At 47.1% G+C, this 72,089-nt stretch overlaps 1 protein-coding gene and 1 pseudogene across 2 annotated transcripts; both read right to left on the bottom strand.

Annotated features, from left to right (window-relative positions):
• Positions 1-29,629: 29,629 nt before the first annotated feature.
• Positions 29,630-30,142, bottom strand: LOC146869452 (E3 ubiquitin-protein ligase TRIM39 pseudogene; annotated as a pseudogene).
• Positions 30,064-71,601, bottom strand: LOC146869451 (E3 ubiquitin-protein ligase TRIM11-like). Of its 2 annotated transcripts, none has more exons than XM_085599851.1 (6): positions 71,168-71,601; positions 58,792-58,887; positions 54,998-55,228; positions 53,909-53,931; positions 43,709-43,761; positions 30,064-30,144 (listed from the first exon to the last, which is right to left on the bottom strand). In XM_085599851.1, the coding sequence occupies exons 1-5, from the start codon at positions 71,579-71,581 to the stop codon at positions 43,713-43,715; spliced, it is 813 nt and encodes a 270-aa protein (XP_085455977.1). In that variant the 5' UTR covers positions 71,582-71,601; the 3' UTR covers positions 30,064-30,144; positions 43,709-43,712. The 2 variants fall into 2 exon arrangements, with proteins under 2 accessions (XP_085455977.1, XP_085455978.1); XM_085599852.1 differs by lacking the exon at positions 30,064-30,144 and adding an exon at positions 38,341-39,505.
• Between the last annotated feature and the right edge of the window lie 488 nt (positions 71,602-72,089).

The raw sequence follows: 72,089 nt of genomic DNA, 5'->3' as shown, positions 1-72,089 counted from the left end.
CGAGAATCCGGCAGGAACACCTTGCCCAGGACGGAGTCGAAGACGGCCCCAATGAAAGTCCGTCGAGTCGCAGGAAGGAGTTGGCACTTCGGAAAGTTCACCAGAAACCCATGAGATTCTAGCGTAAGGATGGTCAATGAAAGGTGCTGAGACATGACCTCTGGGGAGGGAGCCTGGAGCAGCCAATCGTCCAGGTAGGGGAACACAGACACCCCCCGGAGGTGAAGAAGGGCCACCAAAGGAGCAACCACCTTGGTGAACACCCGGGGAGCGGACCGGAGACCAAATGGAAGAATACAGAACTGCCAATGATGACCCTCCAGGCAGAAACGCAGGAACATCTGATCCTCCCGGGCCACCGGCACATGAAGGTAAGCGTCCTGGAGATCCAGAGTAGTAAACACCCATCCGGCCTGAATCAGTGGGACCACTCGCTGCAAGGTCTCCATCTTGAACGGGATTTTCTTCACAAACAAGTTCAGACTCCGGAGATTGATGACAATCCGGAATCCCCCCGTGACCTTCGGCACCAGGAAAACAATCGAATAGTTCCCCAGACCCCACTCCAACCTGGGAACCGGAACAATAGCGTTCTTGAGAAACAGGGCCTGAACACCGTCCCTCAAGGATTGGCGACGGGAGTGGCACAAGGGAGTCGGAGTCCGCACTACACCCGAGGGAGGCGGAGGGGACAGGAACTCGATCCGATACCCCCGGTCCAGGACATCCAGCACCCACTGATCCGAGGTTGACAGACGCCAGGCTGGAAGGAACAACCTCAATCTCCCACCAACCATGGGTGTCACTCCAGCGGGATCCACGAACGGAGGGGCATAGTCAGGAACGCTGCGGCCCAGGACCAGTATCACGAGGAGGCTTCTTCTGGAACTTCCGAGGGAAACCACGACCAGCACCACGAGAACCTTTAAAGGAGGATTGCTGAAACCGGGAAGGTTGACGAAAAGACTTGGCCTGCGAAGAGGAAAAATCTTTACGGGAAGGTTGCCTCCGGAAGGAAAAGGAATGTTTACGTTCTTTAAACACTTTATGCAGTTTGTCTTCCAAGGCATCCCCAAAGAGACGAGGGCCAGTAAAAGGTAAACGTAAGGCCATGGACCTCTGGGCGGCATCAGTATTCCAACCTTTCAACAACAGATTCCTACGAGCCGCGATAGAGGAACCACAAGACAGAGCAGAAGCACGTACGGAATCAAAGGCAATATCCGATAGGAACTCAGCCTGACGTTCCATCGATTCCAGTAAATCCGGACAGCAACCACCCTCCTGCATAGTCGAGAACAAAGTCTTAAAGTCAGTCAAGAGTGATTGCGCCACATAAGCCCCGTAAATACCTGCACGGATGGCAAGGTGAGAACCAGCATAGGATTTGCGCAAAGCAGTGTCAATCTTCCTATCCACCCCATCGCGAAGAATGTTATCATCTGCCATGGAAGGACGACCAACCAAACTAGCGACAATGGAGTCTACCCGCACAGACTCAGGAAAGGACTCCTCCATGTCCTGCAAAGGGTAGAGTTTCGACATGAAGCGTGGCAACATAATATGATCCGGGTCCTTCCACTCATTTAACAGCACATCCATCACAAATGGATGAATAGGAAGCGAAGACGTAACAGGCTTCCGAAACTGCGGCAGAACAGCATCCGAGGAAGTACCAGCCACAGTGTCATCCGGAAACCCCATGTTCTCACGTACATGAGACAGCAAATCCGGCAACAGTTCTCTGGAGACATATTTTCCCTTTAGATCCACTGCACCCAAGGAAGCGTCATCAGAGGACCCAGAAGAGGAAATGTCAGAATAAAGGGTCGCGCCCCCACCAGAACGTCCGCCAGCAGACTTCTTGGAGGACTTAATGTCAGATAAAGTCTCCAAAATCAGACGTTTCAACCTGTCCTCATCCAACCTGGGACGCTTCACCGCAGGCGCAGGATCCTCACTGTCCGAAGAGGAATAGGACACAGGAGACACATGTCTCCGCTTCTTAAGATGTTTCCCCATCAAGAATCAGCAGGGAGCAAGAAACAGCAAATAAGCCAGCAAGATCCACCACGGCAGCAGAGGAGCAGAGTAATGACAACCCACCTCCTTTATAAACGAAACAGAACCAAGACAAACCCCCCCCCCCCCACCCCTCAGCAGAAACTGAAGGCGAGGCAAAAGGGGGCGTGGCCAGGACAGGTCACTGAAAACCAGGCAGCGCGCGGCCGCCGAAGGCAGAATCGGACCAGCAGCGCATCCGGAGCCCACCCGGACGCTGCGACCACCGTTGGAAGAGAGAAGGAGCACTCGGTCCGCAACCCGAGTGCTCCAAGGCAGGCAGAGCATGGAGCGCCCGGACCCCATCTCGGGCGCTCCACGAGAAGGCGGGACAGCAAAAGACTGAGCGCCCGGACCGCACACCGGGCGCTCAACAGCAAAAAGGCCCCACCTGGATCCTCAGAGGCGAGAGCCTCGAACACCCAGCACACGGAGCGGCCGGACCTCAAACCGGGCGCTCCAGCAACAGAAATGGCGCCAAAACACTGAGGAGGACAGTTCCTATCCACCTACTCGGAGAACCCCAGTGCATCCGCAAGACAGAAAGGGAGCGCCCGGACACCAACCAGGACGCAGGCAGCAAAGAACGAGCGCACCGGAGCACATATACAAGGACTCTCCCTCCAGACAGCACAAACCCAAATACCGAAGGAAAGAGGGAAAGAATCCCAACAGGAGCAGCAGCAGCAGGCACCACAGGAATCCAGCACAGCCCAGCAGGACCAGCAACCAAGCACCTGAAGAGTCCAGGAAGCCCAGCAGCCCGACTCAATTGAAGTCCCACGGAGGTCCAGCAGCGCCCCCAAAGCCCAGCAGAGGAGGACACCACAGGACAACAGCAAATAGAAGCAGGTAAGTGCCCGGCACCTACCCCAGCGTCCCCGTCAGGTCCACTGACAGGAAACAAAACAGGATGTGCTTTTGGTTGGCTGGGTTCTTATAGCCCCTGACGGGAGGGTGGGTGGAGCCTAAAAAGCGTTTCCTGTTTTGTTTCCTGTCTTGTGGAATACCTCATTAGTGATGACTGGGTCGAGGACGAGAGACGTAGAGGTAATACTTCATTATCAGACGCCGTAATGAAGCGTTAACATTAACATTTAGCAAGGCAAGGTCTGCTATTGGCAGGGTTTAACCTTTCAGAAATACACTGTTTTTATTTTGTTAAGCTGCGCAGGTTCCTACCCCATCCCCACACAAATTACTAGAACAATAAACACACTGACAAGTACAAATTGGAATGTAAACATGTAAAGCGCAAGGCACAGGCTTATATACGTGTGCACCCAGTATATATGGTGTTTAGGTTTGAAATATTGAGTACATTATGGGCATTTGTGAAATACGGCAGTTTGTGCCACTATTTCACTTCTCTTTTTTTAGGTCTCCCCTTTTGCTACACATACAGCTGCACACCCCACCTCTTCTTTTTTGTCTTTTGGGCGTCTACTCTGTGTATCAGCCTTACAATGTCGATAAAGATTTTACTTTAGCAGAAAAAACAATCTGGTGCACAGGAAACACCCACTTTTCCCTATATGCAATGCATTTGTTTAAAGCTATGCTGGTTACTGGCCCATCCAGTGTACCTTGGTTTCATTTATTAGACACTACCGATCACTCTCCGATGGCACAATGATGTATTGCAGCTTTGTTCTACGGGTACTGCGTAGCTTTTCGCACACAGGCAGATGTTTTTGAGAATATGTATTTTTATGTGGGGTGCAAGGCACTGGCTTAAATATGTGCGCGCCCACTGTGTCGTTCAGCCCTGGAATATTGGTTGAATTACGGGGAATTATAAAATGCGGCAGTTTGTGCCACTGTCTCACTTGTTTCTCGTTATGTCTTCCCTTTTGCTACTCATACAGCTGCACCCCCAGCTCTTCCTTTTTTTCAGTTTAGCCACTCTGGGCATCAACTTTCCAATGTTGATAAATTTTTCACTTTAGCACAAAGATCTGGTGCACGGAAAAAAACAATTCCCTCTATTGGCATTGGTTATTTAAAACCTACAAAAAAAACATGCCCTTTAGCCTTTGTTGACTGTCTGGGGCTCAATTGTGTCAGTGTAATCCATGTCGACATCTTTTGTTACTGAGGGATTAGCAGCTAGTAGCCAAGTGTTCTGTTTGTAGCCACATGTTGTGATTTGTTATGGCTTCATGGCGCTTACAGTTTGGCAACACCCAACAACAAAGTCTTTCCTGCGGCATAGAGGTCTATTGGAGCTTCGTTCTACTGGCACTGCGTAGCTTGTCGCACATGCACATATGTTTTTTTGGTGAGTAAGGCGCTAACACACAGGCTCATATACGTGTGCGCACAATCAGGGGCGTAAAACAGGCCCCCTCAGCCCCCGCGGTGCGGGGGCCCGCTCCAGGGGCCCCCTCACTTCCAGCGGTGGGAGACGGCTGCGCCTGCAAGCAAGCCTCTTCAGCCTCCCCAAGTCCCCATAAATTATACTGTGCACACATGCCACGGTGAAGGCCTCTAGGCCTCCGAGTCTTCCCTCTCTTTCTGTCTCGCTCCTCAGTTAGTGAAAACCGAGACTTCTAGAAACGGGTGTTACCATCTCTTTCCTCCTTTCGTTTATTTGCTCCCCTGTGAAATGGATCCAAAAAAGTATAACATTTTTGCTGGAAACGTTGTCTTTTTCTGACACAAGTGCAGCCTCGGGGTGGAGAGAAATAAAACATTCCAAAGGTGAAAAATAAATAACTAATTAAAGAAAGACAGAGTGGTTGCAAGGTGTCCAGATTGATTTATTTACACCTAAACACATCAGCGCCACTTTACAGTGTTTGCCAGAGAGGCGCTACTTTTGTATTCTCTTCTCTCTTTGAACAACATTGTTTTCCCTGTGTGGGAAAGTGCACCTGCTTGATGGGTGAATTGGAAAACAAAATGTGTACAGCGACTGTGTGTTTACGAATGTGGTCTTTTCACCCCTTCCCCGCTCATGACGGAACCACTCCGTCATGATCCACGGTTGCGCTGTGCTCATGACAGAGTGGTTCCGTCATGCCGCGACCGTTGGCGGCCGCTCCGCCCACGCGGCGCTGTTTCCCCGCCTGTGCGGGGGACAATGGAACTGGGCGGAGTCATGACGGAACCACTCCGTCATGAGCACAGCTCAACCGTGGCTCATGATGGAGTGGCTCCGTCATGAGCACAGCGCCACCGCGCTGCCCCCCCACACCCCCCAGCGCTGCGGCGGAATTCCCGCCGCAGCGAAGGGGTTAAACCATACTGCCTATGTTTTGAAAGAATATAAGCAATGGGCACTGAAACGGGTCCCTTCCGGGCCCTGTAGTCATTTCCTTACCTTTTCATGCAAAAGCACTCACTAATTTTAGAATAATGAGTGTAAAAGGAAAAAGGTAACCATGTTGCTCCTGCTTGCATTTCACTTGCTTTACTTAATCCTGCATTCCTATGAGTGTTTGCTTTTTCTAGGATGTTGTTAATTTTTTCACATCCAGGTGTTTATAGCGGGTCAGTGCAGTGCAAGTTTCTCTAAGTGGGGCAGTATGGTGTTCAGTGGGGGACTCAGGGCCGTCTTTAGGGCGGTGCGACCGGTGCCACCGCACCGGGTGCTGGCTTCCTGGGGGCGCCGTGTTTGAAAGTTTATTATGCTTTTGAAGCTCCTGCTGCAGGCCTCACATAACTGTCAAGTTTACTCGAGTGATTAATTATCTTCCTGGAGAGAGATCAGCGTTTTTGTAAAGTTGAGGTTTTGACCTCTGTGAAGTTAGTGCAGAGGGTTAATATGCCTGCTGCAAAGAACATGTGCCAAGTAGATTACATATGATGTACATAGATCAGCAGGTTACTGCTTTCAAAAGAGACATCCTTTTTTTACTTCCAATTTAAAACTTAAAGTCCTAATATACAAAAGTGAGCTATTAACTTTCATCCAGGAACTGCATACACACCGCAAAGCATACATTATTAGAACATTGATTAATGTTGCAAAAAGGGTTAATTTGGCTAGAAATCCATTCTTATTATTAAAGAAAACTCCCAACTATGCTGTTTCTTTTTCGACTCTGAGTTTGTGCTTCTCCACACCAAGCACTCTTAAACTATACTGCCTACCAGTATGGATGACATGTGACCCCTACACTTTTAGTCCTTTGGCTTATGTAACATTTCCTATACAATGATTTACACTCGTAGGATTGATTGTCTCTGTGTAATGTGCGTGTGATGCAAAGTGCTCGGACACCCTACACTGGTATGAGTGGCGCTATATAACTAATTCAATGCATCTGAGAGAGTGTGGTTATGGTGACTTGGTCACTGTTAAAGGGTGCTAAGTGAGAGAATCTGTGGTGGAGGTGGTCATTGGGGGGGCACCAACAAACATTGTCGCACAGGGCGCCACCAGCACTAAAGCCTGCCCTGTGGGGGAGAGGATGTGGCGCTATGGTCAGAGCTGCTGAAGTGGAACTGGTGAACTAGTTTCCTCCTTAATGACCAGGCTCCCAGACCACTCTCCTGAGGGATCACATTCCTGTGCTACACCTTAGAAGGCGCCGCAAGATCTTAAAAGCCCTGGTGTCTTAGCACCAGCAGGTGGACCCTAGCGGTGGCAAGTGTGGATTAACCTTGAAGGCCTGTCCACCACTATCCATGAAGTTCACCTCCAGTCTTGGGGACAGACCTATGAAGCAGCACACCATAGAGTGACAGTGACTCTGTCACTGAGGTCACAGGACCCTTGAGCAGGGTGGCTCTAGGGCAGTGCGACCGCACCGGGCGCTAACTTCAGGTGGGGGCGTTGTGTTTGTAAGTATATTATGGTTTTAAAAGCACTTGCTGCCTCCTTCCTGGCCTCCAACATTTTTGGGCAACAATAAAAACGTCTTGATAACTCCAGTGATTAATGTTCTTAGTAGAGAGAGATGGTGTTTTGTCTAGTGGAAGGTTTGACTCATGAAAAGGAATGGCAGAGGTGTAATGTGCCTGCTGCTAAGAACATGTGCCATGCAGATCACAAAGTGCACATAATGTGAATAGGTCAGTGGGTTACTGCTTTTTCAGAGAGACCCTATTGTTACTTGCAGTTAATAAGTTAAAATCCTAACATAGAACAGTGACCTATTAACTGTCATGTAAGAGCTGCATGCAAACTCCAAGGTATAAATTAGAGCGTTATGTTTTTTCCCCAGTCTTCGATTATCCTAATGTTGCAAAAAAGGGTTCATTTGGGTAGAAATCAATTCTGATATAATGGTATTATGTTTTTAATTCTGAGTTTGTGTTTCTGCAGACCAAGCACTATTAAACTATGCTGTCTACTAGTATGGTTGTCATGTGACTCCTACACCTTGTAGTCCTTTGTCTTATGTAACATTTCCCATACAGTGATTTACACACGTACGATTGATTGTATCTGTGTAATATGTGTGATGTAAAGTGCTCTGACACCCTACACTGGTATTAGTGGTGCTGTACATTTTCTGATACTTTATTATTTTGACATTTTTACACATGCTAACAGTCTCTGCAAAGATTTTTCCTTATTAGTACCAGTGGAACATACAACTGCAGCAATGAGAAAGGTGACCAGTCAACCTTTGCAAAAGGGCCTCCACTTCACAGCAGCCTCTGAACACACAAGGACATGTTCTTTGCAGCAGGCATCTTAATCCTCTGCGCTACTTTAGCATCACTGGAAACAGCCATTAGATACAACTTCCATCTCTCTCCAGCAGGAACATTAATCGCCAAAGTTCCCTTTACATTTTTATTGTCGCCTGAAAACGTATGAACACACAAGGACATGTTCTTTGCAGCAGGCATCTTCATCCTCTGCATTACTTTAGCATGAGTGGAAACAGCCACTAGAAGAAACTCCGATCTCTCTCTCCTTCAGACACATTATTTGCCAAGGTTAAATTCAAGTTTTTATTGTTGCCTAAAAACCTACAGGCACACACGGTAATGTTCGTTGCAGCAGGCATCTTAATCCTCTGCGCTACTTTAGCATGAGTGGAAACAGCCACTAGATGAAACTTAAATCTCTCTCCAACAGGAACTTTAATCGCCAAAGTTACCTTTACATTTTTATTGTTGCCTGAAAACCTCCGAACACAAAAGGACATGTTCTTTGCAGCAGGTACCTTAATCCTCTGTGAGTCTTTAGCTTGAGTGGAAACAGCCACTAGATAAAACTCCCATCTTTCTCCAGCAGGAACATTAATCGCAAAAGTTACCTTTACATTTTTATTGGTGCCTAAAAACTTACAGACACACAAGGACATGTTCTATGCAGCAGGCACCTTAATCCTCTGCGCTACTTTAGCATGAGTGGAAACAGCCACTAGATACAACTCTGATCTCTCTCCCACAGAAACATTAATTGTCGAGGTTACCTTTACATTTTTATTGTCGCCTGAAAACCTCTAGATACACTAGACTGACGCTTCTCTAACTTCCTTTGAAGACGCTGACATTTCTCTCCAGGATGTAGCTCGCCTGAAAACGGAATCCGGTAAAACTGAATTTTAACTCTTAACAATGTAGTTTATTTTAAGTACCGCACTAAAAGCAACATTTTAGTACTGAGATTGAAGAACGTGTATGTAATAACCACCTAAGGGGCATATCAACAAGGGCTTTATCTCTGCTTTTTTGGCTTTAAAAGCCAAAAAAGCAGAGATAAAACTAGCGCCCTATCAACAACAGGGTGCTAACATGCAAATTTGCATGTTAGCACCCTTTTACTCTACGCTTCCCCTTGCATCTCTAATGAGATGCAAAGGGGGCGTTCCAGAGTAAAATAATAGGAGAAATGTCGCTAAGCGACATTTCTTCTATTATCAAGAAAATCGCTAACCCTGTTAGAGACAAAAAAAGCAGCGCTAACCGCGGTTAACGCTGCTTTTTTACGTCTGGTATTTTTCTGACTTAGGTTATCAAAAAAAGGGGGGAAATAGAGGTTGATGGTTAGGTTCACCCTCCAGCAGTATATGTATCAAAAAACAACCTGAACTAGTCAAGTAAAAGAACCTAACCTAGGGGGATGGGAGGTGTCAGAAAACAAATTGATTCTGAAATACACCAAATATAAAAAAAGGAAAAGATTGTCCTTTTCTTGAGTCCCCTCACTCACCAGGGTTTCCCCACGGTGACATGCTTCATCATTGGGGTCCTCCCAGTCCTCTACGGACTGAGGCGTGCTGCGACTTGCGAATTACGTAGGAGCACTAAAAAATTAGACTATGTGTAGTGCAAGTGAAAGAGTGGAGTGGAATTTAAAATTAATCAGCTAGTGGGCCAAATAAACTTTATTGATGCTCTAAGCTGAAAAAGTTAAAAATGGGGTGATATGCTAAGGTCCCTAGTTATAATGAATAGGTGTGCCTAGCATATGGTCTGGTCAACTAGTTTCGAGCTTCCCGAGCTCTTCGTCAGGACAACACCGGGACCAGCCCAGTGAGACAGTGCCACTCCTAACCTAAATAAGGTGCAAAATGTGAGACGCTGCAACTGTAAGGCATGCGTAACATATGATACATACGTAATGTACGTCAGACGAAATCTCTGGGATATAATAAGACACATATTAATGGGACAAAAGTTGTTCATAAGTACTGTTATCCTTAATAATTGTGAGCACACTACACCCAAGTGTTCAATCACTTCAGTCTCTGATGTGCCTCGTTGTGGGTTTTTATAAAAAAGAAAGGAATCAGAGGAATGTTAATTCGCTATCTCCATGCCGGCGTTTTTGTGCTGAAAAGTGATTGTGATTTAACACAATATCCATATAAAACTAACCTGTCTGACACAACATGAAACACACATACACAAACATATAAATGACATAAATAAGCATTACATACTTCTTAAAAGACATTAATATGCCTCATGGTCAACGGAGGGGCAGTGGCGATCTTGTACATCTAAAGAAAAAATGTAAAGGTTGCCGTTAAAGCTGTGGTGTGCTTCGTGGTAAAAGTTTGCCCTTTTTGGAGAGAGAAACGGAAAAGATCGATGTTCTCCGTAAAGCGGGTGGGATGAAATGGAAAAGCTATCCCAGAGCGCTCACTTACTTGTACACGGACAGCCACGCTTCTGAACACCTACTTGGGCCAACACCTACCGGACCGCATTCTGGCGTGTCTCCGGTGTGGTGTTGTTTATGTAGATCTAATGAAGTAGAAAGCGAAAAAGGGGCTCGTACTCGGAGATCCTCCGGGGGCGGCCATATTGGATTGGGACAGTTTCCACAGGATGTATAGGTGGATAACATGACGGTTTTTGCAAACAACTTTGAGTTAGGTGAGGTTGAACGTAAATGTTAATTTACAAGAGGATGGAAAGTCTCATGAATCAAAAAATCTAATGGATGAAAAACTTTGACATGTCAGCAGAGTATGCTTGAAAGAGGGCAGCCATAGTGAGATGTGTGTAAGAAAACGTTATTAAACTCACATCCATTATTAGGCTGCTCAGAATTAAAATTTGTCGTGAGATAATTACAATCAGGAGTATATGTCAAAACGAGATCAGGCAGGGGTTGGATGTCCAAAAAAAATCAAAATTACTCAGATCACAAGTAGTGGGGAAAAAAAGGGTGTGAGAAGGACCAAGTGATACAGTTTTAGGCCATTGCAGTGGGTATCAATTTCATGTGAATTGTCCCCAGGGTATATCATCGTTCAAACCATGGCTATCAGAACGTAGCTTGAAAACCCATCGTTGTTCTTTCTCGTGTAGTTTTTTCTCAATGTTTTGCTGATTGCTTACGTGTTCCAGAATGACCCAATTAAGGTCATTAGGTGTGTGCTGTTTTCCCAGAAAATGGGTGGTCATTTTGGTGTTATTGCGTTTACACCTAAAATTTCTCCGGTGTTCGATTATCCTGGTATTTACCTTCCTTGTGGTCATCCCCACATAGTGAAGGTTGCAGACGCAGGTGATCAGGTATACCACCCCTGTCGTGTTGCAGTTGGTGAAGGATCGGAGTCCCATATCATTCCGTTGTTGTAGGTTACTGTTTTTGTCACCTTGGTTAAATGACATACACTGCAGTTGCTGCATGGGTAATGGCCCTGAGGTAGTGGATGTAACAAACGTAAAGGGCCCATGGTACTTGTGGGGTTGGGGCGAGTGTGGACTAAAAAGTCCCTCAGGTTCTTAGCTTTCCGATGGCTGAACATAGGTTTTTGTAAGTCTAAACCTCCACTGTTCAGGGTCCGCCAATGTTTTGGTTACTTGATTAGATGCAATATTGTTAATTTTTTAGCTTATTTGCACAGGGACCTAAATGCCCGGGTGAGGATCAGTAGGGCTGGGGAGGTATTGTGTTAAATCACAATCACTTTTCAGCACAAAAACGCTGGGTTTCCAGAGATAATCTCACGTTAGCCACTTAGTGTGAGGATTTTTATCGCTTTTGAGATAAGCGTTGCTAATAGCACGCTATCTCAGCGATAAAAATCCACGCTAGCCGGCGATAATTATCCTAGCGCTAAGTGCGCTTAGCGATAATTATCGCCGGTTGTTGTTGATATGCCCCTAAGTTTCTCTCACAAGGAGGTGCATGTGGGGGCTCACCTGCCACTACTTTAATGTCGATTATATGTGTGATTGGATCACACTTTAAAATCCTGACACTGCACTGTGTGGTAATTTCTGAATGCAGTTTCACCACATTATTGTTATTGTAATGAGTGTTTCTGTATCTATTGCCACGTGTTTCCCCCCAAATACTAGAGTGCTAGAAAAGAGGGGAATTCAGCTATTATTGTACCGGATCCAGGTCTTGGCCTGTCCCTAGTGAAATGTGCTGACTGTGTCCTGATTCCAACACCAGGAAGCAATCTGTGCTGCCCACACTGCGAGCTTTCAGAGCAGCAGCCTGCTAGGGGCGAGGGAGGGCTCTTTTTTTCAGCTCCAGCATAGCCAAACACAAATGCCTCACTTAGAGGCCCGCCAACAGCACACGTTTTGTTCTGATCTCATCCTGGCTGGGAGCTAGCTGGAGCCAAGCACCTCGAGGAAACAAAGACACTCAGCTTGTCACTTTCTTAAGAGAACAAGCATTGGCATAGCCAATAGGTCTCGCCTTTGGGACCTTATAAGTGTTTAGCAATGCAACAGTTAATGTTGTTGCAGTAAGGATATTGTGCTGCATAACTAAATACTTATAAGGTCCCAAAAGCAAGACCTATTGGCTATGCCAATGCTTGTCTGTATTGTTCCTGTTACCTTGTGAAATGGGATCGCAGTCCTTTTGCTCCTTGGGCTAGTGAAGGAGAGCCATATTTGAAGCCCCTGCCGTCCGTGTTCATACTTTATCAATGTTCTCTAAATCGTCTTGCCTTAGAAGTTCCCTTACTTTTGCCAGATATTTTACCCCCGGCACGCCAAGATTATAGAGGAACCTTCCAACCAACGTATCACGGCTTGCCTGCACGTGCGAATGTTCAATTAATTAAAAATCGGTTTTAAAAGCTCCCTCCTTATTTCCTTAACTGGGTGGCAGGCACACAAGAGATGAGTTAACATTTCATTACAAAAACCGCATAGTCGACAGTGTGCTGCTTGTTGGTTGCTTTTCCAGGACGATTGTAGATCTTTCGAGTCATACATGCCCAAGCGGTAATTGGTGAAACTCTTTTTTAACTCCGCACTAAAATGAGTTACTAAATAGGCCTGAGGCTTTGTTGATATGTAGGAGTTGATCACAGTCCACCCATGCCTACGTTTCGAGGATGTTTTTTTAACTTCTAAGAAGGACTTCTTCTTTGCCGTCTTATTTGCCAATTTGCCAAAAACTGCCCGGTCCATCTGGCTGTCCCATGTCGTTTGTATATTAAGTTCCACCAATGATTTTCTCAGATAGGCTCCCCATGAGTGTGGGATGTCCTGATCCATCTGGATTTTGATTTCTTTTCAGCATAGATTGTTTAATATCCCCAGTTCAGATGCACGGAATTTGTGGCATAGTTTCACGAAGCCGCTCATGCTCCGGAATTTCTGATTTTGAAGGCCGAATTCCAGCCGGATCTGATCTGGGGCAGCGGACCTTGGTAAATTAAAAACAGCTTTATAAACCTTTGTCTGAAGTTCGTTTAGCAGTTCCACCTCTTTACCACACCAAACTACTAGGGCATATGACAATGTCGGTACTATTTGTGCAGCTATCACTTTTAAAAGATGTGCATGGTTCGGGCACCCCAGTTTATTGTTCAATAATCTGTACGGAAAAATTAACGATTGAGATTTTGCGTTTAGGCCCATTTTGTGTTCCTTGTGTGTTGGGCCTCTCCCCATTTTTAAGCCGAGGTATTTATAGGCCGCTTGTTCTTCAATTATAGTCCCATTTACGAACCATTTGTACTTGGTTTTTTTAGGGTCCACAAGGCGTACAACCTTGGTTTTGTCTTTATTTAATTCCAAGCTGTCTCCATCCAGATAGGTGGCTACGTTGTTTATCGCTCTTTGTAGCCCGATGGGGCTTTGGCTCAGCACCACTATATCGTCTGCGTACTGTAAGAAGGGTATTGGCTCTTTTACTAAGTTTGGCGGATGGCAGTCGGATGCTTGCATGTGTTTACTGATATCTGCCATAAATAAATTGAATAAGCTCGGGCTAGGATGCAGCCTTGTTTTAGGCCTTGCTGGGTGTGAATGCTGGTGGTGGTACTACTTCCATCGCCTAGTTTCACTCTTGCCCAAGTGTCACTGTGCAGGGCTATTGTTGCATCCAGTAGTTTGCTCGGTAGCCCCCATGCTCTTTGTTTTTCCCAGAGGCGATTTCTGCAGACTTTGTCGAATGCGGCTTTCAAGTCGACAAAGCATGCAAACAACCGTGTTTTCCTTTTTCTTGCTTTTTCGATTAAGAGTGCCAACGTGGCCAGGTTTGTTAAAGTGCCCATGCCTGGTCTGAAGCCGGTTTGGAACATGGAGATTATGCGTGTCTCATCCATCCAATCTTGCAGGTGGAGAAGTAGGCATGATCCGTATAGTTTGGCCTCCACATCCATCAATGATATCAATCTGTAGTTTTCTGGATTGTTAAATATGGGCTCAATAATGTTCCCTTTCCAAGATTTGGGACGGTGTTCTGTCTGTACGTCTGATTAAAAAAAGGCGCGAGGTAGTCAGCCCAAAACACCGGAGCGTTTTTAAATAGTGCATTGGGTAGTCCATTCGGGCCTGCTGCCCCCTCCGTTTTTAATCTTTTTATTATTCCTCTCAATTGCTTTATGTCGATCAGATCATTTGAATCGTTGCAGCTTACTGCTTGACCGGTATATTCTTCTCCTTCAGGTCTTAGATCTTTTGGGGATTTTGAGGGGTCTGTTGCCGTTGCGCGCTTATCGTTCCTCGCATTGCTGTACCTATTATGTATATGCTGTATCCAGATTTTTTCGCCAATTTCCGCTACTTGTTGTAATTTTTTTCCCTTTGTCATGTTGTTTATGATGCCCCAGAATTCCCTACTGTTTGGTAATGTACTTGCCCACAATAGTCTTGTCCAGATTTTTTCTTTATATTCTGTCTTTGCTTCCCTCAGCATCTTCTTATAATTCTTGCTTAGATCCTTTAGTTTATCCTTATCTGTATTCTTACCCATTTTGTCCGCTATGGCATGGGTTCGCACCTCTTTTGCCATCCTTCTCTTTTCGTCTCGTAGCGCAAGGTTAACCCATGGATCCTTTCTGATGTCGATCCTTCTTCTGTTTCTCTTGGTAGCTTGAAAGTTCCGGGTAAGGAAGAGACACAGGTCTTCCCAGGTTTTTATTTGATTTCCTTCTATCGAGGAGCCTGTTTGACTCATGTATTCTTTAAGAGAGTCCATTATGGTCGTCATATTTAGTCCTCCCTGTCTTAAGTTCCTCAGGTTAAACCTTTCTGCGTATTGTCCCAGTGTGTTTATTTTTTGCGCCCAAGTTTATATTTAGGTTTGTGATGTGTGGGTAGTGGTCGCTTTCTATGCGTGGGCAGACTTGGAATGAGTCTATTCTTGGGACAAGATTGCTGCTAATGATGCTAAAATCTATTGTAGATCGACTTTTTCCATTTGAGTACGTTGTTACGTCTGGCCTATTCCCTATAATGTTACCATTCCGGATTGACAGGCCGTACTTTTCTAACTTTCGCGTTATTATTTGGTATCCCCAGTCCTTCTGCCTCTTTCTGTTATTCTGTTTTATTAGGTTACTGTTGAAATCTCCTGAAATAATCAATGGGCAGAATTTGTGTGATTTTTGCAGTGCACGGATCAGATTCATTAATGTTGTGAATTTTTCCTTCTGATTTTTTTTTTTGCAGGGTGAACATATACGTTGACTAGTATTAATTGCCAGTCTAGTTTGTTTGAATTTCGCTTTCCGGTAAATTTTATAACTTGCAGCAAGTTTACCCCGGCATCTAACTCTTCTGTTTGCCAACCATGTTTTTGTACTATATATGTAATATATATGTTGATAAGCCTTCCCTTGGGTGACCAAATCTTGCTAATTTTTCTGCTAGAATGTGATGTTCCATGTAACCTGGTATTGCTGTTGGGTTCATGTTCCACGTTTCTTGAAATAATATTATGTCTTGTTGTTCGAGGAAGGACAGAGTTTCATGGTCCTGCCCCATATTTTTAAATCCGTGGACGTTCCATGAACAGATCTTTATCCTGTTCTGCCTTCTATCCCTCAACATGTGGTCCTGCCTCAGGGATTCTATTGAATCCTGTTCATTAGCTTGAACTGTCTTTTATTCATCGTAAGTGAGTTTGACTGTTCGTTAGGTACGCGTGTTACTAAGAACTTTTGGCACCCAGGACCAGTCTGTACTGCCATCTGTAGACTGTTCAAGGTTTGATTGCCTCGCTATTTCCTTGCCCTCTTTTGAATTTGTTGCCCCAGTGGCGTGGTGGATCAGGCGCCGTGTAAGCATGTTATTTTCTTTTTTGCAGGTGCGTACTTCTGATTTGTTAGGAAGGGGTAAGGGTATCGTGGGTGTTTGTAAGGCCTCAGTACGATTCCCCAGACTTTGAAAATTACTCTGGTAGCCTATATCCTGTCCACTAGTTCCTTTGAGGACCAGGTAGTCAAAGTCTCTTCAATGTCCGGGGTTTCCGCGGAGTGCTTAAATTCCACGGCAAAAAGATCATGTCACGGTATTCCTTTTAGTTCTGGGATTTCTTTGAACAACCTTAAAAGGTTCCCTCTATTTAATATATCTTGCCTTCCTTTTGTGCAATATTCTGGCACGGACGTCAATTTCAATGTATTCTCCCACAAGATATTTTCAGAGCAAATTCCACTTCCCGCACTTTCCTCTTTTTCTACCTGAGTATCTATGGTGTGCGTGATTTCATTATCAATATGTCTGTCTTGACTCCTTTGTTCATTGCAGATCTTTTCCTGTAGAGTATCCGGTTGTTTTGCTTCCTTTGACTCTTGCTCCAATCTTCCTGCTTCTATATGTATTACTGGCTCTTTTGGCTCACTTTGCCGGTCGATAGAGGGCATCCTACATACTCTGCCTATTCTATATATTGTGACTTTTATTGAATTTTGGCTACTATGTTCGTTGTTGTCTGTTTTCTCTTACTCCTTATTACCGGGTGTTCTTTCCCTTCTTCCTTGCTTTTCTCGTTTTATATCCCCCTTTCTCCTCCTGACTGTTTGCCATCCGTTATCTGGACTGGTACCTCTTTCGTCTTCGGGTGTGATCCTTAAGTGAACATGCTATGTTTTTTCGGCCCTTTCTCCCTTTTTAGCATGTTGGATTTTTAATAGCCTTAATTTGCCCTCCTTTTGCCTGCTGGGTTCTTGGACTCCGTGATCTGAACTGGAACCTCTATTCTCTTTGGGTTGCTCCAGCGGAAAAGGGCAAATTTACACATCCTCCTTATGTCACAGACTCGTCACCACATTACTCATTCATACATTCATTCATTGGTGGGGCCCATAACACCAACACTCATACGTCTCACTCGAATCTGCACACAGGAGGAAAAGAAGCACTGGACATGTGGGGGGTACCTTGTTACCTATCGGGAGTAAGTCCTTTACATTATATACATTATATACATCTGCTCCAATAGAATCCTAACTTTAACATCAAGGCACTCCACCACTTGGTTGATGGACCAATTAGTTGGACTGGTTGATGGTGATTTAGATCCAGCTAAAACATATTTAAAGCTTCGGAACCTTTCGGTTAACTTTCAATACCTTATTAAAGAATCGCAAACTCATTTCTTATTAATCACTGTTTAGTTTATCTAAGTAATTCACTCTGTGTTGGCATATTCAGGATTACAGTTCAAATCAGATTTCTATTGAGCAATTTCCAACCTTTGATCTTGAACATAAATTGACATACCATTTATATTTACCTAAATTTGAATATTGGCGACCATTTCCAGAAGAACCTGTCAACCCACACCAAAAATCAAAATCCCTTAAGATGGAATCGTCATTTTATAATCAAAGAGAAACCCAGGTAAGTCCAGGAAATCTCCCTCAGCACGATGTAGTGCCCACAATTTAGCCAAGGGACCGGGCGATCGCGCCAACAAACCAACAATCCAGCAAATCGACTCTCCACACCAACAGCGATAATGATACGGAATAATACTCTCTTCTAAATTCCCCCCTTATATACTCTTTTTCTCCTTACTTTTAGGACAATGTGCAACAATTTAGGAGTAGAAAGTGTTCTTATTGGCTAAATCCTCTGAATTTTGTAATTTTTTTCAATATTCCCAGGTTTGCCTGTTTCCCATGAGACCGGGCATGACATCTTCCCAATTGTATTCTTTTCGTAGTTTCACAGGCGAAAGTTCCGAAGTAACAACATGTAAACCTTCTTGTACAGGTCGTTCATTGTCCCCTCAGTCATTCACACTAGTCTGGGTCTTGGCAGTCCTCCACGTTCCTATCCTTAACAAGGAACATTTTGTTTCTCATCGGAGGTCGCTTGGAGATCTTCAGAGCCATCCGAGTCTGCGCAGTAGACATCGCGCTCACATGACGGTGGCCACTTCCGAACTCCAGTTTAAGTACTGCGGCCTAGTAGGCCCGAATGCCAATTTAAGCAAAAACAAACATAACAGTAATTAATATATGGAAATAAAGATTCTAATGTTAAACCCCCACTAATCCCGATATATATTAGTATTTTCCCAGCTTGTAGCAACATTTAAAGCAATAAGACTCACCATTCTGCAGCACTGGAAGCACAAACCATCACGTAAGCAACATAAATCATGCAATTCTCTTTTTCAACACATCCTACAGTTAGTTTGCGTACCATAGTGAATCATTTAATTATTAGCCATGCAATTAGCATTTTACTCCCACGTGTATCTCGTGTTTATTAAGGTGCAATGGTTGATTAATTATACCACTTCACACAATTAGTACAAGTTAATATTTAGAGTGATTACGTAATTAATATTTCATGCAAAAATAGAGGAGGTATAAAAACCTTTTCTTTACCTGCTCCATCAATCCCCCCTTTGGAGATTTTTAACATCACCACAAATCCCAATAAATGTCAACATTTTTGCGGAAATGATTACTCAGTTCTCTTACATTTTGTTACATCATAGTATCTCCCATCTCATCTTCTCTTGTTTTCTTGTACATGTTCTTTTTCCATTCTTCTACTTCTATATCTCCTACTTCTCTTTCTCTTATTTCTTTCTCCTTTCTTTTCGCAACTTCTCTTTTTATTCTCTTTTGTAATTTTGTTATTTTTATACATCCACACCCTAATCTTAAGATCAGTATCAGTATTACCACACAAGTCACTGGCATTAGTATTTTACCTACAAATGAAATACCTAATTTTGTTAATAAACCCTTTATAGTAGACAAATCTTTACCAAGCTTCTCCCTGACACTTTCAACCTCCAGTGGAACAATTTCCTCATGCAAATCGGTTATATTCTTAATGTATTTCTTTACATTTTGGCTCTCGTCAGGAATATAGGTACAGCAATGTTGAACCTTCAGCATTCCACAGACTCCTCCCTCTTCGGCTAATATGATATCATGGGCAAGTCGATTTTGCATAATCATGGCTCTCATGGCAACCATTTCGGTATTTACCATTAAGAACCCTCCACTGTGCTTGTCAATAAGCGATCCACAACTATAGACAATTTTCTGATTTTATGTGCATTCAGAGATATTCCAACAGCTGGTATCAGTGCTCCAAAAATATCCCCTACAATTTCTGACCAATTTTCCCTCCTTCTACGTGTTAGTTGTCTATCTATCTCAAGCAAACCGTCCTCTCCCCTTCCCACATAAAATATTTTTGGGAAGACCAGACCTAGGTAGCATGTACCATGCCAGTGGTCCGGTAACCTATAATAAGCCCTGTTTCCACAGATGTAATATATTCCAGGGAATACCGGATCATTTCCTCCTTTGAATCCCCATCCTCCCATGATTTTATATACATCATGGCATTAACTTGCACCTAGAAAATAATTATCATAAACAGTGTTATCTCTACTAATGCACAATGTCCCTCTCTGAGGCCAATCCAAAGTCATTGCAGGATGTGTTTCTCCCTTTAAATGGTTTTCCTTCTCAGCATCCCAAAATGTTGTTTCCATCTTTTCCCAAGACACCTTTCTTTGCACCTTAATTTTCCTCTCTTCTACCATGGTCAAGAAAGTTTTCTATTCTTTTCTCAGACTACAAGTAAGATTGTTCTTAAACACTTCATCTAAAGTTAATTCTCTAGGGGCATATCAACAACAACCGGCGATAATTATCGCTAAGCGCACTTAGCGCTGGGATAATTATCTCCGGCTAGCGTGGATTTTTATCGCTGAGATAGCGTGCTATTAGCAACGCTTATCTCAATAGCGATAAAAATCCTCACGCTAAGTGGCTAACGTGAGATTATCGCTGGAAACCCAGCGATAATCTCACGTTAGCTTGTTGATAGGGACTGACAAATTTAGCCATGATATCCTCCTTCCATAGGATATCATGGCTAAGTCAGAAAAATACCAGACGTAAAAAAGCAGCGTTAACCGAGGTTAGCGCTGCTTTTTTTGTCTCTAGCAGGGTTAGTGATATTCTTAATAATAGGAGAAATGTCGCTTAGCTTATGCAAACTGCTCCAAGTACAACACTTTTCGGACTTGACTCTCAGCGGCAGCAAGGGCAACCAGACACAGGCATTATCAGGGAAGTTAGTGTGGAGGTGCTCATGCTCAATAATCTACACCACTCCCCGAGCTGCGTAATAAGATCAATGTCCATCCCAGTGCTTCTCTTAGTATAAAAGACAACTATGTTATTACACAAAAATATAGAAATTTACTACACATACAATAAAGCAAGGATATCTGATTAACGAGTGTATTTATGCTTCCAGCGGCCTTTTCCAGCTAGCTCAGCTACCCCTTCACCTGTTCCTAGGGGTGAAGATTGTGCTCCCTCCCCCTTGCCCTTGGTTTAGTCTTAGCACTCAGTCTCTCGGGCCTGGGACCTCATCCTTTTTTTTTTTTTTTTTTAAATGTTTTTATTGATTTAGCCGTTCAAAAATAGTACAATACACTGGACTCGCAGTACATTCCATGCGCATGTATACATAAGAGGCATCACCTCACGGATATAATACCATCCTGAAGGAGAAAGAATCAAAAAGGGCAACATATTGCCACATTAGTCGTATCGATACTTATAGTATTGTACTGAGACGTATCCCGGCCAATCTTATCAAGAAAAACATAACATCATAACTCTAACTATCCCATCCCCCCACCCCCCGAGTCACATATGGAAAAACTCTTATCTTACAGGTACATTACAGGCTAGGTACTAAGTATGTGTAGAGATCCCTTACCCTGCGCCCAGGGTATGTGATGCCTGTGGGCTTGCTACTTTCTCAGAGTTATTCTCTGCATTGTTTTGTGCCTCTACTACTTGTGAGGAAAGGCCTTCACCCCCGTAAACATCCGTGATCATGACATACCAAGCCATCGCATCTTCTATTTTTTCATCTTTCCGGACTCACCTCATCCGAATCAGCTCTGCCGTCGCCCACTCCCGCAGGTTCCCAGTCCACTGCTTCGCCATGGGGGGCCTCGGACTCATCCAATGAATCGATATCCTTCTCTTAGCCAAAACCAGCCCCAGCTGAATGAATCTACAGGGCCTGGGACCTCTTAGTCTCTCACCTGGTTCACAGGAGCAATGCCGGGCCATGTTGAGCCCTCTTGCAGCAGTGGAACCTCACTGGTAGCAGTGAGTTGCCAGGCAGCACACTGCAGTCTTCAATAGAGATGAGCAGCAGCCGGCCGCACAGGTTGCCACTCAGCGGGTCATGTCAGAAGCGGATGCTTCTGTTCCGCGCTCTCTTCCCGGAGGATAGCAGTAGATCTCCGCTTATTGCATGTCTCACTTTGGTGAGTACTTGACTCTTCTAGAGTGCAACAACACACCCGCTGATGATTGTTCTTTGGTGTGGTGGCCTCCAAGTGATATCTTCGGCACGAGGCAATGACCTTTATTACTCATGAGGCACCCCAGGGGAACCTTTCAGATCATTTGTTCTTCAGGACTGGTTCTATCCCAGCTGCGCACTTTGGCAGTGCTGCAGTCACGCAGTCCACGGGTGGGGATCAGGGACTACCAGCAGGTGCTCATCCAGGCTTTGATCGGGATAATCATCGTGGCACCCAGCTCCAGGTGTAGTTGTAGCTACAACAGGGATAAATGCTGTAGATCTTACTGCCCTGTCTGGCAGTACAGAGATTCCTTCAATTAAGCTCCTTAGCGAGTCTCTGTTGGACGGACCCTATGCCAGAGTAAATTATTGCAGTCAACTCCACTCTACTGATTAACTCCTCCTGCAGGGTTGGCGCTTCCTTACCTTGATCACAGACGGGATATCTTGGCACCTCGGACAGTCCATTAATTCCTCCTTCAGATTGGACTCCAGGTGATGCTCCCTCAACACTGGGGAGTTGGCTGTCAGTGAGACACCAACCCTTCGCTGCTTAGTAGTACCTAAATACTCTGCGAAGTACGCCCTCATTTCTAGATGAGACCACAATGATGAACACTGATCGGTCTTGGACTCCCATCTCTATGTGGATTACATAGACTGAGGATGTGTATTGTAATTCAGCTTCCTTGAACTGATTTGCATCCGTCCCCCTTTCATGTGTCCTGGCCAGGCTACCGTCCGGACCCGGCCTTTGTCTGCAGTGATGTTCTGCCCAGCAGGACAGTCTCCAGGTAGAGTGCTGACCACAGAACTACAAAGAGGTTGTCAGAATTGTGTCTCTAAGAGTTCCCACATAATTGAATGAGCACATGAAATTTAAATGAGGAGCAACATAGTTAGAGATGTCCTGATGAAGACCACCACTGTGTCCTGATGAAGGCCGCCGCGGACCCACAGGGTAAGATAATGACAGCCAAAAACATACAGATAATCTAAATTGGCTGGGTATTACCGGCCCCCTTTATGTGCCCCACCTGGTCACATGCAAAACATTTGCAGGGGCGTGTCTCAGCAGGCTTTCCTGTCGAGAACCCTTGCTTCTTATCCCCGGGGGATGGGAACCTTTACCCTGGGTGTTATTTTGGGGCCCTTTCGATAACTCCTGTGTTTTACCCATTGTCCCCCCCACTTTTCTGCTGGGGACTCTGCCCACCTTTGGCTGAGTCTCCCCCAAACGCTTCCTTGTGGACCCTGGTACTCACCCAGCGGTCCGCCTCCATAGCAAGCTTCCTGGGGTCAGTCAGCTTACTATCAACTAGGTGCTCGCACAGATCTGCAAAACATAGACTAGACAGGTGCTCCCATGCAATCAAATTGTATAGCCCCTGGAAATCTGTCACATTACTGCCTTTTACCCAGCCATCCACCGATCGACAAAACACATCCACACATTCTAACCACGTGCTGGCATCGGACTTCTTACTGGACCTAAACTGATCCCTGTACTTTTCAGGAGTAAGACCTTACTTGGTAAGGAGGGCATCCTTCATGTCTGGATAGGTGAGGTGATACCCCCCTTACCCAAAGCTATCAAAGTATCCCTCGCTTCTTCGGGGAGGAGGGTCCACAATCCTGCTCCCCAATTCTCTTCAGGGACCCCATTCATATGGATTGCCGCCTCATAACCCCTGGAACCACCTTTGTATGTCGTCCCCCTTCTTGAACTCCTTGCCTACATTCCTGGGAATGTGCACGATTCTGTCTGTCTGCCTTGTCGAGTTGCTGCCACCATCTGAGCTAGTTCTTTTCTCTCGATCCAGCTCCTTTATCCTAACTTTGTGTTCCAATACCATTCTCTTTCCTCCATGGCTAGTCTAATCTTTTCTAGTTCTGTGGCTACTTTCCTTGCTTCCCGTCTGTCCCAAGCTCCTTTGTGGACATGCCACTGCTGCCTGGCTGGGAGGTTTCCCCCCCTCCCAACAGCGCATCCCTCCTAGGACTAGGCTCCTCCGCCTTCCCACTAAGATCACCAGATTGCCCACTTGCGTCTCTGGCTGCTACCCAGGCCCGCAGCACCTTCTGTAGCTCGTCTTTCCTCGTGAGGCCTCTGACTTGGACTTTTAGGTTTTTGCAAAGGGATTTCAACTCCCTAACAGTGTAGAGCTCCAACCTCTCCTCCTCAAAGGTAATGCCCAGGGTTGCAGTGGATGATGCTATTGATTACGGCATGACGAAGTAGAAAATTCATCTGGCTAGATCACAAAAATAGGCCAAAAAGAAAACGGGCTAGTATGTGGTACGTAATGGTCTGCGATATGGTGCACACCAATCACTGTAAGTCAAGTGCAAACGCAAGTCCTATCCTCATAGCTGCCAACCAATGTTAGAAATGGGAGTTTTATCTAGTTCATGTTTCTACTCATGCTATAGTAGTGTAGAGCATTAAGATGCCTGATGCAAAGAACATGTCCTGGTATGTTCAGAGGTTTCCAGGTAACAATAAAAATGTAAAGTAACTTTGGCGATAAAGGTTCCTGCTGTAGAGAGAGATTAGAGTTTTATCCAGTGGCTGTTTCGACTCATGTTAAAGTGATACAGAGGATTAAGTTCCCTACTACAAAGAACATATCCTTCTGTGTTGAGAGGTTTCAGGCAACAATAAAAATGTAAAGGTAACTTTGTCGATTACAGTTCCTGTTGGAGAGCGATGGGAGTATTATCTAATGTCGGTTTCCACTCATGCTAAAGTACCATAGAGGATTCAGATGCCTTGTGCTAAGAACATGTCCTTGTTCGTTCAGAGGTTTTCAGGCAACAATAAAAATGTAAAGGTAACTTAGCGTTTAATGTTCCAGCGGGAGAGAGATCGGAGTTTTATCCAGTAGCTGTTTTCACTGATGCTGAAGGAGTGCAGAGGATTAAGATGCATGTCTGCTGCAAACAACATGCTCTTGTGTGTCCAGAATTTTTCGGGCAACAATAAAAATGTAAAGGTAACTTTGGCGATTATTGTTCCTGCTGGAGATAGAAGGAAGTTGTATTTAGTGGCTGTTTCCACTGATGCTAAAGTAGCGCAGAGAATTAAGATCCCTGCTGCAAAGAACATGTCCTTGTGTGCCTATATGTTTTTAGGCAACAATAAAAATGTAAAGGTAACTTAGCGTTTAATGTTCCAGCTGGAGAGAAATTGAAGTTTTATCTAGTGGCTGTTTCCATGCATATTAAAGTAATGCAGAGGATTAAGATGCCTGCTGCAAAGAACATGTCCTTGTGTGTTCAGATGTTTCCAGGCAACAATAAAAATGTAAAGGTAACTTTGGTGTAAGGTTCCTGCTGCAGAGAGAGATTAGAGTTGTATCCAGTGGCTGTTTTGACTCATGTTAAAATGACGCAGAGGATTAAGTTCCCTACTACAAAGAACATATCCTTGTGCGTTGAGAGGTTTTCAGGCAACAATAAAAATGTAAAGGTAACTTTGGCGATTAAAGTTCCTGTTGGAGAGCGATGGGAGTATTATCTAATGTCGGTTTCCACTCATGCTAAAGTACCATAGAGGATTCAGATGCCTTGTGCTAAGAACATGTCCTTGTTTGTTCAGAGGTTTTCAGTCAACAATAAAAATGTAAAGGTAACTTTAGCGATTAATGTCCCTGCTGGAGAGGGATCGGAGTTTTATCTAGTTCATGTTTCCACTCATGCTATAGTAGTGTAGAGCATTAAGATGCCTGATGCAAAGAACATGTCCTGGTGTGTTTAAAGGTATTCAGGCAACAATAAAAATGTAAAGGTAACTTTGGCGATTAATGTTCCTGTTGGAGAGAGATGGGAGTTTTATGTAATGTCTGTTGTCACTCATGCTAAAGTAGCACTGAGAATTAAGATGCCTTTTGCAAAGAACATACCCTTGTGTGTTCAGAGGTTTTCAGGTAACAATAAAAATGTAAAGGTAACTTGGTGTAAGGTTCCTGCTGCAGAGAGAGATTAGAGTTGTATCCAGTGGCTGTTTTGACTCATGTTAAAGTGACGCAGAGGATTAAGTTCCCTACTACAAAGAACATATCCTTGTGCGTTGAGAGGTTTTCAGGCAACAATAAAAATGTAAAGGTAACTTTGGCGGTTAAAGTTCCTGTTGGAGAGCGATGGGAGTATTATCTAATGTCGGTTTCCACTCATGCTAAAGTACCATAGAGGATTCAGATGCCTTGTGCTAAGAACATGTCATTGTTTGTTCAGAGGTTTTCAGTCAACAATAAAAATGTAAAGGTAACTTTAGCGATTAATGTCCCTGCTGGAGAGGGATCGGAGTTTTATCTAGTTCATGTTTCCACTCATGCTATAGTAGTGTAGAGCATTAAGATGCCTGATGCAAAGAACATGTTCTGGTGTGTTTAAAGGTATTCAGGCAACAATAAAAATGTAAAGGTAACTTTGGCGATTAATGTTCCTGTTGGAGAGAGATGGGAGTTTTATGTAATGTCTGTTGTCACTCATACTAAAGTAGCACTGAGAATTAAGATGCCTTTTGCAAAGAACATACCCTTGTGTGTTCAGAGGTTTTCAGGTAACAATAAAAATGTAAAGGTAATTTTGGCGATTAATGTTCCTGCGGGAAAGAGAAGGACGTTTTATCTAGTGGCTGTTTCCACTCATGCTAAAGTAGCGCAGAGGTTTAAGATGCTTGCTGCAAAGAACATGGCCTTGGGTCTCAGAGGTTTCCAGGCAACAATAAAAATCTAAAGGTAACTTTGGTGATTAATGTTCCTACTGGAGAGAGATCGGATTATTAAAAAGTGGCTGTTTCCACTCATACTAAAGTACCATAGAGGATTCAGATGCCTTTTGCTAAGAACATGTCCTTGTTCGTTCAGAGGTTTTCAGGCAACAATAAAAATGTAAAGGTAACTTAGCGTTTAATGTTCCAGCGGGAGAGAGATCGGAGTTTTATCCAGTAGCTGTTTTCACTGATGCTGAAGGAGTGCAGAGGATTAAGATGCCTGCTGCAAACAACATGCTCTTGTGTGTCCAGAAGTTTTCAGGCAACAATAAAAATGTAAAGGTAACTTTGGCAATTAATGTTCCTGTGGGAAAGAGAAGGAAGTTTTATCTAGTGACTGTTTCCACTCATGCTAAAGTAGCGCAGAGGATTAAGATGCCTGCTGCAAAGAACATGTCCTTGTGTTTCCTGAGATTTTGAGGCAACAATAAAAATGTAAGGGTAACTGGCGATTATTGTTCCTGCTGGAGATAGAAGGAAGTTGTATTTAGTGGCTGTTTCCACTGATGCTAAAGTAGCGCAGAGGATTACGATGCCTGCTGCAAAGAACATGTCCTTGTGTGTTCAGATGTTTCCAGGCAACAATAAAAATGTAAAGGTAACTTTGGCGTTTAAGGTTCCTGCTGTAGAGAGAGGTCGGAGTTTTATCCAGTGGCTGTTTCGACTCATGTTAAAGTGACACAGAGGATTAAGTTCCCTACTACAAAGAACTTATCCTTGTGTGTTGAGAGGTTTTCAGGCAACAATAAAAATGTAAAGGTAACCTTGGCGATTAAAGTTCCTGTTGGAGAGCGATGGGAGTATTATCTAATGTCGGTTTCCACTCATGCTAAAGTACCATAGAGGATTCAGATGCCTTGTGCTAAGAACATGTCCTTGTGTGTTCAGATGTTTCCAGGCAACAATAAAAATGTAAAGGTAACTTTAGCGATTAATGTCCCTGCTGGAGAGAGATCGGAGATTTATGTAGTTCATGTTTCCACTCATGCTATAGTAGTGTAGAGCATTAAGATGCCTGATGCAAAGAACTTGTCCTGGTATGTTCAGAGGTTTCCAGGTAACAATAAAAATGTAAAGGTAACTTTGGCGATTAAGGTTCCTGCTGTAGAGAGAGATTAGAGTTTTATCCTGTGGCTGTTTCGACTCATGTTAAAGTGACACAAATGATGAAGTTTCCTACTCCAAAGAACATATCCTTGTCTGTTCAGAGGTTTTCGGGCAACAATAAAAAAGTGTAAAGGTAACTTTGACGATTAAAGTTCCTGTTGGAGAGAGATGGGAGTTTTATGTAGTTCATGTTTCCACTCATGCTATAGTAGTGTAGAGCATTAAGATGCCTGATGCAAAGAACATGTCCTGGTGTGTTTAAAGGTTTTCAGGCAACAATAAAAATGTAAAGGAAACTTTGGCGATTAATGTTCCTGCGGCAAAGAGATGGAAGTTTTATCTAGTGGCTGTTTCCACTCATGCTAAAGTTGTGCAGAGGATTAAGATACCTGCTGCCAAGGACATGTTCTTGTGTGTCCTGAGACTTTGAGGCAACAATAAAAATGTAAAGTTAACTTTGGAAATTAATGTTCCTGCAGGAGACAGATCGGAGTTTTATCCAGTGGCTGTTTCCACTCATGTTAAAGTAGCGCAGATGATTAAGATGGCTGCTGCAAAGAACATGTCCCTGTGTGTTCAGACGTTTTCAGGCGCCAATAAAAATGTAAGGGTAACTTTTGTGATTAACGTTCCTGCTGGAGAGAGAGAGATCAGAATTTTATCTAGTGGCTGTTTCCACTCATGCTAAAGTAGCGCAGAGGATTAAGATGCATGCTGCAATGAAAATGTCCTTGTGAGATCAATGTTTTCAGGCGACAATAAAAATGTAAAGGTAACTTTGGCAATTAATGTTAATGCTGGAGAGAGATGGGAGTTTAATTTAGTGGCTGTTTCCTGTGATGCTAAAGTAGTGCAGAGGATTAAGATGCCTGCTGCAAAGAACATGTCCTTGGGTGTTCAGACGTTGTCATGCGAAAATAAAAATGGAAAGGTAACTTGTTAGGTTGGTCCATGGGGCTATGCATATTAAATTTACCCTTATTGCCGTTTCAATAGTTTGTAGACAAGCATTATTAATCTATTTACAATTGGTGATGTTTGATTTTTGTTGTAAGGATGCAAATGCCACCCACATGCACCCCAGCACACTACCCACATGCATCCCACCAACACACACCTTATAACAACACACCACACCATGCCACTGCCCCACATCACTGCACTAGACACCAAGGGCCATATGTAGGTGGCCTAACATTTACCACTTCATAAATACCGAATTTTACCGATTCAGTATTTATGAAGTGGTAAATGCTATGTAGGTAATCCATCGGTAATATTTACCGATTCGGAATGGGTCGGTATTTTAGAATCATTATTTACAGATTCGGTAATGGTAACTGGCTTCCCATTGATTCCTATGGGCCAGGAGGCCCATAGGAATCAATGGGAAGCCAGTTACCATTACCGAATCGGTAAATACCGATTCGGTAATGGGGGGAGCACAATCAAGGGTGGCAGGGTGTTACAGTGACACCCTGTTGCACCCCTGATTCCTGCATGTGTGCACATGTGGCACACATACATGCCCTAAGGGCATGTATGTCTGCCACATTGCACACTTCTAAGTGCCAAAAAATGCTTTTTCTAAGCCATTTGTCATTTATCACCAACTTTTAGTTGGTGGTAAATAACGAATCCACACAACACCCACACACTCCCCCTACATCTCATTTCAGGATTCGGTATTTACCGAATCGGTAAAATTACAGAATCGTTAATTTTACCGATTCGGTAAATTACCGAATCCTGAAATGTCCCCCCTACATACCAAAAGCCTGAATACCGGTCGATAACGGGATTTTTACCGAAAATCGGCCGTTACCGACCGGTATTAGGCTACCTACATATGGCCCCAAGTTTGCAGCATGGAGCACAGCAGCCACACTGCTCTACAACATACCTTAGAAACATTGCCAAAGCCTATAGCTCTGGCTAAAGACTTATACGGTCCCAAAGGCGAGACCAATTGGCTATGCCAATGCTTGTTTAATTCTGCAATGACTTTATCATATGTTACATGCTGTTTGATGTATGATTCACACTGCAAACATTTTATGCCCTTGTTTTAAAAATGTACAAGGAAAAGAGATACACAGTTTCACGTGAGGCTTCTGGTTGTCATGGAAACAGGTCAGAGGGTCAGTGTGAAGAAGGTCCTTTGGAATGTTGGTGTTTGAAGATTCTTTGGAATGTTGGAGTTTAAACCGTGGATGACAGTTGGGGGGCAGGGGGGGCTCACAGCAGCCTCAGCTCCGCTCCTCCCCAGAGATAGAAGTACGGGAAGAGCCTCTGTGTGAAGGGCGCCCGCGGGAAGGAGTAGAGAAGCTCCATGGAGTCAGCATTGTACAGGGACAGCCGCCCCCCCTCGTAGTCCAGATACACCCCCAGCTTCAGGGGCTTCTCACGAGGGGACAGAGGGGGGTCAGGGGAGGTGAGAGCCCTGTACTGACCCTCACACCCCAGCACAGTCCAGACTCCCCCCTCAGGTGACCATGTGAACCCTCCCTTCCTGCTCACAGACTCTGCTGCGACCCCCACATGCCACCCTCCCCCCTCTTGCAGCAGCTGCACCTCCCAGTAATGTCTGCCGGAGGTGAACCCCTCGCTCCCCAGCACACAGGGGTAGTAGGAGGTGAATCTCTTGGGGGTGTCCGACAGGGGCTGCGCTGTGCCCGTGTATCTCACTCGTCTCCCCCCCTCAGACAGGAGGAGCCAAGGATGAGCCGTGTCGGGATCCAGAGTCACCATCACTGCAGAGAAGAGATTCACAATTAGAGATTTAATGACACAAAGAAAGGCTGTAATTACTGCTTCTGCTTTACATATGATTAATGTACACTATATCTGGAAGGAGCACGCGGTGCTAGAGAGCGCACGGCACTAGACTGCTCACTGCTGTAAAGCGAGCAGCACTAGACCGCTCACTGCACTAAAGCGCGCGGCACTAGACTGCTCACTGCACTAAAGCGCGCGGCACTAGACCGCTCACTGCACTAAAGCGCGCATTCATCTACAGCACACACTACACTAAACCGCAGTACATAGAGAGGACAGCAGGTGGGGCACTGGACTAGCGACTCCACAGTATGCTGTACTAGTGAGTGCACTGCATCAGATGGCACAGAGTGACAGAGTTACTCCAAGGCATACTGTACTAGTCAGTACTCTATAATAGATAGTACAGAGTAACAGAGGTACTCCAAGGTATCCAGTACTAGTCAGTACAGTGCAATACATGTCACTGAGTGACAGAGGTACTGGAAGTGTACAGTACTACTCAGTACACTTCATTTGATCGTCCAGAGTGACAGGCCTATTCCAAGGTATATTGTACTAGTCAGTACACCACATTAGATGGCACAGAGTGACAGAGCTACTCCAAATTATGCTGTACTAGTCCATACTCTGTATTAGTTGGAATAGAGTGAGTGAACTACTAAAAAGTATACTATACTAGTAAGTACACTCCATTAGATGGTACGGAGTAGTAAAGCTACCCCAAGGTATACTGTACTAGTCCGTACACTGCATTAGATGGTACAGAGTGGTAGAGCTACCCAATGGTATACTGTACTAGTCAGTACACTGCATTAGATGGTACAGAATGACAGAGCTACTGAAAGGTATGCTGTACTAGTTTAGTGACCCAGGTAGACACCACCCTTTAGAGATGCTTCGATTGGTTGGCATTAGTAGAATTAATGAGTGTAGATACAGATGTTATTCCAGGTGTAAAGGCCACAGCAGGTAAACTCATGCACAGATACCACTCTGCACATCTTGCTGGTGGTCCCCGTGTCTTTTAGACACAGACTTTGCAGAGACTGCCTTTGGATTTAGCTGTCCACAGACGCCGCCTCCCTATTCCTACTATACCCCAGCCAGGATTTGGGGATCACAGTTAAGTTTCTGATCAGAAGTGGTGTGGACGAGACACATTTGGTTGTGACATAAAGGCCAGAAAGCCGAGGTCCATCTCTTGGGATGTCCAATCTCAGGTCCATGGTCCAAGGGCCCCTGTCTAGCCTTAGAAATGTCTGAGAGGGAATAAACATTTCTACCTCAGGTCAGTGCAGCTAGAGAGGGGATCATTTTAATCTGATTAACTTCCAGCAGGGGCCGATCCCAGGCCTGAGCTAAGCTCTAGTGAAGTCAAGACTACAGGGTTGTGTGGGAGGGTTTTCAGTTTTCCCAATACATTTATTTAAAAATCCCAGTATTTAGTGAAATAAACCACCGCACATCATTTGTGGGTTAGAAAGTTACAGTGGGAACAAAGCAAGGTTACAGTTTGGGTGTCTGATTATTTACAGACATATTCGAGACCCGGGTATCCTGCAGAAACACTACAGGGGCTGCGCCAGAATATCTCACTGAACTCCAGCACCCTGTAGAAACACTACAGGGGCTGAGCCAGAATATCTCACTGAACTCCACCGCCCTGTCAGAAGCACTACAGGGGCTGAGCCAGAATATCTCACTGAACTCCACCGCCCTGTCAGAAACACTACAGGGATTGAGCCAGAATATCTCACTGAACTCCACCGCCCTGTAGAAATACTACAGGGGCTGAGCCAGAATATCTCACTGAACTCCACCGCCCTGTCAGAAACACTACTGGGGCTCAGCCTGAATATCTCACTGAACTCCACCGCCCTGTCAGAAACACTACTGGGGCTGAGCCAGAATATCTCACTGAATTCCACTGCCCTGTCGAAACACTACAGGGGCTGAGCCAGAATATCTTACTGAGATGCAACACCCTGTCAGAAACACTACAGGGCTGAGCCAGAATATCTCACTGAACTCCACCGCCCTGACAGAAACACTAAAGGGGCTGAGCCGGAATATCTCACTGGACTCCACCGCCCTGTCAGAAACGCTACTGGGGCTCAGCCTGAATATCTCCCTGAACTCCACCGCCCTGTCAGAAACACTACTGGGGCTGAGACAGAATATCTCACTGAATTCCACTGCCCTGTCTAAACACTACAGGGGCTGAGCCAGAATATCTTACTGAGCTCCAACACCCTGTCAGAAACACTACTGGGGCTGAGCCTGAATATCTCACTGAACTCCACCGCCCTGACAGAAACACTAAAGGGGCTGAGCCGGAATATCTCACTGGACTCCACGGCCCTGTCAGAAACACTACAGGGGCTGAGCCAGAATATCTCACTGAACTCCAACACCCTGACAGAAACACTAAAGGGGCTGAGCCAGAATATCTCACTAAACTCCACCGCCCTGTCAGAAACACTACAGGGGCTGAGCCAGAATATCTCACTGAACTCCACCACCCTGTAGGATTACCACATGCAGTATTAACACATGCAGTATTACCACATACAGTATTACCACATGCAGGATTACCACATACAGTATTACCAAAAGCAGTTTAGCCACATGCAGTATTACCACATACAGTATAGCCACATGCAGTATCACCACATGCAGTATAGCCACCTGCAGCATTACCACATGCAGCATAACCACATGCAGCTTAACCACATGCAGCATAACCACATGCAGTATTTCCACATGCAGTATTTCCACATGCAGGATTACCACATGCAGGATTCCCACATGCAGGATTACCACATGCAGTTTAACCACATGCAGTTTAGCCACATGCAGTATTACCACGTGCAGTTTAGCCACATCCAACATAGCCACGTGCAGGATTACCACATGCAGTATTACCACATGCAGCATAACCACATGCAGTATTACCACATGCAGTATTACCACATGCAGTATTACCACATGCAGCTTAGCCACATGCAGTTTAGCCACATGCAGTATTACCACAGGATTACCACATGCAGCATTACCACATGCAGCATTACCACATGCAGTATTACCACATGCAGTATTACCACATGCATCATTACCACATACAGGATTAACACATGCAGTATTACCACATGCAGTATTGCCAAATTTGTAATGCGATGTTTAAATCGGGGATTTTCCCGGACAGGCTAAAGAACACGCTATTAAAACCACTTCTTAAGAAGCCTGGTTTAGATAAAGATTCGCTGAAAAATTACAGGCCCATTGCCAGCCTGCCTTTTTTTAGCCAAGGTGGCTGAGAAAGTAATGAATGATCAACTCTCAGAATACATTGAACAAAATGTCTTGCTTGATGACTCTCAGTTTGGCTTTCGGAAAATGCATGGCACCGAGACCGCGCTAATCAAAGCCGCTGATGACATTAGAACTATCAGAGACCAGGGGGGTACGGCGGTACTGGTTCTGCTGGATCTGCCTGCGGCCTTCGACACGGTCAATCACTCCATCTTGATTGACCGTGTCAGAGAGTTGGGCATCCACTCTAGGGCTGGAGCCTTGCTTGCCTCCTTTCTGTCTGGCAGAACCCAGGCCGTAACACTGGGGCCATTTAAATCGGCCGATCTGGCTTTACCCTGTGGGGTTCCTCAAGGCTCATCCCTAAGTCCGACACTTTTTAACATCTATGTGTCGGACTTAGCTAGTGTTATTAAGACCTACCGGATGAACCTTACAACATATGCCGATGACACCCAGTTGGTGTTAGCCATCAATAATGATGGAGAAAGGGTAGCGGCTCGGTTTCAAGAAGGCATGCTGGCAATTAAGGAGTGGATGGCCTGTAATTGCTTAAGGCTGAACTCCGAGAAGACTGAGGTGATTATTTTCGGTAAACTATCACCTATGTGGTCATCTATTTGGTGGCCCCCATTACTCGGAGCTATATCAACTCCAGTTCAGAAGGTCAGGAATCTGGGTGTCATCTTTGATGAGAAATTACATTTTGTTAATCATGCCAATCAAACAGCGTCCTTAGGATTTTACAAACTTAAACTTTTAAGAAAAATAATTCCATTTCTTCCAGAAAGTGCTAGGAAAACTGTGGTGAGTTCATTGATATTGTCAGCTCTTGATTACTGTAACGGTTTATTTGCAAATGCTCAAGCTCGGGTGGTCGCCAAGCTACAATTGATCCAGAATGCGGCTGCAAGATTGCTATCTGGGACCCCCAAATTTAAACCGATTAAGCAAGTAATCAGGAATTATCATTGGTTGACGGTCAAAAACCGGATCAGATTCAAAACTTTGTGTCTTATCTTTAAAGCCCTCCATCAGCTAGGGCCGGAGTTTCTTAAACAGAAGCTCACTCTCTATTGCCCTACCCGACAATTAAGATCCAAAAATATACACCAACTAGTGGTGCCACGGACTAAGACTGTCACCTGGGGAGATAGATGTTTCACTAACAGCGCAACCAGACTTTGGAACACTCTTCCATTGGTGATTAGATCTACACCCACATTGTTCCAATTCAGGAAATTGTTGAAAACCTGGCTGTTTGACCAGTAGCTCTTCTCCTCACCTCATTACCTTTAATTCGCCACCGTCCTCATGGAGGCATTAGTTGAGTCATAGCGCCAAGACGCCTACGGGCATCCGTTGCGCTTTACAAATCTTAAAAATAAATAAATAAATAAATGTGCAGCATAACCACATGCAGTATTACCGCATGCAGCAGCCATGTGCAGCATAACTACGTGCAGTATTACCACATACAGGGTTGTCACATGCAGTATTACCACATCAGTTACATCAGTGTAGGTACATGTGTTAGGTCAGTGTAGGTGCATGCGGTGGGTCAGTGTAGGTGAGTGCGCTAGGTCAGTGTAGGTGCATATGCTAGGTCAGTGTACGTCCATGTGCTAGGCCAGTGTAGATGCATGTGCTACGTAAGTGCAGGTGCATGCACTAGGTTAGTGTAGATGTATGCACTAGGTCAGTATAGGTTTATGCACTAGGCCAGAGTAGGTGCATGCGCTAGGTCAGTGTAGATGCATGAATTAGGTAAGTGCAGGTGCATGCACTAGCTGTGTAGATACATGCGTTGGGTCCGTGTAGATGCATGCGCTTGGTCCCTGTTGGTGCTAAAATTCAGGAAAACAGGGGTGCATATTCTCAAGGAACAATCACCGAGTTATCTGCACTTTATCGCAGCCAAAGTCGCGATAAATTTACCGCCCCATTCACAAGCTGGTGCAAACAACCGATATCACCAGTTTTCAGGCGATAGCATCCTCAAAAAACATCGCCACAGATGAACCCGGCAACTATCGCTAATGAGATGCAGAGTAGGCGATCCCGTGCACAAATCCGCAACAACACCACACCGCAACATTCTCAACGACCAGCCATATCTGTGATAAGATCACAAAACATGCGATAAGACGCGTTAGCGGCAGGAAACTAACACCTGCTCCAACCTGGTGCAAAGTCGGACTACAACCTGCACCAGAAAAGAGCCCAGCCCGGAGCCACACCTGAAGAACAAAGATGCCATGGAGCCACGGAACATGCGTGCCGGACACCCAAGAGGGCCACAACAACCCGGGACTCACGCCGGGTACCCCCCAGCTCCCCCTGACCAATACACTGCACATCAACGGCACGAAAACATGAACAAAAGCACCCGCCTGATGTGACACATTTGCAACAATCAACATACATGTGAGCACTGAAATCCTGATTCATACATCCACCCTTGAAAGACCAAACAAAATGTCACATCCAAAATTGTCACCAAACAACTATTTCGAAGAGTCATGGTGGGGTATCCCTGGACAATCTGTGACTCAAAGCCTGCTAGACAATATCCAAGATAAGAAGGTGTGTCAGGCACTCATCAAAGGACAGGGAGAGAGAGAGAGAAAGAAAGAGAGAGAAAGAGAAAGACAGAACAAGGAGCGCAAGGCCAATCGGGCCCTTGGCTCATGCAAACAAGCCAACAGCTGCGTGTGTCTCAAAATCTGTGCACCCCAAATCACAGGCCTGGCATCAAAGTCAGCGCGAAGTCCACATCACATTCAAGAAATACAAGCAGTAGTCGGATTCATATCAGGAATGAAAGCCCCTTTGTCTCAACACACAAGGCTGAAGGCCAACCAAACCCCCAACCTTGGTCCTGAATGCGGCTGGCACACCCTGCGTGAGATACCATGCCAGCCTCTGACGACTCCCACACCACGAACTGCGCTAATGAAACACCAACGTGCCCACACCCCACACACACTTGTCCCTGCGCGACCTACACCTGCAAGGGATGCCCTTGACACATAAGTTAAAAACTACCCATATGTCCAAACGTCGCACACACATACGACTCATTGCCCAGAGCTGTGGCATATCGTCCACCGAACTGCCACCGGTCTGAGGAGTGCCATTGCCAAGAGCCCAACAAACGCAATGGCAGGCACAAGCACAACCCCTGTCACGTGGGACTGTACTGTGCACTAATGCTGCATCTGTTGGTATCCCTGCCAATGGCAGTGTTGCGAATCAGTTTCCGTCTGAGTTTCCGTCTTGCCTACGTCACCTGCCTCCAGCCCTGGTTCCACTGTCGATCATGCACATTCGAGTGGCCCATGGAGGTCTGCCTATCCAACGCAACGGTAGCTGAATTGGACTGTGACCTGACAGTGCGCCCCCTGTTGGCCCACAAACAGGAGTGTCACCGGGATAGCCATGCATGAGATGCACTGATCTTTGGTGTATGTGCTGGCAGTTGTGCATGGGAGATTGCACAACTCCTCGTGTGCAGTGACCACATTGAGGTGCTCCCCTTTTGGGCTGTGTTGCGGATTGGGGAAACGGCGTGGACTGAGCACATCTGCCCGAACCAGTTAATGGATTGGCTCACCCTGGTGTTCCTTGGCTGCGCTGGCATTCATGGACGCCTAACTACGTTCCTGCAGCCACATCGTATTGTCACCCAGAGCACAGATCCCAAAACCTTGTTGCATCGTGGAGAATGCTCACATATCCCTCCACAACAGAGGACATGTCTGACTTTGTCTGGACTCTGAATGCATGTGTGTGGAACTACCTTGTGCAAGGTGATGCAGTTCCATGGTCGGAGCAGCACAGCGTCGTTTGACAACGTTACCAATTTAAACACACTGCTGGGGGGAGAGTACACACATGGCAATGTAGCATGACATGTGACCTTGTCAGACCCTTTCACCTGATCACTGTCAGCAGAGCAGACAGTCGGCGCAGTCCGGTGGCAGAGCACTATGCAGACCCCATGGGCTGTATGTCGTGCCCCTCACACGGGGCAATGGGCAGACGCCAAACAACACATCACTCGTCCAGCAAGGCAAGGTGGGCTGAGACCACTGCCATCCGTAATGATTGGTGTTCAGCTCTGCCTCTCCATTTCCTGCACCTCGAAAGGTTCCCATGCTGCGTGTAAGTGTCTTAAGCATGTCTCTGCATGTTGTGGCTGTTGCTTTGTCTGCACTGACACGCACATGCCAAAAAAGTCTACGCAATTTCACTGGTGTCTAACTGTGATGAGTGTTGATTAGATTGACCACTCGTGTGCCACAATGAGCATCGTCCCTACACAGGGAGAGTCTGACTGACGCATGTACAATGGGGGTGGGTCCTTTTTGACAGCTCCTCCTCTGTGAGCCAGACACTGTTTTCGGATAGTTGCTGGCAGACCTCTGCACTTACGTGTCTTCAGCAATGTGAGTATGGTGTCCAACCTCTGACCATGTGGAGCAATGTCATAAATCATAACAGAATGTGTCCACACAGATGTGTGTGAGTAGGTATGCGACATAAAGTTCTGTTGTCTCATGTGATGTAGGACACCACTCCTGGACTGCTACCGATTTGGTCATTCCTACACACAGGCCTATTCACCACATGGACGTGTGCCTACGTTGGGGGGTTGTGAGATTGCTGTTAATGTGCAATGGTGACACAGTTATTACTCACCTCACAGTCATGCAATTGGCCAGGTGTCTCAGGGATAGACATGTCCATAGATGTCAGTTACCAGGGTGTACCTTCATGTGCAAACATGGTCCCTACATCCAGCCATAATTCCATGCGTGTGTGTACATAGTGAAGACACACCTGTGTGATTTAGAATGTTTTATTCACATTCAGGTGATTGACGGACCTGGAGCTGTACATGGTCATCCAAGCCCACATAACATGGAAGCCGAGTGGCGGGTCAACCAGAGTCCTTTGGGGATTGAAAAGTGATTGGGAAGAGGGAGAGTGCAGTCCGCAGCAGGATTGCTGTGTAATTGTCAAGCAGTGAAGATGTGGCAGTCCAAATCGGGGTCCGGGTGGATGTCCCAGAGTATTCCGAGGGACAGTGGGAGGTGTTGTCCCAGGGCATGATGTATAGGGCAGAACCAGGCAGGGACAGGCCATCTGGCGGTGATGGATGCTACTACCTCCTTCCTCACACAGTAATTACCATCCACATCTTACTCCTCTGATACTTCTTCTGTGTCCGGTGTGTGTGGCGGTGTAATAGCTGCATCACTGGGTGCCACTGACACAATAGGGTGCAAAGGTGATGGGGCTGCATCACTGTGTGTCACTGACACATCACGGGTTGGAGATGTGAGTGTCAAAGTTCCCGCAGCAGTTATCTGGGACTGGCTCAGTGGCAGCAATGGCAGGATGATGAACTGCAGGGCATGGAAGATCCCAGCTACATCTCGCTGGTGTTCAGCCGTGGCAGCCATACTTCCAGCCTGCATCTGCTCCATGGTCTCCATTGTCCTCTGCATCTGTGCCAACTCTGTGCTGTCATCGCTAGTGCCTGTCTGACTGGACAGTTCCTGTATCCGAGTAATGGCCCCAGCGAGGTCAGCCAAGGATTGTCGGTGAGCATGGTGCAGACAGGGGGTGTCCATAAGGGACTGTACGTGGTCCCTGATGGGACTCAGACACCCACATATGGCCTCGGGATTAGCTGCCACGAGCTCGAAACCCACCCGCAGCTGATCCGTCAACTCCACCTGGCAACCCAACACACGGCATTGAAATTCCATGTATTGTTCGTGGGGGTCCTGGGAGACAGCCGTGGTTGTGTGTTTTTCCTGCTGTGTGGTGTGTGCAAGTGGGGGGGTCACCTCGAGGCAGCTGGCCTGCCCTGCTCCTGGGGGTGGGCTGCGGAGGCTGTCCATTATCCGTTGGAGTGTGTCTTGACATATGTGCAGGTTGTCCTCTTCATCTCTACATCATCAATGATGGGGTTTGTGGTCTGCTCTGCAGTAAGTGTTGATTGTCCCTCTGCAATGTTAAGGGGAGATGCAGGTTAACAGTGTGTTCCATGTATGTTGACGCTTTGCAGATGTTTACATACAGACTGCATGACAAGGCACATTGTGACTGTTTTGGTGGAGCTGGCTATTTGATGGCAGATAGTGGGATTTTCGACTACATGACGGATGTGTGGTAGTACCCGTACATTATCATCTCACAAGGTCAGTCAATGCCAGATGTGAGTGCCCAGTTTCTACGCACAAGCGGAACCTGTTGTGTCCTCTGTCCTGTGGTGTAGGTGTTGCACTTTAAACCACATTGCCGTCATTGCTGATGTTCTGTGATTGCTATGTGTGTGTGATGCATTGTGGGGGAGTTTCCCCTGCAGCTCGGATTCCGTGTACCCTTATCCCTTTGAGGCGGTGTGTCTTTGAATTCTGTGCTTTTCGGGGACAGAAATGTTTGCGACTTGGGTCATATGTGCTCTTGGACAGATTTTGTGGCCTTGTGCATTGTTCGTCTGCTGCGTGTATTGGAAGGCATGGGTTGTGGGTGCACGTGGATAAGTCAGAGTGTGACCTGCTCCTTTACGAATGTGATCCGCACTGGGCCACCTCCATGTCGAATCGTGCACCATGCCATGTATTTTGGCTGCTGCCATGCTATCGGTCATGCAGTGTCATTTGCATAGTCAGTGTGGCTCACACAGCCACTGCTTTTCTGGATTCATCACATGTGCGTGGCTCAGTTGTGTCATTGGTGATTTGGAGGGGACCCATATGTGCACATGGTGGATGGGGGCCTACTTGGTGTTTGTATGTGTGCTGCAGTGTTGCAAGTGTATCAGGGACATGTTCCACAGTCATTGTGCATGTGCAGTGTGCTACACATAATTGTGCATGTGTGCCATTGTGCCCATCTCTCCCAGTCCCTGGTGGATATCACCCTGTTGCTGTTGGGTCAGGTCATGTCGAGCTGTGTCCAGGCCCCCAATTCCTTGCACTGTCTCCACACTGATGACTGTGGCCACCATTTGGTCCAGCTCACCCAGCTCCTCCTGTGTCGCAGGACTCCCACCTCCAGTCGCCGTTGCTGCCTTCCTGTTGGTGGCGAGCTTCTCCTTGGTTTGGCTGTGCATTTCATGCCAGCGCCTCTTGACCTCCTCCATTGACCTCCTCGACACTGCATTGACGTTGGTGACGATGAACTGCCATATTTCCGTTTGGGTTGCCAGTGCCGCAGTGGAGGTGACTAACAGTTGTTGCTGGTTTTCTATCACCTCCTTGAGGAGGATCCTTAACCCAGCCTTTCTCTTCCTCTTCTCCTTCTCCTTGCCCTTCCCTGAACACAGGGTTCCTGGCTGGTCCTCCGTGGGGCTTGTGGAGTTCAGCGTGCCCTCTGCACTCGGTCAAGGTGCATCCATTCATGGTTCTATGCAGTTTGAATTGGTTTTGGTGTTTATTTTTTTTTGCTTTTATAGTGCATTTTCCCGCATGACGCATGGGAATTGCAGGCCTGTCGCTGGTTTTCGCTGATTTTGGTATCGCGCTTTGTGGCATAACAAATTTTTGACCGTTCATGTTTCGTATTTTTTGTTTGTCGCATTGGTTTTTACGCTGTCATTTGGCACGTTATCATGCTGCTATCGCATGGTGCCGCTGGGTTGGATATTGGACGTTAAGAAAGTGTTTTCTCGCGATAGACTGCGATATGCAAAGTTGCATTAAGCTAAATTTGCGATGGTTATTACACGTTCTTGAGAATATACCCCAATGTGTTATGTGGTAAATACCAAATTCTGAGGTAATTTCCCATTCAATAGTCCCAGAATACTGCAGTAACTGAGTTACTCGCAGTTGTCAAGCCTAGCAGTATCATAACAGTATCATCGTTCGACACTGTCTCCCACCAGATCTTGCTCAGGAGATTGGACTCAGGACCTGCTCTTTAGTGGATGACGAGCTTCCTGTCCTTCCGTTCTCAGACCATCAATTTAGGCCCTTTTCGGTCAAGGACGATGGAACTGACCAAGGAAGTTCCCCAGGGCTCATGTTTAAACCCCACCTTATTCAACATCTATGTGGCTCCCTTAGACAACCTCCTCAGGACCTGTGGCTGTGTGCCGATTTCATATGCATTGCTGACGACACTCAGCTCCTCTTCTCATTTAATAAATCCACCCCCTTTGTTCAGGGAAGACGGAGATTATGCTTTGCAGAGAGGCATCTTTGCTGTGGACACCAGACTGGTGGCCAGTAGCCCTTGGCACCCCCCGCCCCTCAGGCCCTTGTTAAAAACCTGGGCATCCGCGTAGACCGGGCCTTCACCATGAAGGAGCATGCCGCTTATTCTGCTGGCTCCTGCTTCTACGTGCTGGGTTTGCTACGGCAAGTTTTTCTTTTCCTCCGAGATTCCACTCGCAAAACCCTAATTCAGACAATGGTAGTAAGCCGCTTAGACTACTGCAACGCTTTCCTGGTCTCGGCCAATGAGTCCTCGCTGAGCAGATTGCAGGTGGTTTAGAACACCGCAGCGCGCCTTGTCTCGAATGCCCCCCCCGAAAACTGCCTCCCTTCCTCTCCTTCAACAGCTTCATTGGCACCCAGTGCACAAGCGGGTTAAATTCAATACTGCTTCACCGTCCACAAGGCCTTGAATAACAACGGCCCCCTCTACATCGCCGAGAAACGTAATCATTATGTCCCTTCTAGGACCCTCCGGTCAGGAACCAAATTGCTTCTCTTGGTCCCACGGATCAGGAAATCAAGGTTAGGTGGGAGATCCTTTTCCTACCTTGCTCCCCTTTACTGGAATCAGCTCCCCATTTACCTGAGACGATGTCCTGACTATCTCCGATTTAGAAAGCTTCTTAAGACTACTTTGTTCTGATAATGCTCGTCAGCCTGTCCAGCAGCAAGGTCCGAAGCGCAGAGATACCCCTTTGAGGGTGATTCAGGCGCTATATAAAACCCATAAATAAATAAATGTGAGGTGTGAAATTACCGCATCTGAATTTCCGATAAACTTAGCATGAATGTCCAAGGGGAAGAATGATTTAAAGAAAGGAAATGCGGCAGCGTGTGTACAGAATAGAGATAAGTAGAAATCTAGAAAAATCTGGAAAAGACAAAATTTAGAGACAAATCAAGTAACTGTACCCTGACGTGAGTGCACGTTACCACTGAATGCCATACAATACCATACCAAACAGCCATCCCATTCCATCACCACCATACCAAACCATCCCATATGATACCATGATCTCACCCTATAGTACACCACACCATACATACCATCATAACATTCCATACCATACCAGTCCATACCATCCCATCTGATCCAACCCCACCCCACCATAACATCCCATACATACCATACCATTTCGTAGCACACCACACCATACCATAGCATACCACACCACACCATACCATAGTATACCAAACCACACGGGGAAACATCCTTTACAACGCAGTCATTACATTGCAACATCCTTTACATCGCATGTCATTACAACATAGCCATTACATCGCATGTGATCACTACAACGCATATCATTACAACGCATGTCACTACAATGCAGGCATTACATCGCAAGTCATTACAATACATACCATTACAACGCATAGTACCCTTACACTATCCAACACTTACCCTATTGTTGCACTCACTGGAGTTAGAATAGTAATTATTACCCCTATACTATCCAACACTTACCTTAAATGCGATGTAATGGTATGCATTGTAATGGTATGCGTTGTAAAGGTATAATGCAATGTAATGTTATGCATTGTAAAGGTAGTTTCTGAAAATGCGATGTAATGGCATGCAATGTAAAAGAATGCGTTGTAAAAGATGTTGCGATGTAAAAACTGTGTTGTAAAGGCATGCGTTGTAAATGTAAGCTTTGTAATGTCATACATTCTACCACACCACACCATACCATAGCCCACCACACCATACCATACCATAGCACACCACACCATACCATAGCTCACCATACCATACCATAGCACACCACGCCTTACCATAACATACCAAACCATACCATACCATAGCACACCATACCATAGCACACCTCACCTTACCATAGCATACCATACCATACCACACCTTACCATAGCATTTCTTACCACACCATACCACACCATACCATAGCACACCACACCATATCATACCATATCATTTTCATGAACAGTAATATTCAGAGCTAATCATCGCAATGATATTTACCTTTTTAACTCTTCACCACCACCTCTGGGCACTGAATCTTCAAATTATTACACCTGTAATAACAAACATCATCTTTGTATTAAAGTGCAATGACAGCTACAGGAACAAAGGATGAACATCACACAAGGCGTGTTTTTGAAATAAGATTCATTATTAAGAGCAGCACCTGCGGACTAGAGCTCAGTGTGAGTTACTGTTCATACACTAGAGTCAAAGCTCTAACGATATCCAAAAGTACCTTTAACATCTTATGGCAGGATGTGGGTGTTCTAAGGCAGATGGCTCAGTGAGACCAGCGCGCTTCATGTGATGCTATGGAGTGCCTCAGCATGGGTCTTCTAGGAGCGGCCGTTGGCTGAGTGAGGGGGGGCGGTTGAGTAACAGGTTACATCTGCTCCTGGTGGGGTCTCGTGTATATATGTGTGAAAGGTTTCCCCTAAGTACTTTTAGGTCCAAGAGGAGGGGAGAGAGACAAATGAAAAGAAAGAACCTCTTAACTGACCTATCTTATTTGTGCAGTGTTAATCACTTATGTTTAGCAAAAACCCCAGAATACAAGATTACTCAAAATACATTCAAAATTTCTTTTTATTATTTTGTTTTTTTTATATTAAATTTGTAAATAGCAAAACAATCATGTGTGTTCTATTGGCATATAATTTGTATATACATCATACATTACTGCAAACAATGTTTCCACATTAGTTAAGATTTCATAAATACTTGTGATTTTAGAAAACGACACAATTTGAGAAAAAACTTGTGGAAAAGAACCCCCAAGAGAGAAAAATAAAACCGTCATATCAACATTCTCACCAAGCAATCACTCTTTCATACCATCAAACGTGCCACATAGAGTGGAGAAGAAATTAATTTTTCGTAAAAACACAACCACAACCAACTCTGGTGTAAGATCCTACTTAAGTTTTGATTTAAAAAAATATATGTACATATAAGTTTTGGATAGTTCTTGCTAAGTCCTAAGGTACTGGAATCAGGACAATGAGATTGGATTCTTCTATGGATCTACCAGGTGTGTGGTTGGTACTCCCGGTCTACGTACGTTTCGGAGACTGTATACAAATTTGACGTCTCCTTCTTCAGGACCAGTGTATTTATAGAGGTATCTTAGTCGTCTGAGCGGCGAAAGGATAAGGGTTCTCTGTGTGTTATTGGCGTAGCCTCTCGTTTCTCGACATCTGATCTGTATTTAAGCTGGTGCGGTTATCACGAAGATTTTCCAGAGATATAGCTCTTCTTAAAAGTGAATAGGCATAAAGAGTTGTGTGCCTCGATGTATTAGGCCAATGATAATTCATATGTTCTGTTTATTCCAAAGACAAAGCGAGAGCGATTGGTCACATGGTTTAAAATGTTTTTATCAGATCCATCCAAGTTATTTAAATACAAGAGTCCTCGAAAGGGTACGCTGCGTGTCTGTCCTTTTAATTTAAACAGGTTGAGAAACGTGTTGAGTTCAAAGGTACAATCTCATAGTCTGCGCAGTTTCCCGTTTTCTATACCGCTGGGTCGAAAAAGCCGCCAATAGAACACACATGATTGTTTTGCTATTTACAAATTTAATATAAAAAAAACAAAATAATAAAAAGAAATTTTGAATGTATTTTGAGTAATCTTGTATTCTGGGGTTTTTGCTAAACATAAGTGATTAACACTGCACAAATAAGATAGGTCAGTTAAGAGGTTCTTTCTTTTCAGGGGTCTCATGTATATACTTATTACCTTCTTACCTGAGGTCCACGTGAATTCATGACAGCGCCCACAACACAACATTGTCACATCAGAGATCAGAGAGGGAGAGATAAGGGAACAGGTTAGGAGGCTCAGTAAAGGGAAAGCAGCAGCAGGCCCAGACGGGATCACAGAGGGAGAGATAAGGGAACAGGATAGGAGGCTCAGTAAAGGGAAAGCAGCAGGCCCAGGAGGGACCACAGAGGGGGAGATGAGGGGACAGGCGAGGAGGCTCAGTAAAGGGAAAGCAGCAGGCCGAGACGGGATCCCAACTGAATTCTATAAAAAAAATGTAAATCTTTGTTCTCTTACTGAGTATCTTATTTTAATGAGATCTCTCTGCAAGACTGTTAAATTCCACCTTCCTAATATGAGGCAACTGTAGTTATGATCCTTAAGCCGGGTAAAGACGCTAGGTTCATGGATTCCTACAGACCTATATCTTAGTTGAACTGTGATTACAAAATGATTCCAGGAATTTTGGCTAAGAGGTTGTCAGATGTCCTTCAAATGTTGATCCATTTCGATCATAAGGGGTTTGTGCCTGGAAGGAAGTTGTATGAATTAACCCAATGACATTAGTGAGAATGATATGGCCGAGGCCTCTAATCTCCTGTTGACAATCGCAAGAATTGATGCTGCTAAAGCATTTGATAGGGTTAATTGGGTCTATCTTTGGGAGGTATTGCAGGATTATGGTTACAGCAGCAATGTTACTGAAGTTGTGCAAATGCTATATAAGGTGCCGGAAACTAAGATTTGGGATGGCGAACTTACAGCTTCGTTTCAGATATCCAGGGGAACTAGACAGCTGTGTCCTTTGTCGCCAATTCTGTTCTGTGTATATATTGAGCCCTTTTCCCAGATGATTCGACAGGATTAGACCATTCTTCCCTTTGAAGCTGCAGGGTTACCAACCAGACTAGCACTGCATGCTGATGACATAGTTCTGTGTGCATTGAACCCAGAGCTCTCTGTTCCACAGCTTGAGACGCATGCCAGAGATTTTGGGAGTCTGTCAGGATATCTAATCAATAAGGTAAAGACCGGGCTAGAGAGAAAGTAGGGCTTCAAACCAGAAACCAGATTAGGAATCATGGGATCATCGTAACTCAGAGTTTGGAGGAAATATCGGATGTAAACTTGACTAAGGTATCACATTGTTAATTAGGAAAATATCGATGCTGATATGACAAATGATACATTTATTTATGTGAACAAAATTGCGTCAATTAACAAATTCACCCGATGTGAACGCCGCATCAACCTCGACTCGCAAATACGTAGTCCGGCAAGCACTGAGACCTAGGCCCAAGGTTACTGATTGTCAGGCCACAGGTGGGGTGGCACGTAGCCGGCAGACAAATGCATGGACGGGAAATCCGAGATCAAACCCACAGATTAGTGAAGAGACACTACAATTGTTAAGAGAGATTGGCCCCAATAAAGCGAGCATGGCTGGAGGGGGTACGCGCGCTCCAAAAACAGCATAAAGTCAGATGCTACATAAGTTGGGAACATAGAGAAAATCACATCACAGAACACGCAGTGATCACGTGCTCCCCGTGCCAGACATCTGGACACTTTAACCGCTGGTCGCATTTTGTCCTTGCAAGGTCGAGGCCCACCTGGATTATCAATTAAAATTAATATATGAATCTAGAGGGAGCAACTTACATTCCTCTCCCTACAAGGATCTCCAGAAACATTTTATTACCTATAATGAATTGTATATAAGAACGCTACAGATTGATTGTAATTTGAGACATTCCTCAGACCCTGTGTCTGTAACTGTTCTCCCGGCCGCTATGTTTAATTAAACAAACTGTTCCTGTTTTGCCAAAGGTTTTTCAAAGGTATTTCATGTTCAAGCAACACCGTGATATAGATGCTCTATTTACAAGATGGAGGGAAAATCTGCCCCTCGGTATCTATGGGAGGGTGAACACCATTAAGATGCTGGTTCTTCCGAAGGTGATTGTCTTGTTTGACACTAAACCACTTCCTTTCTCCAAAAAGCTTTTGCAGAAATTGCAAGGGAGGGTCAGCAGCTTTATATGGGCATCCAGGGGAGACAGGAGAGACTGAAGCAAGGGACGGTCAGCAGCTTTATATGGGCATCCAGGGGAGCCAGGATCGCACGAAAGAAGGAGGAGACTAAAGCAAGGGAGGGTCGGCAGCTTTATATGGGCATCTAGGGGAGCCAGGATATCATGAAAGAAGGAGGAGACTGAAGCAAGGGTGAGTCAGCAGCTTTATATGAGCATCCAGGGGAGCCAGGATCTCACGAAAGAAGCCCCAGAGGAGACTGAAGCAAGGGAGAGTTGGCAGCTTTATATGGGCGTCCAGGGGAGCCAGGATCTCATGAAAGAAGGAGGAGACTGAAGCAAGGGAGAGATGGCAGCTTTATATGGGCATCCAGGGAGCCAGGATCTCATGAAGGAAGCTCCGGAGAAAACAGAAGCAAGGGAGGGTCGGCAGCTTTATATTGGCATCCAGGGAGCCAGGATCTCATGAAAGAAGTTCCAGAGGAGACTGAAGCAAGGGAGGGTCAGCAGCTTTATATGGGCATCCAGGGAAGCCAGGATCTCATGAAGGAAGACCCAGAGGAGACTGAAGCAAGGGAGGGTCAGCAGCTTTATATGGGCATCCAGGGGAGCCAGGATCTCATGAAAGAAGCTCCAGAGGAGACTGAAGGAAGGGAGAGTTGGCAGCTTTATATGGGCGTCTAGGGGAGCCAGGATCTCATGAAAGAAGGAGGAGACTGAAGGAAGGGAGGGTCGGCAGCTTTATATGGGCATCCAAGGGAGCCAGGATCTCATGAAGGAAGCTCCGAAAGAACGAGGAGACTGAAGCAAGGAAGAGTCAGCAGCTTCATATGGGCATACGGAGGAGACCGAAGTAAGGGAGGGTCAGTGGATGATATACGCATGCTCGTGGACTGCCCGTTATTTGCCTTCTTCTGGTGGTATTTAAGTCAGGCATTTTAAGAAATTAATGGCTGCGAAGTTAAGGTAAGCCCCTGCCTGATCCGATTTGGGATGGACTTGTGCCCGTACTGGGACGAGTTAAACTTGGATCAGGCTTCGCTGATATTTTTTCTGATATCGCTAGCAAGAACGGAAATCTGTAAGAAATCGATTACTCCTGACCCACCAAAGGTATCAGAATGGCTCAGATCTGTAAGAGATGTCAGTAGACTGGACTTGGACCGCAAGTCGGCCTCAGTAGATGATTAGTGCCGCATACTACCTCTGCAGAGAGGAGAAGTCATGTCACTATACGCTGTAACCTCTAGGCATTGTTACTTCTAAGGATTCTTCTTTTCATCTTTGGCTCTGGCATCCATAGGATCTAGCTGTTCATTTAGCCTATGGTGGATTCATAGGATCAGCATGGCCCTTCATTTTATTAATGATAGATAAGATTGGGGGGCGTGGCCAACAAGATGGCCGGGAGGCAGCACTAAAAGAGAGCTCCAGCCCAGACACAGGCATACTCCATCCTCCTGCCGCTCCCTCGACTCTGAAAATCTTGAAACTGATCTCCGGATAGGGTGGCGCCAGGGGGCATGGAAATAGTGACACCCTGGAGCTGTCTGCAACGCACTGATGCACAAACTGAGGAGAGGCCTACGAGTCACTACATTTATGCTGGAGAACAGGTGGCCTGCGAAAGCTGTGGGGCGGACCTGGGGAGCTACTGCAAGGAGGTGAACGGAGTGTGGGTGGTAAAGTGGGACAGCCGATACCCCGATAGTGGTGGGGCCGGCCTGCTGACAGAACCTGCAGCCTGTAACGGAGCCCCGGCACGCCTCCGTTCTTGGGGACTGTCTCGCCACGGAGAGACCCCCCAACATGGTGGCTGCATTGATTTACGCCCCTCCTGAAGCAGAGTGCAAGAGAGAGAGACCGTTGATCCCCTGGACATTGCAGGCACTCCTACATGCCGTGGTGGAGATGAGCCGCGACAACGGTGCGCCCTGGTTGATGCAAGGGGCCCTCGGTAGGATGCTGGGGACGGATCCCGTGGTGGCCCTGGTGGACTCATGGTGCTTGAGGTGGAGCTTTTCTGTGGACTCCCCCCCCCCCCCCTCCAGGTGCTGTGCAGGGGTATGCCTGCAGGGTATAATAAATGCGGCTGCACACACAAGCGAGAGGCTGCCAGCAATTGTTTATTCGCCCCACCCCGGGATTGAGGGTCGTGCAGAGGAGCGAGAGGAGACTAGCAGTCAGCCTTGGCAGCGTGGAGGTGAACTGGACTGGACGTGAACCCACACTCTTGGTGGCCGGTCCCACTGACTGGTGAGTGGGCTGTGTGACTTGCAACCTGCCATTGATCCTGACATTCTCCTCCTGTAGGATTTTCGCTGATAACTAGCTCTGAACTAGGAGCATGGCCTTCACAGTCACATGACTGCCTGGTGCGATCCCTGCACAGGCATCTGAACACCGGACCCTGGATTTGAATCAGAGCTGTAGGTGATACCAGGAGGTGGGAACTCTGTATCCTCTGTGCTGCTGCACCCCGCTGCTACTCCTGGAGTCACTCACACAGCTTACCTGTGCAGAATTGGACTGGCACCACTGGTGGCATTCATTCTAGACACACAAGGTGTGGGGAGCGACCACAACTGCAGCGCTTCCGCCAGAAATCCTGGAGATATTGAGGGACAGAAAGTTGCAGGTCCTCAAGGTGGCATGGGTAAGGACAAACTGCGCTGGGGCAGCAAGCAGACAAAGATGGACCAGTTCACGGTACAGGGAGCGGGTACCACCACATCACAGTCTCTTGAAGAGGCAACACAACCTGCAATGCAGCCCTCGGGGCCCAGATTCTGGCAGCAATTGAAGCCTCAGGCCAAAACCGAAGCCATGGCCATAGACGTGAACCTCCTCCACCCCGACCTTCGCACGGTAGCGGAGCGATCAGTGGAAACGGAGACACAGGTCACGGAAGTGTGGGGGGAGATCTCCACATTGAAAGTGACGGTGGCCACCCAGGCGGTCTTCTTGAGTCGATTGGAGGCACGGATGGAATATGTGGAGGGCTGGTCCTGCAGATGTAACCTATGATTTATGGGATTCTCTGAGGGCACCGAGGGTAACGTCCCAGAGACCTTCATTGAAGACTGGATCAAGACGACACTCACAAACGTGACACTATTTTTTGTGATGCAAAGGGCCCACAAGTCATTGGTCCCGCCGCCGCAACCAGGAGCTCGACCCCGAAGCATAATAGGGAAATTTCTCAACTACAGATAACGGGATAAACTACTATGAGGGGTTCGGAGCCATGGAGACCCGATATTTGTAAATAGCAGTATACGAATTTTCCCAGACTATACAAGAGCTGCCCAATTGCAATGGCAGTCCTTTAGTAGTGTCAAACAAAAGCTAAGAATGATTGGCTTGAAGTATATGTTGCCTCATCCTGCCAAACTGAAGGTGCGGCGGGATGGACGTTCTCATTTTATCATAATGCCAGAGAACACTTGGGACTGGCTGGAAGTCCATTGTGCTGAATGTCAGCCTTCGACATCTACGGGCTCGGGATTCACTGTGGCAGAAAGAAGGCCCCTCGGCTACTTTAAGGAGACAAAGCCGACGTAGACGCCGTTCCAGATCTGCTGCGAGAACGGTGGTGCAATCTGATAGTACTCTGGACCTAGCAAAACAATGACAGGAGTGAGAAGCAGCCAGGGCCTTAGTTGAGGCAGTTACCTCTGCTGCTTCCTCAAGCACAGAATCGGATCTGTTGGGGACTCACGAACACCCGAGCGAGCAGATGGTCGAATATGGACACATATTTATGGACCACACTGAAGGTGCTGTAGAATGATGTTGCACTTGCCCCTGGCGTGACAGGTATGAGGAGGGCTGGAGGGGGAATGCCACCCAGTAGTACGACGGGACTGATTAGTCTGTTTGTTGAGGCTTCCCCTGGGACACTCGGTGATTGTTGTACGTACTTTAAGTGAGGTGTGATAAGATGAGGTGGTGGCACTGACAGAGGGCCCGGGTCATTCACCCACCAAGCTGCAAACCCTCCCTTTTTCCCTTGCTCTGTTATACTTTACTTCTTGTTTTTCTCCCATACCTTCTCCCGTTTGTACTTTTCTGTGGTGTGACTGATTACCCGACTACCAGTGTGAGAACCTCAGGGTATTAGGGAGCGGAACTGCTGATTGAGCCGCCCCCTGGGGTGGGATCTGACTGTTTTCTGCCCCTAAGATATAATACCAGTTTATACCCAATAGAGGGATTGTACACACTGTGGTTCAATAAAGACTGTTTTTGGGTGGGTGGGTGGGAGTAGCATTATGTGTGGGAGGACACTAGCTAAGTTGAAAGGTGTTTACCCGGGTGGTATCATGGGAGTCGCATATGGTTTGGGGTTATTATCGTTGTTGAAGCCTCAGTTGTGTGTCTGAGGGTGGCGGGGGTTTGGGAATGGTGTGGGGAGGTGTATGTGCGGAGGAGGAGTGCGAGGGGGGGTGGGATGTTATGAGATGGTTGAAATTTTAACTTTGCCACATGGAATGTGAGGGGTCGAAACTCCTTCGTGAAACTGTATAGAACACACATCAATCTTAGGAGAATTGGAGTTCATAAAGCTCTCCTCTGAGAGACACATATGTTGGAGACAGAAGCCCAGAAACTCCACAAAAAATGGAGGGACCGCTTTACTCATCCACTTATTCATCCTATGCCAGAGAGGTATCCATATGGGTGGCTCGGGGCTCTTGTTTCAGCTGAGTGGCAGGGTTGCGGACGTGACAGGATGCTACATACTCATACACAACCTATTGAATGGCCGGAATATCTGCTTGCTTAAAGCAGTGACAAGAGTGACTTTTTCAAGGCCCTAGAAATGGAATTATATACTCCATCCGGAAATTCACCGGACAACTATTCGTACATTGGCCCTTTTCATTGTATTCCGCTACACATGGAATCACTTCCCTCGTTTCACCTGGGTGACCAGTTTTCATTCTAAACTGGTCTACTTTTATATGTTGTTATTTGCACTTCCCTTTTTACTACTCAGGAGACTTTGCTCTCCTTACGGTGTACTAATTTTTACTTTTCTGCAGAATCCTATATTTTCCTCACCATGGTTGCATATACATGCAGTTTTATATATATTTTAAATAGATTCCGACAAGATCTTCTCTGTATCTATCAGACTACTTTTGGACATTGTCCTTACTACAGGGCGCTCAGGTATTCTATATTCTTATTAAAATCGCACAACTAATATATATTCTTTCCTTGCACGCAAAAAGGAACACCAAATACACATATTTCTTTGTACCTTAGAGAGCACAATGCATGCAAAATCTAGTTTTTCACTTGTATTATAATATATACTGGCATTCCCTGTGGTCTCCATGGGTTCTCTTCTTGCGGTCAACATCACCTGTCATGGGTACCGCTTTTTATGGCTTTGGGTGAGCTGACGCTACAATGCATTTTTACACAATATCCCCAGTGCGTTGTGACCGGCATATAGAATTTCATGTCACTATTTTCCTTCCCCTCATCACTGCTACATGAGGTTGACACGTAAGAATTTTACGTAAAAGATTTCATGAGAGATGATGTTCCATTCCAATGTATGTATTTTGTCTGCAGCCTTGACAAAGCCCAATGGACGAAACATGTGTCAGCTGCTTGTGCTCGTATAGACCAGATATTGGCCGTTCCTGCTTATATATAAACCGAACATTGTGGAAACTACAAATGGAATAAAATAACTTCACAAAAAATGTAATGGACTTCATATTAGGACTACTTTCTTTATTAAATGGACTTTCTATGTGTGCTCTAGTACTTATTATTGTGTATATTTGTTGCCAAGGACATTGTCCTAAGCAGGTGAACACCCTCGGTGGCAGGGTGTCTGTAGTACCATGGTAGCACCTCTACCCCACATGAAGATATATGTGTATGATCCAACATCCCTGACAATAGTGCTAAAAATTGGGTCTGCAGTTGTTGTGAGCAGAGCCACCATTTGTGTTTGTATAGTTAGGAAATGTTGACTTAGTTTTTGCACAACTCTGAATTGAGGAAAACCTGGGGGGACTTTTCCAGAATGGGCTTGCCTTTTCTGTATGTTCAGGGTACTTTTCGTACGACTTCAGTTAAGCTTTAAAGATACAAATATGTTTTGTGAGGACAGCAGCTCATTTCTGTGGCAATTATTTCAGGACTCACAAGAGTTTGTGAAAACTTGCAGGGATTTATGAAAATGTAAGAGAGTTTCCTGATGACGCAGGGGAGGTTTCTGAGGACTTAAGATTTGTTTTGAGAATGTAAATTGATTTTATGAGGATCTGAAAGTTTCCTAACACTTTGTGTGAGCTCAGTAGTGGCATTTACACATTGCAGCAGTGAGACCTGCTCCTTACACACTGACAGGAGGATAATAAACCAACCGTACCTGCTTAGGGTGCTTCTGACATCCTGCAAAACAGGGAAACAAACACAGAGAAATCAGTTTTCACAGGAAATGCTAAAGTTATGGCAGTATTTTTAGGAGTGAAACACTTAACTATCTATGGTTAGAAAACAGTAACTTGGGTCACATGACACAGCACATTCTGGGGTATAGCATGACAGCACAAAATGTGATACAGGAAGCTCACCAAAAGGTCCTTTAAAAGTCAGCTGTAACTAGCGCTAGTTACAGCTGACTTTTAAAGGGCCTGAGCTTCGCGCCCGGGTCCGTGTGTGACGTCAGAGGCAGGCAGGCCAATCAGAGGCAAGCAGTAAGCAGAGACGGTGGCCGCAGGAGGAAACGTTGTGAATACGTATTTAAGCGTATTCACACCATTTGCTCCTGCAGCCATCTTCCCTGTTTACTCCAAGGAAGGAACTGCGGCATAGTGTAATCGAACAAGGTCCGCGGGCCCCCAATGAAGGCCGGGCGGGCCACCAGCGGCCCGCGGGCCGTACTATGAGTAACCCAGATCTAAGGCAACAATAACCCAGTGAGCTAGCCATTACCTAATCCAAATACTTAATTATACAGCTGTTTACCCCACAAGCGATCAGTGCACGTGAAAGTAAGTGGCTACTTGCATCAGGAGAAAAGTAATCAATTTACAACTGAAATGTTTTCAAACTTCTTAGAAAAGGAGGACATTGGATTCTTTTCCAATTCTCTAAACTGTTGGCTCACATTATGCTTTCCATTTTTATGCTGCTTTTTCACATTTTGCTCCATTATCTCTATATGTTAATTACTGTCACTGGAATTGCTCGGTGTGTTGCATTCACTTGTATATGACACTGTAAGAGGTCACTGTACATTCCACTGTTTGTACATTGAATTGGGCTCTCAGCATTAAGTAGGACAGTGTAAATAATCCATCACTGAATATTGTGTGCGGCTGTCAGAGTGCATGGGGTCACTGTGCATTGACCCTGCCAGGAGCTCATGTGTGTTCCACTCATACATTTAATAATGCACACAAAATATGAATATTTCACTTCCTTTTTCTGTTTTATTTACCAAACAGTATCTCACCTTCAGGAGTTCCCACGCTGGCCCCTTACATTTCTTTTCTATCTCCGTTATCACAGCATTGAGAGAGGTGATTTGATTGGACAGTTTGGTGATATTTGCATTTTCCACCATGCTAATTTTCTTCTCCATCTCCTTCAGTCTCCTGTTCAGTGTCTGCTCATTTTCTTTCAGGAGATGCCGCAATTTTTCAAACTCAGATTCAATTTTATTCATCTCAGTTCTTAACTTCTCCTGTCAGAAGCAAAGAAAAGCTGGTTAGATATGATAAAAAAAGCTTCCTACAAGCAGTCCTTAGAGTGGGAGTCCAGGAGGAGGGTGGAGGGCCGGCCTATTGTGATTGTCGTCACCTTGCACAAATGCTGTGTCTGACAGACATCCCAAACATGACATTTGAAAGAGAATCTAACTAAACCAGTTTCAAAGCTTTAGAGAGTGGATCTGTTTCCCCTGTCTGCAAAATGAGTACAATGACGTAGGCTCCAATTCACCCCATTTTCTTCTTGACCAAGGACGGGAGTGCTTTGTACGGTACTCGGATTGCTGTGTGACCAGGGCTGGTGTCTGCATAACATCTGTCTCCCAGAGGTGAGGGAAAATCACCTGAAGTCTGCACTGCTTGTTTGAAGAGCCAAGGGTCTGCCTAGCACCTAGAAGCCTGTCTGGTGAGAGAAGAAAGGAGAGCGTCACGTCATGAAAGAGCACAGCCTGTCCAAGAGAGAAGCCCTGTATGTTACGGCTTCAGGAAGGCTCATGGCAGTCAGAATCTGCATCCCATGTCTACAAAATGAGTACAATAAAGTAGGACCCAGTTCACCCCATATTGTTTGAATTCCAAGTTCTTCTTGACCAAGGATGGGAGTGCTTTGTACGGTACTCGGATTGCTGTGTGACCAGGGCTAATGTCTGCATAACATCAGTCTCCCAAAAGTGAGGGAACATCACCTCAACTCTACACTGCTTGCTGGAAAAGTCAAGGGTCTACCTAGCACCTAGATGCCCCCCTGATAAGAGAAGGATGGAGAGTGTCATGTGCTGAAAGAGTACAGCCGGTCTAAAAGAGAAGCCCAGCATATTCTCGCCATGAGAAGCACCCAGAGAAAGCTGACGGCCGGTCGGAGAGTGGACAGGAGCAATATGTGTGGTGTGGGGTCTCCTAGTCTCCCTGAGCAGTTCCCATAGTGAGTTGTACCAAACCATGCACGGGAGAATCAACATTGTGTCATTGGTGCCTGACGTCAGAGCTGCCCTTAGAGGATCCACCATCAACGATCAGGGTCGGGAAGTCGCAACTGCCAGTGATGACCACTTGCTGAAGACTCGACCCTGCGGTTGCAACATTTATCACTGAGCATCTGTGTGCAACTGTCCTGGAAGCCCACATGTGTCAAAGACAAGTGGCACCGTGGAGACCTGACAAAGCGATTAGCGCTATCAGTCCTTGGGTCGAATGAGGCTGCCCTACAGCTCCGCATAACTGAAGCCTGTGCTAAAGGAACGGGTACTCCGAGCACGCCACCACCAAGTAGGTATTGCAGGGCAGAGGAATCTGCAGTCTGTACAATATAGTTTTTATCCATGTGAACTCTTTGATGTAAAAACCACTGAACTGATCTTCACAGTAGCCAGTGGAGTAACCCAGAGTCTGTGCTTGATTAATACCTCTGCCGACATGACATACCGGGGACCATAGTCATTAGAACTCTTACAGAGGGTAGAGGTCCCCAGAAGTCTGCTGTGCTATTTTGGGGGCCATACAGTGCACCCCTGTAATTGCACCTTTATTGAACTGGCTGGTATTTATTTTGTCGTGACCCTAAAATACTTTTTTTCTTACTAAAAATAAGTACTTGGTTAGACATAACATTATTGTGTCCGTTGGTTGACTGTTGAGTTCTGAGTGCCTGCCACGCCCTCTGCCTCCGTCAGAAGCCTTTGACTGCTCGACCTCGCTACCCTGTGAGTCAAGTGCAGAAAGGGATGTCCTTGGCCTGTGTCCGAGCCATAGTAGTACAAACCCCAGGACACGAGAGGCAAACAACCTCAACCAATATGATCATTAGCTCTTCTCTGACCTGTGTCCCAACTCCCCCCGATTGTGGTCTGGCAGTGCTCAAACCCTGAGCCTCGTGCATAGAGCTACAATCCTGTGTACTGTGTTTTACAGCAATGAACGGGCACTCAGATGACGATACAATCAGGCAGTATGGCGACAAGTGAGGTAGCAACCACTACAGAACGAAGAGTGTACTTTAGAAAAAACACTTCATGAAAACTGAGGGAGAGTTTATCAGATACCATGAAAGGTTTATGGCAATGGCACCCTTGTTAACTGTATCACTACAGATGCCCCTGTTGAACACTTAACTATCACAACCAATGGCAGTGTCAGAGTGGTGATAAATGTGCATCACTGCTGAAGGGGCTTCCACGTTACAGGCCTGCCCTTTCTTCCATCCAGAGGCAGAGTTAAGTGCACTAGTTATCCTGGGTAATTCCGGTCAGCTGTGGCCTATACCTGTAAGAGAAGTCTAATGAAGGCATAAAATCTGACACGTCAAACTGTGGCGATTAATTAGACTGTTGCAGAAAAACCTTGCAATGTGGATTGAGCAGAACAGAGAATGCCCGAAGTCAGCGGTGAAGCTGAGCGGTGCTCATGTCATTAGAAATGCAAATGTCCTGAAGAAGGGAATGTACATGTCCCGAAACGTGCTACAATTAGAGGGCATGTGGTTTAATGAACTCTTTGTGGATTAAAAACCCATCTGCACAATGTTGGAGTTTTCATGCTCGCTTATTACTTATATAAACTCTGTTGGAAGTTCTGTGGTTTGACGATGTATATACAATATTGTAGCATGATTACATCGCTAAAACCTTTGTTTAGAAAGGGGCTTGCACCAGGCATGCTCAGTCTGATGGATGGATAGATAACTCCAGATCCATGCATACACAACCCCACTGAGGTACACATTCATACAGATGCACACATTAATGTGCACATTCACATACAAATCTTGTAAAGACTTACAGATGGATACAGTCCATGCATGCACAGGCTAATAAGAGACACACATCCTTACACACACATGTTGTGTAACTCCAGACTTATGCATATACATACACAGATGCACACATGTATTTGCACACTCACAAATGCCACCACACCTTGAGATATACAAACCCATAGGCAGGCACTCACATATGCAAGTGAAACCCACAGCCACTAAATCCAGATTAAAGCATACACAACCCTCAACCACACATGCACATAGACAAGCACATGTATTTGCATACTCTGTGTCTCAAGATCTATATATGCCTATGCAGACACACACAAGCACTAATCCAAGCCCATAAAAAGACAGACATAGAGATGCGCAGACATGCATGCACTCCCAAAGATATCTCCAGGACCATCCATACATGAACACACACTTAGACACGTACACCTAAGCATGAACCTACACACACACACACGCACACACACACATACTGGTACATACTTGCAGCCACACCTGTGCACACATATACACACCATGTAAGTACTACTTTAAAGTCAGAAGAGTAATTCTTGATTTTATGATTTTTTTAGGATGAGCCCTTGGCCGATTTCAGGCCCAAATTTCAAGTGCAGTGACTCCCGTCAGTATATTTATTTGGTGGGGACCATGACCCAGTTTGTAGGGTGACTCATCAGCCTCTGTGTTCTTGAACTCTAAGAGGCCACAAAAAGACATGGGCATGGACATATACAGACACACAGAGACACAGCACTCACTGCAGCCGCTCACCCTCATGGTTTTATATTGTTCCTCCTCCTTGAATGTAGATTCCTGAATACTTTTTTCATCTTTCTTCAGAAGACGCAGCCACTCTTGAAGTTTTACCTGCAGGGATGAGAGTGCAAGAAATGAGTGAGGATCAGTAGAGGGCGGTCTTACTTACAAAACAGAGTCACTACAGCACCTGCCACATGGACCCAAATGGTACGTACCAGTCATACATTAATAATGTAATTATCAGCCACACAAATCCAGATTGTAAGCACCAGCCCTAAGTATCACAGAGAAGGACACAGACAAAGGTGTCAGTGTTTTGGCCCCGTTCTTGAATGTGTTACATCTACATCTCGTTGACTGAAAAAACATATCAGGACCTCGTTCTGTACAGGTGCCAGTCACATGCAGGGTCTGTGACAGAGAACAGACACAGGAAGAGAGCAGGTACCAACCCAAGGCAGGGTCTGTGACAGAGAACAGACAGACACAGGAGGAGTGCAGGCACCAACCCCAGGCAGGGTCTGTGACAGAGAACAGACACAGAAAGAGTGCAGGCACCAACCCCAAGCAGGGTCTGTGACAGAGCACAGACAGAAACTGGAGGAGTGCAGGCACCAACCCCAGGCAGGGTCTGTGACAGAGAACAGACACAGGAAGACTGCAGGCACCAACCCCAGGCAGGGTCTGTGACAAATAACAGACAGACACAGGAAGAGTGCAGGCACCAACCCCAAGCAGGGTCTGTGACAGAGCACAGACAGAAACTGGAGGAGTGCAGGCACCAACCCCAGGCAGGGTCTGTGACAGAGAACAGACACAGGAAGACTGCAGGCACCAACCCCAGGCAGGGTCTGTGACAAATAACAGACAGACACAGGAAGAGTGCAGGCACCAACCCCAAGCAGGGTCTGTGACAGAGCACAGACAGACAATGGAGGAGTGCAGGCACCAACCCCAGGCAGGGTCTGTGACAAATAACAGACAGACACAGGAAGAGTGCAGGCACCAACCCCAAGCAGGGTCTGTGACAGAGCACAGACAGACAATGGAGGATTGCAGGCACCAACCCCAGGCAGTGTCTGTGACAGAGGACAGACACAGGAAGAGAGCAGGTACCAAACCCAGGCAGGGTCTGTGACAGAGAACAGACAGACACAGGAGGAGTGCAGGCACCAACCCCCGGCAGGGTCTGTGACAGAGAACAGACAGACACAGGAGGAGTGCAGGCACCAACCCCAGGCAGGGTCTGTGACAGAGAACAGACAGAGACAGGAAGAGTGCAGGCACCAACCCCAGGCAGGGTCTGTGACAGAGAACAGACAGACACAGGGAGAGTGCAGGCACCAACCCCAGGCAGGGTCTGTGACAGAGAACAGACAGACACAGGGAGAGTGCAGGTACCAACCCCAGGCAGGGTCTGTGACGAAGAACAGACACAGGAAGAGTGCAGGTACCAACCCTAAGCAGGGTCTGTGACAGAGAACAGACACAGGAAGAGAGCAGGTACCAAACCCAGGCAGAGTCTGTGACAGAGAACAGACAGACACAGGAAGCGTGCAGGTACCAACCCCAGGCAGGGTCTGTGACAGAGAACAGACCGAGACAGGAAGAGTGCAGGTACCAACCCCAGGCAGGGTCTGTGACAAAGAACAGACAGACACAGGAAGAGTGCAGGCACCAACCCTAAGCAGGGTCTGTGACAGAGCACAGACAGACAATGGAGGAGTGCAGGCACCAACCCCCGGCAGGGTCTGTACAGAGAACAGACAGACACTGGAGGAGTGCAGGCACCAACCCCAGGCAGGGTCTGTGACAGAGAACAGACAGAGACAGGAAGAGTGCAGGCACCAACCCCAGGCAGGGTCTGTGACAGAGAACAGACAGACACAGGGAGAGTGCAGGTACCAACCCCAGGCAGGGTCTGTGACGAAGAACAGACACAGGAAGAGTGCAGGTACCAACCCTAAGCAGGGTCTGTGACAGAGAACAGACACAGGAAGAGAGCAGGTACCAAACCCAGGCAGAGTCTGTGACAGAGAACAGACAGACACAGGAAGCGTGCAGGTACCAACCCCAGGCAGGGTCTGTGACAGAGAACAGACCGAGACAGGAAGAGTGCAGGTACCAACCCCAGGCAGGGTCTGTGACAAAGAACAGACAGACACAGGAAGAGTGCAGGCACCAACCCTAAGCAGGGTCTGTGACAGAGCACAGACAGACAATGGAGGAGTGCAGGCACCAACCCCCGGCAGGGTCTGTACAGAGAACAGACAGACACTGGAGGAGTGCAGGCACCAACCCCAGGCAGGGTCTGTGACAGAGAACAGACAGAGACAGGAAGAGTGCAGGTACCAACCCCAGGCAGGGTCTGTGACAAAGAACAGACACAGGAAAAGTGCAGGTACCAACCCCAAGCAGGGTCTGTGACAGAGAACAGACACAGGAAGAGTGCAGGCACCAACCCCAAGCAGGGTCTGTGACAGAGCACAGACAGACAATGGAGGAGTGCAGGCACCAACCCCAGGCAGTGTCTGTGACAGAGAACAGACACAGGAAGACTGCAGGCACCAACCCCAGGCAGGGTCTGTGACATAGAACAGACAGACACAGGAAGAGTGCAGGCACCAACCCTAAGCAGGGTCTGAGACAGAGCACAGACAGACAATGGAGGAGTGCAGGCACCAACCCCAGGCAGTGTCTGTGACAGAGAACAGACACAGGAAGACTGCAGGCACCAACCCCAGGAAGGTCTGTGACAGAGCACAGACAGACAATGGAGGAGTGCAGGCACCAACCCCAGGCAATGTCTGTGACAGAGAACAGACACAGGAAGACTGCAGGCACCAACCCCAGGCAGGGTCTGTGACATAGAACAGACAGACACAGGAAGAGTGCAGGTACCAACCCCAAGCAGGGTCTGTGACAGAGAACAGACACAGGAAGAGTGCAGGCACCAACCCCAAGCAGGGTCTGTGACAGAGCACAGACAGACAATGGAGGAGTGCAGGCACCAACCCCAGGCAGTGTCTGTGACAGAGAACAGACACAGGAAGACTGCAGGCACCAACCCCAGGCAGGGTCTGTGACATAGAACAGACAGACACAGGAAGAGTGCAGGTACCAACCCCAAGCAGGGTCTGTGACAGAGAACAGACACAGGAAGAGTGCAGGCACCAACCCCAAGCAGGGTCTGTGACAGAGCACAGACAGACACAGGAAGAGTGCAGGCACCAACCCCAGGCATGGTCTGTGACAGAGAACAGACACAGAAAGAGAGCAGGTACCAACCCCAGGCAGGGTCTGTGACAGAGAGCACACAACCAAAATGAGAGAGCGGGCACCAAATGTGTACATGGTCTGTAACAGAGAACAGACACAGGAAGAGAGCAGGTACCAGCCTCCTACCGGGATGGTGACAGAGAACAGACATAATGATAGAGCAGGTGCCAGACTCCTACAGGTTCTCCGACAGAGAACAGACAGGCACAACAGGACAGCAACCAGCCTCATAAAGGGTCTGTGACAGAGAAACAGAGTGCCAAAGTGACAGCAAACACGTGCCCCATACAGGGTTTGCCACAGAGAACAGACAGTCATTGCAAGAGAACAGGTGCCAGCCTCTGTGACACAGAACATACATATTGAGAGCATGTATCAGACTCATACAGGGTGTCTGACGGAGAACACACAGTCACAGGGAGAGAGCAGGTACCAGCTTCATACAGGGTCTGTGAGAGAGAACAGACAGCAGACACCATGCAGAGTAGAAGACATTAAACAGGCAGCGAGAGAGAGTGAGCGCAGACATCAAGCCCTTTCAGGGTCTAGGCCAGGAGTCAGGCTGTTGCCCGCAGAGAGTCTGCAACAGAGCAGGTTACAACCCTTTACAAGGTCTGAAACAGGAATCAGACACCAGCCTCTTACAGGGTCTGCAAGAGAAAACAGGCAACAGGCTCATAAAGGGGTCTGTGTCAAGCAAGCTGCCAGAAAAAGAGAGCAGACACCTGCCCTTTAGAGGGTCTGCAAGAGGGAGCAGGCACCGACCTCATCCAGGGCTGCAGCTGGGAACAGGCAGGATTAGTGAGAGAGCAGGCAATACACTGATGCAGAGTCTGCAACAAGGAGCAGGCAGCCAGGAGAGCAGGCACCGACCCCAAACATGGCAGCAGTTAGTTTGAGACTGTGACCAGCAGCGGCAAAGGTTTCGGCGCAGTGTCCATGTGACAAACTGCTTCCCTTTTACTATCCGTGCCGGGGTTATCTTCTCGTGCAGGAGACCCGCACCAGGAGCCCCCTTGCTCTCAAGCAGAGCAGAGCAGAGCAGATTGAGATGCACCCAGAGTGGCCCCGCTTTTAACCCAAATAGATCTCCCTCTGATGACCAGCCCATGACACTACTAAAGGCTTGTGGCAGACGAGTATAGTAGTGGGGTAGATGTTGCCTCAAACTCAGAGAGGAGAGTGGCTGATACTACCTGCTGACTCTGTGTAGTTTGTCATGTCTGGACTCCATCTGTATGTATGACATGTGCAGCATGCATGTTGTGACACAGATCTGTACAGCGCTGTATTACAATTACAGGGCCTCACGGTGCTGTCAGGCTTAGACACCTAATATGTGAGGTGAGGTTCCCATGTGGGGTGACGGGGGCCTCAGTGTGTGTGAAATGCTTTCTGTTGTAGGGGGTATCAAAGTCTTAGTTGTAGTCAGTGCCTACAGCCCCCCTTCTCTTTGTCTCACCCCGGCCCCTCACAGGTCCTCAAACTCCTGTCCTCCATTAGAAGGCTTCAAGGCCTCGTACCACTGTCTGTCTTGAATATCCATCCTGAATAGAGAGGAAATAGTTTGTGGTTCACTCACAACTTCACAGGCCCCCTACAAAGGTTGGGGTGAACAATGAATCTGATTGGACAGGATATAAACTGAACGCAGCAGCACATCCGGTGCTCCTGCTGACGTCAAGGAGCTCTGCACAGCACTGAAGAGGAAGACGAGGCCAGAGACAAGGATCCTGGCCGCCTCCCTTCTACAGGGGGCTCTAGACCCCAGGACTGAGGAAGAAATACTGTGGATGGCCTGCGAGGAGAGGACTCGTCTGGATCCGAGCCCGGGGTCAGTGTTCAGAAACTAGACCTGAGGAGGTCGGAGACTCCTAAACTGGCAAGATCAGGCCCTGTAATCACTGTCCTGCATGACATGCATTCATACATTCATCCTGCGAGGGGTCCCAGACCAAATGTGCCTTGAAGCTGTAACTCTAGCACACCTGGCCCATCATTTGCTGGCTTCTCTGTGCCTCATGATCGTGTGAAGCTGGCGAGTCTTACAAGGTGACCTGCACTACAAGAGCCATGTGCGCCAATGCTAATGTGCACCCACGTGCCACACCCTGCATTACTGCATCTCTGGGTCTGCACCTCTTCTGCTGTCTACCATGACATGAGACTGTGTGTGCCATACCCTGCATTACTGCACCTCTTCTGCTGTGTACCATGACCATGAGACTGTGTGTGCCACACCCTGCATTACTGCACCACTTCTGCTGTGTACCATCACCATGGGACAGTGTTTGCCATACCCTGCATTCCTGCACCTCTTCTGGTGTGTACCATGTCCATAAGACCGTGTGCTACACCCTGCATTACTACATCTCTTTTGCTGTTTACCATGACCACGAGACCATGCGTACCACACCCTGCATTACTCCACATCTGTGTCTACACCTCTTCTGCTGTGTATCCTGACCATGAGACCTTGTGAGCCACACCCTGCATTACTGCACCTCATCTGCTCAGTCAGTTGCTCTCTCTCCCTTGCAGCTCCACCATTAAGTGAGGCCCTCCTGAGCCCCTGCACTGTTGGTGTTCGAGGCCCTCCTCCACCCGCAGGTTATATTGCACCACACCCCCGGTGGTCCACTGGATCTCTGACTCCTTCTCTCGCTCCCCTCTATCCTCTTCTTTCTGCTCCGTTTTTTCCTCGTTTTTCACTCTTCATTTTTATTTCCACCCTTTCACTCTCTTTTATTTTCACCCTTTCACTCTTTTCTCCACTTTCCTTCACTTTTCCTTTTTCCCACTTTTGCGCCGTTTCTTCTTCCCGCCGCTGCTGCCCCCACGGTCCCTCCCCCCAGCGTGACCAGCCCAAGCCAGTTCCCCTCCCCGATCCTGCCTCCCAGCTGTCCAGCCCTCCCCGACCTCTACTTAATGGTGGTCGCTGCGAGGACAGGCGAGCACGACCACTGACTCATTGTCAGTGAAATTGCTCTCCCTCCCTCGCAGCTCCACCATTAAGTGAGGCCCTCCTGATTCCCTGCACTCTGTGTTGGTGTTCGAGACCCTCCTCCATCCAGAGGTTATACCTACGCCTCATCCCTGGTGGTCCTGTGGACCTCTGACTCCTTTTCTCGCTCCGCTCTATCCTCTCCTTTCTGCTCCGTTTTTCCTTGTTTTTCACTCTTTATTTTTATTTTCACCCTTTCACTCTCTTTTATTTACACCCTTTCACTCTTTTCTCCACTTTCCTTTTTCCCACTTTTGTGCCTGTTCTTTGTTCCGCCGCTGCTGCCCCAGCGCCCCCTTCCCCCAAAGCAACAAGCCCAAGCCAGTTCCCCTCCCCGCTCCTGCCTCCCAGCTGTCCAGCCCTCCACTACCCCTACTTAATGGCAGCCGCGCGCAGTGGGCGTGCTGTTGGTGTGCCGAAGGCGGGCGAAAGGCAAGCCCGTCTGTGCCCGTCCGTGACCAGCAGCAGGAACCCTGAACCTCCGCACCGCCAACGCTACAACCCAGCGGCACTCCACGCACTCAACCCAGGCCGCAACAACAACTGCAAGCTAGCATCACCAGCCTACATACACAGACCCTTCAGCTGTCACCCTCTTCAAAGTCCGATCACTCCACAAACACGCCACCGAAATCTGGGACCTCCTCGACAGCACCACCCCGGACGTAGAATTCTTCACAGAACCCTGGACCAACACCACCTCGGAACCGGACATCGCCATCGCGATTCCCCAAGGATACAAGATCTCCCGGAAGGACCGCCCAACCCGCCCGGGAGGAGGAATCGCTATTGTCCACAAATCCACCCTCCGGCTGAGCACACTCCCCGATGAGCCCACAGACCTGATGGAACACCTACACTCCAAGATACAGGCCCGCCCTATCACCACCCTCCGAGGGACTCATCTACAGGACCCCGCAGACCTTTCACCAACTCCATCACGGACATCATCTCCCCGCATGCCATCGCATCCACCAACTACACTCTGCTGGGAGACCTCAAATTCCACCTAAACAACCAACCAGACCGCAACACCACATCCCGTTCTGGACAATCTCCACAACATTGGACTCCGCCAGATCGTGACCGAACCCACGCACGTAGCAGGAAACACCCTCGACCCCCTCTTTACAACAGGACACTCCATCACTTTCAGCCACATCACCGAACTCCCGTGGACAGACAATCCATGCATCGATGCATCCACTTCGCCTTCAGAACACCCACCATCCACACACCTGCTCCCACAAAGAAACTGGACCAAAATCACCGACCAGCTCACCTCCTCACTCGGCAACTCCACCCCAACCACAGCAGAAGACGACAACCCCAACACCGCAGCCTGAACTCTGCACAGATGCATCTCCAACAGCGCCAACACCATAGGCCCCCTCAAGAAGAAGAACAACACACACGCCAAGAAAGCCAGATGGTTTACCACTGAAATTCGAGAGTCCAGATGCACATGCCGCTGCCCCAAACAGGCCTGGAGGAACTCCAAATCCACAGAAGCCCACAACAACTTCAGACCCACCACCAACTCATCACAAATACGAGAAAAATAGCGATCGAAGACAGAATCTTCACACAAAGAACTCTTCAGCATCATCAAGGAGTTCCCCCAACCCATTGGCGAGGCTACTGACATTCCTCCCTCACAAAACCTCGGCAACAAACTCAGCACCTTCTTCCACCACAAAATCAAGAACATTTACGACAACTTCGATGAAGACAACCAACACACAGAACCCTCACCAGCCACCTCCCACGCCCTGAAGTCAACGATTGACAGCTGGACAGCCCTCACCACCAAAGACACACTGAAGACGATGAAGACAATCCACTCCGGGGCCCCCACGGACCCCTGCCTCCACCACATTTTCGACAGAGCCACGGACACCATCGCACCCATACTTCCCAACACCATCAACCGCTCCCTGGAGAATGCCTCCTTCCCCTATGACTGGAAACACGCCGAGATCAACCCCCTCCTGAAGAAGCCCTTGGCGGATCCCAATGACCTAAAAACTACAGACCCATCTCCCTGCTCCCGTTCCCAGCGAAAGCCAACTCGCCACCTTCATCGAAGAGCACAACATCCTCGACTCCTCCCAATCCGGCTTCAGAAAAAACCACAGCACAGAAACCGCCCTCCTCGCTGCAACAGATGACATCCTCTCCCTCCTGGACAGAGGAGAAACAGTAGCCCTCATCCTCCTCGACCTCTCAGCGGCCTTCAACACATTCTCCCACCGCACCCTAACATGCAGACTCCACAACGCAGGGATCCAGGACAAGGTTCTCGACTGCATTCACTCTTTCCTCTCTAGCAGAACGCAGCGGGTCAGACTCCCTCCTTTCCTCTCGGACCCTACACAAACCACCTGCGGAGTCCCCCAAGGGTCCTCCCTCAGACCTATGCTCTTCAACGTCTACATGGCTCCGCTCGCCCCCATCGTCAGAACCCACGGACTCAGCATTGTTTCACATGTAGACAACACCTAACTCATCCTCTCCCTATCCAACTAACCCAACACAGCCAAACACAACTTTCAAGAAGGCATGGAAGCTGTCACCTAATGGATGAAAAGCAGCTGCCTACAACTCAACACTGACAAAACAGAAGTACTCATCATGGGCCCAAACCCCGACGCCTGGAATGACACCTGGTGGCCCCCGCCCTCGGAAGCCCACCCACCCCCACGGACCACGCATGCAACCTTGGAATCATCCTGGACTCCGAGCTCAAAATGGACAGCCAGATCAACTCTGTTGCATCCTCCTGCTTTCACACCCTCCGCCTCCTAAATAAGACCTTCAAATGGATCCCCTCGAGCACAGAAAGACCGTCACTCATGCCCTCGTCTCCAGCAGACTCGACTACGGCAATGGACTCTACGCCGGAATGAAAAAAAACCTCGACCGCAACCTACAAAACATCCAGAACGCCGCCGCAAGATTGGTTCTCAACCTGCCAAGCCACTGCCATATCTCCCAGCACCTGCACACACTCCAGTGGCTCCCCATAGAGGCTAGAATCACCTTTAAGATTCTCACCCACACACACAAAGCCCTCCACAACACAAGAATACCTGAACAGCAGACTCAAATTCCATGCACCCCAAAGGACCCTACGATCAGCCCAGCTAGCCTACGCCGTGGTCCCCCGCGCCAGAAAGACCAGATCGGGAGGGCGCTCCTTCTCCTTCCTCGTGGCCAGAGCCTGGAACGCCCTTCCACTCCACCTCAGAGAGATAACAACGCTCCCCATCATCACGAGAAACCTCAAAACTTGGCTCTTCGACAGACCCCCTCCTTGATGGACTGGAACCCGCACCGCCCCTCCTCCCCAACACCTTGAGAGCCTTACGGGTGAGTAGTCGCGCTTAACAAACAAATGATTGATTGATTGGTTTGATTGATCTGCTATGTACCATATCCATGAGACTGTGTGTGCCATACCCTGCATTCCTGCACCTCTTCTGGTGTGTTCCATGTCCATGAGACCGTGTCTGACATACAGTGCATTACTACACCTCTTCTGCTGTGTACTGTGACCATGGGACAGTGTGTGCCACACCCTGCATTACTGCACCTCTTCTGCTGTGTACCATGACCATGGGACAGTGTGTGCCACACCCTGCATTACTGCACCTCGTCTGCTGTGTACTATTGTACAATGACCATGGGACTGTGTGTGCCACACCCTGCATTACTGCACCTCTTCTGCTGTGTACTATGACCATGGGACAGTGTGTACCACACCCTGCATTACTGCACCACTTCTGCTGTGTACCATACCCATGTGTCTGTGTGCTACACCCTGCATTACTGCACCTCTGCGTCTGCACCTCTTCTGCTGTCTACTATGGCCATGAGAGCGTGTGTGCTACACCCTGCATTACTGCACCTCTGCGTCTGCACCTCTTCTGCTGTCTACCATGACAATGAGAGCGTGTGTGCTACACCCTGCATTACTGCACCTCGTCTGCTGTGTACCATGACCATGAGACCGTGTGTGCTACACCCTGCATTACTGCACCTCGTCTGCTGTGTACCATGAGAGCGTGTGTCCTACACCCTGCATTACTGCACCTCGTCTGCTGTGTACCATGACCATGAGACAGCGTGTGCTACACCCTGCATTACTGCACCTCGTCTGCTGTGTACCATGACCATGAGACCGTGTGTGCTACACCCTGCATTACTGCACCTCGTCTGCTGTGTACTATGACCATGGGACTGTGTGTGCCACACCCTGCATTACTGCACCTCTTCTGCTGTGTACTATGACCATGGGACAGTATGTGCCACACCCTGCATTACTGCACCACTTCTGCTGTGTACCATACCCATGTGTCTGTGTGCTACACCCTGCATTACTGCACCTCTGCGTCTGCACCTCTTCTGCGGTCTACCATGACCATGAGAGCGTGTGTGATACACCCTGCATTACTGCACCTCTGCGTCTGCACCTCTTCTGCTGTCTACCATGACCATGAGAGCGTGTGTACCACACCCTGCATTACTGCACCACTTCTGCTGTGTACCATACCCATGTGTCTGTGTGCTACACCCTGCATTACTGCACCTCTGCGTCTGCACCTCTTCTGCTGTCTACCATGACCATGAGAGCGTGTGTGCTACACCCTGCATTACTGCACCTCTGCGTCTGCACCTCTTCTGCTGTCTACCATGACCATGAGACCGCTTGTGCTACACCCTGCATTACTGCACCTTATCTGCTGTGTACCATGACAATGAGAGCGTGTGTGCTACACCCTGCATTACTGCACCTCGTCTGCTGTGTACCATGACCATGAGACCGTGTGTGCTACACCCTGCATTACTGCACCTCGTCTGCTGTGTACCATGACAATGAGAGCGTGTGTGCTACACCCTGCATTACTGCACCTCGTCTGCTGTGTACCATGACCATGAGACCGTGTGTGCTACACCCTGCATTACTGCACCTCGTCTGCTGTGTACCATGACCATGAGAGCGTGTGTGCTACATCCTGCATTACTGCACCTCGTCTGCTGTGTACCATGACCATGAGACCGCGTGTGCTACTCCCTGCATTACTGCACCTCGTCTACTGTGTACCATGAGACCGTGTGTGCTACACCCTGCATTACTGCACCTCGTCTGCTGTGTACCATGACCATAAGACCGCGTGTGCTACACCCTGCATTACTGCACCTCGTCTGCTGTGTACCAAGGCCATATGAGCCCCTGAGCTAACCCTGTATTGTCGCATCAAGTCTTGTAACACTGACAAATGTGTGAGCCCAGGTGCTACACACTGCTCTACCCATTAAACCATTTGAGTCTGTCTCTGTATCCCAAACTACCCACATACATAAGACTTCTGATTTTCTGCAACTGCGTATGTGGTGCCAGGTGCACACCCTCTGATCTCGGGGCACTGACAGACACGCAGTGCGATCTTCTGCAGTTTCTTACATAGGTATCACTTTGACACTCACCTACAACTCGCAAACGTATCTTATGCTTATGGGCAGCCTTCTCTAGGGACCTGCGGAGACCCACAGAATGAACACTAATGCCTGATTGATCACAGACATACCGTGCCCTCTTTCCCAGCCCCTTCTATGAGGCCCAACTAACCTGTAATGCTTAAAATCTGATTTGAATACCGTGTATTCCTTTATGGGACTCATCGCATGTCTTCATTAGTGAACGCTAAACACCTATTTACATACCGACACACAGGGGGCCTTTGATCCCTGAACACCCAGGGACACTGCATCTTCTGAGAGACTCCATCGGTGTATTCACGTGTGAATCTTGAGCACCCACACACACACATTGTGCTCTTCTGCAGCTCCCTCTATGGGGTATACTGAATTACTTTGTCACCTCTGAAACCTTCCACACATAGCTCCTGCTCTCAGGCTGCCTCCTTGATGGGGTTCACAGAGGGCCTTGTGATCCCTGAATTTAGACAGACATACCCTGTGATCTTTACGTGTATTTCCAGAACACCCCCACACACACACACACCGCCGCGTACTCCTTAGCAGGTTCCTCAATGGGGCTCACAGTGTGACTTTGCAATCCCTAATTGCCCATACACATACCTTGTACTCCTCTGCAGCCTCCTCAACAGGACTTGCTGAGTGAGTTTTATGCTCCTTGGACTCCCGGCACACCACACATATCATCCTCTGATCCTCTGCACAGAACAGCAGCTGTGCCTGGTTGTGTTTCTCACACAGATTATCCTCCGGGGGCTTCACGGGGGGCAGATGAAGCTGTTCTAACATTTCCACCATGTTCCCCAGTAATCTGTTGGATCGGAGGTTTTTCCCAGGAGAGATTTGCCTGCACTGTGGACAGGGGAAGTTTCCATCTCTTCCCTCCCAGCTCTGAGTGATGCAGGAGCGGCAGAAGTTGTGTCCACAATCGATCATCACGGGATGCGTAAAATATTCCAAACAGATGGAACAAGTGGACTCTTCCTGGAGCTTCCCGAGCTGAGCTGCTGTCGCCATGATTCAGAAATGCAGGAAGTAAACTTAAGTTTCAGTTTCTCTCTCTCTGTGAAGTGGGTGTGTCTGTGCTCTGCCCGTCTCTGGCTGCGCTGGGACTTCCGGGTTCATGTTACAGTCACAGAGCAGAGAAATGACCCCTCTGCTGCTTGAGCTTTACCTCTGGAGTTGACACCATGTATTCGCCCTGAGGTTATATTTCGAGATTCTGTGATTGCAGGAACTGGAGCCTGAATACGATTTTCTGTAAAGTCCTCTGTGTTATTTTTAATACTTCAATTCGTCAAGTTTGATTTTTTAATCATTTAGGAATCACATAAACAGTTCTGAACTCCTTTCTAAAGTGTTTTCTTCTGGTATTAGCTATTTTAATTTTTGTTGCAAAGGCTGAAAAATACCAACGTTTGCTATATTTCCCAATGTTTTACCGGCCTTACCATAACAATAGTGGTCAGGCCAAGTAGTTTGTGTGTAAGGGAAGAAGACATTGCTGCCTTTTATTTCCCTTTCT

This window comes from Triturus cristatus, chromosome 1_1 (assembly GCF_964204655.1).
Source record: "Triturus cristatus chromosome 1_1, aTriCri1.1, whole genome shotgun sequence".
NCBI classification, from domain to species: Eukaryota; Metazoa; Chordata; class Amphibia; order Caudata; family Salamandridae; genus Triturus; species Triturus cristatus.
This window is presented reverse-complemented; position numbering and strand designations above follow the sequence as displayed.

Coding starts and splice junctions, on each gene's coding strand:
- LOC146869451 (XM_085599851.1), bottom strand. CDS start 71,581: ATGGCGACAGCAGCTCAGCTCGGGAAGCTCCAGGAAGAGTCCACTTGT. Junction 53,932..54,997: donor CAGCGTGGGAACTCCTGAAG/GTGAGATACTGT, acceptor CCTGTTTTGCAG/GATGTCAGAAGCACCCTAAG. Junction 43,762..53,908: donor GTCAGAAGCACCCTAAGCAG/GTACGGTTGGTT, acceptor TTGTTATTACAG/GTGTAATAATTTGAAGATTC.